This window comes from Lytechinus variegatus, chromosome 2, assembly GCF_018143015.1.
Source record: "Lytechinus variegatus isolate NC3 chromosome 2, Lvar_3.0, whole genome shotgun sequence".
Classification (NCBI taxonomy): domain Eukaryota; kingdom Metazoa; phylum Echinodermata; class Echinoidea; order Temnopleuroida; family Toxopneustidae; genus Lytechinus; species Lytechinus variegatus.
In genome coordinates, this window is record NC_054741.1 from 62,836,947 (window position 1) to 62,908,493 (window position 71,547).

A 71,547-nucleotide genomic window follows, 5' to 3' on the forward strand; every position below is an offset into this window, starting at 1 on the left:
GCCTCTCTTATATTTCATCTAAACGGTGATTGCTCCCTTCATATCAATTATCATCTAACTTTAGGGAAATTGATGTAATTATATTTTTTAGTAATTATCATGTTGCCATTAGTGATGACATTTGTTATTGATTTGAAGGGCTTCAGACCTTTTTTAAGCATAGCATGGATACCCACCTCAGATTACCATTATTTGCACTTCTTTCTATAAGCCAGTTCACAGTTAGCTCATGATCAACTTTTCTCAAATGACCTTTGCATGAATTAGGAGTCTTGGGGAGTAGGGGTCAGGAGATAACACAAACTGTGCATGGGCTGCCATCCATGACATATATTTCACTGAAAACAGCTGCACCCCGTCAATTTTGCACCCAAATTCACTCCTATTCTTCAAGTTTTGTCCCCCAAACCCCTTAATTGAGGAGGGGGGGGGAAGAAATGGATCTCGGTGACTGTTCAGGATATGGGATGGGAATCATTTGAGGTGTTGGAATCCCCCCCCTCAGGATACTATACCATTTATTTTTCTATGCTATTTATTATTCTTTGGGGGCCTTGTCCTTAGATATACAGTATTATCATCTATATAAAGCGTTTAAGCCATGCATTAAAAATGCGTATTTTGGTCTGCATCTGTTGCCTGTACAGTATCATAGCGTATCCCTAAAATGACCGAAATCTGCCAAATATCCAAAAGGCTCCTGTAAAAAGTTTGCCCTTGAATATGAGACCGTATTCAATTGTCTAGTGCGCAAGTGCGAATGCATGAAATATACAACGTGTACAACATGAAAGCAAGGCGATGCGCAGCATAGATCACAATTGCGCTCAATGACGTCATAATGAATTGCATGTAAGTCGCATGCCATTGACCATAATTGATCCTAAAGTGATGATGCCATAATGTGATAAGTGATATGACTTTTTTAATTAAATTCCTCCCTCTTTTTTTTGGGGGGGGGGTGTATAGATGATAAGAATTAATACATTGGATGGCTTTATTTCATGAAATACTAGAAATATACCACTCATTAGGGCCAATATTCCACTCATCTGTGATTTTTGGAATATTTTCCCAAACTCTTGGAATATTTCTGGTATTCCATTATGAGCCATCCAATATAATATGATGATTGCTTGATTTTTAATCTCATTTTTTGGTACCTTTTTGTTTCTTCCACTCCTGCTGCCTGTTTGCAACTGTTTTTTTCTCTATTTCTACTGCCTCTTTCATTTCTTCTCTCCCTCTGACTGCCTATCCCCTCTTTCTACCATCTTATTCTCTTCTCTGTTTCACTCTCTTTCATCCGATTTTCAAACATTGAAACCCATTCCAGTCATGTTTTAAATGTACCTCATTTTTTGGGTCCTGTGGATTGCACTCAGATTTGTACATAGTCTACAACACTGAGCAAACACTTTGACAGGGTATTCAAATATTATCTTCAACTAAACAGAAGTAATTGCACCTTGCTCATATATCAGCATAGATTTTATATGTTTTCTGTTACTTTGTATGATTTCTAATCTTATATTCTCCATGTCCTCTTTTTCATTTGGTTCTCAAGTGTGAAGTTCCTAATTATGGCTTTTCGTCATGTTTTTTTTTTACTTGGTGTTCCATTTTCTGGTATATTTAATTAAATTAAAGAAACTTTGTAGAGTTTAAGATAATGTGAAGTGTAAAACATGGTAATATTATAAATTGATGAAAATATACATGTACATGTACATACAGTGTGGCAATAGTTGATATTCAGTATATGATGTGTATATAAATACTTGCATTGAACATTTCAATCACTCTCACTCTGTGACAGGAATTGAAGTACTTGATTATCTTGTAAATATGTGTTAAAAAGAAAGTTGGTTCACGAATGTAGCCTCTCAGATGGGCTTAAAAGAGTCAGGTGTATGCTCTTTATTATTGTGCTAACATGCACAAGAATGCAAACAGTGTGCCGCAAGAAAACATGAAATTGCATATGGCCATTTCTGGAGCATACAAAACAATTGTACAATGATTCATGCTTTGTTAATTACGTCAATGCTATATGAAGCATAGGCTCATTCTTGTGCACATACATGTATGAGGTTGGCAATAGTATTTGTAGTAATGATGTCATAAAGGAAACTGTTGCCTAGCGTTTTTTTTTAAATCAATCTGCTTTGCATTCAATTATTCTGCCATATGTTCATGGTAACCCATTTTATAAAACAAATAATGCACAGATTTGGGTCTGTAATATTAGTTGTGATGGAGGAATTTCAGGTATTTACAAACATTGAAAATAACTTGAGTTCACTGCATCTCAACTCTATACACACTATTCATTTGTGCATTATTTGTATCATATTTGCGAGCAAGATATATATTGTGTGTGATATATTCTAGTACTAAATGAATTTTGATGAATATTTCTCTGTCACATCGATTTGTTTATTCCATAATTTTGCAAATAATCAATATTTTTATGAGGCTGATCTATATTGGCAACATTGTGATTTCACTTATTAAGTGTTAAATGATTGCAAGAAAGTACTGCAAGTAGTGACACGCAGTTAATACATAGATAAAGGATATTGATAGTTGTTATGATGAAATGACAGAATTGGTATAACAGTGCTTGGAAAGGTCCCTATGTCAACAATTTTTGCTCATTAAAATAATTATGACATTGGAAAGAAGAAAAGGTCACATATTTTGATAAGATCCTTCTCTTTATGATTATGATAAATATTTATATCTGATATTAATTCATCTTTATTTCTGGATATTGAATAAAACTTAATGAAACTGCAAAAGATATGAACATGTTTTCTTATTCGGTCTATGCCTGCATACACATGTACATGTACATGTATAATCTGTTTAGTTATATGCTCTTCCTGTACTTAGTTTGAATAACATGGTAATTGGTTTTATATGAGAATAATTGAAATTTACAATGTAAACTGGTCTCTTATATTAATTCTATATTTTCTTAAGTATTTACAGTGATATTTCATACTTGGAAGATGAAAAAAAAATTGTTCGTATTGGGTCTATGCCTGCATACACATGTATAATCTAGTAGTATGTTAGAATAAGAAATTGCATGGCATAAGGAATTGCTAAACAGTCAGGCCAACATTTATTGGTCATTCTATTTAAGATGTAACAAAATAACACTATGAACAATGTAATGGTCTTGGCCTCCACACATCCATGGCATTCCATCAATTTCAACCATAAAAACATTTTTTCAAATAATGCTTCTTTCAAGTTACAGAATTAATTTCAATCCCATTGCTTTTTTTAAAGCAAGATGACAACTTTCCCTGACGTTTCTCCGGGCCGATCGTGCGGCAGAGCGAAATAAAGAAGAAAGTCCCGGTAGCCCAGCTACAGACCATGATAATTTGAAGAGCAAGACCAAGTTGGTTAAAGATGATAACATCAGCGGGTAACATGAGTGATCCTGCAATGAAACTTGATAGTGCTGCCATAGAGTTTGCCCGAGAGAATGTGGTGATGGAGTAGTGACTTCGAGATTTGCGATCATCTTTGGGACAATGAAGGTACGCTACACCGTAATGCAAAGTAAAGTCTACCGTCAGGCCGACGATCAGTGCCATCATCGATGATTCAAAGACATTGAGTTCCCAACCGGCAAAGACGAGTGCAGCAATTGCGGTGATCACTGCACCTCCAATGGACATCATGATGAACAGGACAAGAATGATGTTTCGACTGGTTAGGAGGACCACTCCTGCAGCGATTGAGACGGACAAGGCCAGAGAGGTACGGGCTCCTCTAGCAAAGCTCAGAGTATTGTCCAGGAAGTAAGGCTGCGTATCACTAATGGTCACAAACCAACCGTTACGGAGTCCCTCAGGAGCTGATGCTAGCTGGTCTCTCATCCAGGACGTGGCATTGTTCCAGAACTCATTTGTCTCTTGAAACTCAAACCTTTCAAGAACGGAGCTTTCAAACCGCATGTAAAGAGCACTGATTGAGTTGTTCCGTCCAAAGCGTAGACCTGGAATAGGCATATGGCAGGGATTTCTCTTGCAATGATCTGCAATAAAATTTGGAAGGCACTCATCAAAGAGGTCCGATAGGAAGGGAAAGTGTGTCTGGTCACAGCACCGATGTCTTTGATCATCTGTACCTGTAGCATCACATGGTTGTTCCATAAATCTCTTGAAGGCTTCAATAAAACAGTCCTCTTTGACCATTGAAGGTCTTTGATAAAAGGTCTGTAGACGCACCTCCTTACAAAAGTTTGAAAGCCACTGTTGACTGTCCTCCTGTGAAAGGGTCAGTGGTTCATCTAACAGAACATGCCCCCTGTCATCGGGATTCCATGGATCACCATTATCTAGTGGAATAATTCCCCAAACAAAGATGATTGGAAGTGTGTTAACACTGGCACTTTCAAAGTCAAATTTCAATTTGAGAACTTGATCATATCTTTCAATAGGATGCGTTGGTTTGTAAATTTGTATACCCCCACTGGATGGAAGAGATAATCCTGGCATGAAGAAAACTACAACTAATGACCCACCAAAGAGGACGGGAAAAACAATTAGCCACACAAAACGAAATCTAAGCACAAACTTTGGCAGATGAACCTTAAAGATAGAATCAATGATATTACCTAGTATTCTTTTTGTCTTAGCATATACTACTTTATGTCTTGCAGAAGCCGTTCTTGTTCCATATTTTCTTTTATGGATGTACTTCTCAGACACCATGATTGCAGGCGGGAGCCAGATGACTGTAAGAACAAAGTTTGTTAAGATCACCATTCCAGAGTAGATTGAGAAGAGGCGTACAGTTGTAACAGCGCTAACAGCTGTCACAAAGAGAGCAGCAGCATTGGTAAAGCTTGTGACGAACATGGTGAATGTCGCTTCCTTGAGGGATATCTTCAAGACCTTCACACAGGATTCATCAGGTGACTCCTGCAGGTTCTTCCTCCAGATGTCCATGAAGATGAAGGCATCATCCGCACCTACTGCCATCACAAGGATCACCGCCAAGAGTGACATGAACGGGAAGAATGTGAAGCGAAAAACAACAAAGTGGAAGAAATATCCAAGCAAAAGCGACAGCGCCATCTGCAAGAGGACCAGGATGGATGTAATCAGTGACTCCATATAGATCCAGATGATTGCTACGATGAGTGTGCATCCTATACCAACATAGATGAAATCTCCACGCAGTGCATTGGAGTAGGTGCTCAATTTAACCTTCCTGGTGTCCACGCCAATCCCTGTTACCATGGTAATTCCATCATCCAGGTCCTGGTTGAAGATGTTCTCCAGATAGATTGACTTGACTTCATCTGCATCAGCGCTCAACGGATACAGGTGAAGCACCAGGTTTAAATCAGCATTGTCGGTGTTCAGAGATGATGGGAACATACCAGGAGTGAGAACATAGAAGATGAAATATACTGCATCATCATATCCAAGACATTCAGCAGGCACTCGAGATGAGCAATTCTTATCTTTACTGCAACCGGGTTGAAGATCGCCAGAATTGTAGAAAGGAGCGCATCGTTGAAGAAGAGCTTTCGTGCGACTGACATCATCATCTGTTACATCAAGGCAAGAACCCCTGTTGTTCATGTTGGCGACATAGTTGGCAAGAGACCATGTTGCACAGCAGACTCCTAGTGTGTCTCTCTTACAAGATTCTTGAAAGTGAGATGAGTTCCGAACAATGACGTCATCTTGACGGCACATGGATATGAGAGGGTCCCGTGAGAGGAGGTTGTGGTGGTTCGGTGATGAAGACTTGAAAACCATCCGGAATCCTTTTATATCTAGATGCATTAGAAAAAGGGGGAATATTTTGATGAGAAACAGGTGAACTGAGCAGCAAAAGAAAGAAAATATATGATAATTTACTGGGGCTGTTTTAACAGGTTTAGATGGGTAGCGATTGAGATATATTAATCTATTACTGATCGTCCCTATCACAAATACAAAATACATTGCCCAAAATCATAAATTGATAATGTTTGTCATGTCTATAAAACTCATTGAAAAAAAACAGCCGACAAGTAATTGGTATGTGTCCTAACTTCTCAGCTATGTAACCAAATATTTTACATCATGATTCATTTGCAATTTGGCCCTAAATTGAAAGCTTTGACCTAAAACAACATTACATTAACTTTTTGTTTATACATACTTCCAGGAAGAGATTGAAGGTTATGTCATCTATTAAAGTTACCGTCCATTTTCCCCTTTTTCTCCTACTTGTAGCAAAAACAATTTTCAATGTGAAATTATTTTCTTTATGAATACCTGGAGTGCCACAGAAATTAATGGTGCCTTCTTTCCTTGTTGTTTCTTTAACGGGTGGTAATGACTGAAGGTTTGATTCATCCATTGTAATGATGTCTACTCCATTTGGGATTACAGAAAACACTTCTCTCTCTTTTAAAAGATTTTCAAAGGCGATGAGACGATCGTGGATGAAGGTTCCTCTGGCTTCAACGCCCTTAAAACAGAAATCAAAATAATGTGCGTTTATTAGGAAAGCTAACGAGATTCCTGCAAATAAAGCAGACCTTAAGGAGTGAACCGTATAAGTCTTCTAAAAGATGTACTTTCAAGTGGTGATATTTTGTTGTCACTGATTTTGTATTATTCTCATGAACGATGTGAAAAGTGGGTTTCTTTTTCTATACAATTAACGTATATAGCGAAAATTATGTGTAACTACCGTTCATGATAGAAAAGAGTAGGTTATGAATATGTGATTTATCGAAATCGCGCTTAATTTCATTCCCGTCTTTGAAAGCTGTGAAAGTAGAGTAAATATTCAAGTATGACGAAAGGTAAAATCGAGAGGCAATGCACTCTTCTTTCGCGCATACTCAAAATAATTGAAAATGCATAACTCTTGGGCTAAAGTTATAAGCGGATTACAAATGTGATCAACGAGGGTGATGATTTACGGGGAAATACAACCATGTGATTAACTTTTGCTCAATCCAAAGCAAAATTCTTAGTATTTGGAATATGAAAATAAGATACCTTTGATGCGTCATCAAATGTAGGCAAACCATGTAGAGAGATGACCGTAGCTCCCATCAATATAAAGATTATCAACTCAATGACACAGACAACAACGGGAAAGCCCCAGTAACACTTGGCTAATCTGAAATGAAACCAACAGAATAAGATGAAAAGATGATTAACAATAAACAAAGAATTAGAGTGTACTATATTTTGAAAACATATTGTAATTTGTATTTACTTGAAAGTGAGAGGGTGATCAGTGCGAGACATGACCTTTATGATTTAAGCCCCTTTTTTCGTTTTTGATCTTTAGCTTATTCTTTATTTTCCCTTTTGATAATATTATAGTTGGAAAAATTCTTGCCTCAAATTATCTATTCATATAGCAAACTTCTTTATGTCCCCAACTTAAACATGTTTGTAATAATTATCTTTGTTCAGTAGGCCTATACAAATTGAAGAAAGATGCACACCTATACTACAGAGATCAAGGCGAACCCCCTACCCCACTAGCTCTCCGGTGCGTGATATTTCGGTTTTAGTTTGTTTGTTAGTTTTTTTATTTTTCAGTCTGGATACCCCTTTCAACCAGATTAGAGGATACTTCTCTAGCGTTCTCATCACCATCTCCTTAATTTGTTGCTGGTCCATTCCAGTACAGTGTCTTGTTAAATAATTCATCGCAAAAAAAATCGAGGGGGGCAATATCCGGTATAATATGGTTAAGAGATCTCATTTTGAGATTAATTTGACTATATTTCGACTCTTAATAAGACAAGACCCAGATAATCTAGAAACCACTGCATATTCTTTCAGCGTCCATGGTTATGTCAAAAGAGTTCTACCCATTTGTAAGTGTCCCTTATATTCTCACTTACATTCCGAAGAAGGAGATGTCTTTTTGCGGGAGCCCATTTACCTGCTCATCACCGGCCAATAAGTTATCCAACCACCTGGAGAGAACGGAGGGAGGAGGAGGTGGAGGGATGGAAGTCACCACCACCGATGAAACCTGATTAGGCATGCTGATGCTGAACTCTCATCTCAAACTATTTTAGAGATATCTCCTTGGTTCTCACTAAGTCCCCAGAATCCGTGACGACGCAAGCCTTGCAGGTATTGATGATCATCGAATAGAAGATGCATTTTTGTGTCCCATTTGGCTATCCCATTCGTTCTCTCAAACACTTCCACCGCGATATGTAAGCATTAGGAGTTCAACAGGTCTTCAGATCTTCTACAAGAACCCGGTTGTAAGATGTACCCCGGGGGCACTAATGATAAAGTACATGAAGGAATTGCACACATTTATATTTAGATTTTATCCATTTCATAACCACGACGGTTCAATTTTTCAAAATGGTAAGTGGCCGCTCTTTTTCCCTCTCTTCACAATGAAGTGTCCATTGTTACCCTGTTTGCTTTCACTTTCTATCAAATATAATCCCCTCGAAATTGATGTTGATTGCCATCATTAAGCAAACATTATTATATTTGTGAAGTATGATGTATGCACAAATGATTAATGATTTTTATCAGATATAAGGACTCTTTTCTTGAAAGTTGGACTTTGTTCGAGAATACTGTTTAATTTGAATTATTGAGTAAATATCAAAAAATACACTTTTGAAAGAGGTTCCCAGTTGCGATAATAAGAAAAGGCATGCCTTTGTGAAATAAATTGCGGAGGAAAGATTGACTTGAACTTTGCTTCTACATATCGAACCCTGTTTGAGTCTTTTTTTTTAAATCAAATTCCAGGGTCCAAGTCTTATGATTATCTTTTTAACCCTGTTTCTTTTTTTTTTCATGCTTTCTTTCCGTCCCCTTCTAATTCTCCACCTCTCCCTTTCTTCATTTCTCTCACCCCTTTTTCAGTCAATCAATCTGCATCTCTCTCACCCTCTGTCTTTGTTTTCTTTTCCTCCCCTTCCGTATCTCTCCTCCACATTCTCTCTCCTCTTTACAGTCAATCAATCTACCGCCTTTGTCACCCTCTTCCTCTCTCTGCTTTCTTTCTCTCCCCTTCCATATCTCTTTCATCTTCTCTAACACTTTCCTCTTTACATTCAATCAATCTGCATCTCTCTCACCCTGATGGTGTTTCTCTCTCTTGGTTTGGTTTTATTTACCGTATAAAAATCACAAGACATATTGTACAAAATATTAAAATTAAATATTTAAACAGATAAAAGGATAAGGATGGACCACTCTATTCGGAGCCATTGATATAATGGCTCTGTTCTTCCTTGAGGTCCAATTCTTCCACTCTTTCCCCATCCCTCTTCTCTCACCTCTCCCCGCCCTCCTCCCCCCCCCCCCCCCCTCTCTCTCTCTCTCATTCACTTCTATTCTCTTTAAGTCCACCAATGTGAATCTCTTTGAATCTGCAGATGCCTTTCAGCATGTTTTCCCTCTTCTCTTCTCTCACATTTCCGTTCAAGTCAATGGCTATATTTCTCTCATGATGACCAACTACAATTCTTGAACAAAATGACGAAACATCAATAATCCTTTTGTTGAGGTTATTATACAAGTATAATTTTTTTTAAAGGTGTGCATGTTTTAACATAAATATATATCTCTTTGTCTTTACATTGAATAACATAGTCATTCCTTACTCCATAGTCATCTTCATGCAGAATATTTAAACCTTCAATCAATGCAAAGCTTTGGTAACTTAAGATAAGGTTTATGTCCTTTATTATATCTATCCCAAACAAGGATCCTTAAAGACTTCTCACTGGATACATTGAACAAGTGGAACGAATGCCTCTGGCTGTCTCGCCTGCATTACACGATTCAATATAGCAGCAGTACTGACTTTGAAAACAGCTTTTGAATAATTATTTACAAAAGAAAACACTCATATGATAATAAAATACTATGTCCACTGACCCAACATGACCTTTGACTATGATCATGTGACCTATAAAGAACAGTGCAAAACAATAATTCACACTTGATTACCCTTTATCTCGATGTTTTATGCACTACATTTTCTGATGCCAATTCTATGTTTTATGAACTACAAGTTCTGATGCCAATTCAACATGGCCAGATTTCATTGAGCTTAAATGACCTTTGATCTTGGTCATGTGACCTGAAACACGCAAAGGAAATTCAGGGATACAAGGTAACTCTTAGTTATGTCCAAGTTTCATGAACTACATGTAGATCTCAGTATAAAACTTTTAAAGTTATGATGACAATTCCACAAATACCCCCAACATGGTCAAAGTTCGTTGACCCCAAGTGACCTTTGACCTTCATAACGTGACCTAAAACTCAAGCAGGATCTTCAGTGATACACTTTCACTCTCATGTCCAAGTTTCATGAATTAAGTCTTAAATACTTTCTAAGTTATGACAACATTTCTAAAATTTAACCTTGGTCAAGATTTCAATATTGATTCCGTCAACATGGTCTAAGTTCATAGACCCTTAATGACCTTTGACCTTGGTCATGTGACCTAAACATCAGGCAGGATGTTCAGTGATGATTGATTACTCTTATTTCCGAGTTTCATGAACTAAGTCCATATACTTTTTAAGTTATGAAGACATTTATAAAACTTAACCTTGACTAAGATTTCAATGTTGACGCCGCCATCTCCGCCGTCGGAAAAGTGGCGCCTATTGTCTCACTCTGCTATGTAGGCGAGAGAAATATCACTTGTGAAAACAAGCTTGCCTTATAAACTGGGTTCCACAAGATATGATCAAACTTTACAAGGGTGCTGCATGAATTTCACTCAGTCAAAACGAATAATAATTTTACACAGGCTAGCTTCAATAATTTTCATCAAGCACGTGTCAATAATTAAGAGATTGGTTCAATCACAGATAGGCTATAGCCCCTCCCATCAATTGGCTTCTGAATCCAAAGTCACAATATGACAAAAGAGAGACCAATGCAGATGAGATGGGATTAAAAAAACTTCCCAGTTTATAACGCATTCCTTGATGTGAGAGGGCTATAGACTGTCCGGCCCGTACTCTGAGGTCGGGTTTAACTTAAACTCAGCTTCAAAGTTGTGGTTTAAGTATGGATAGCTAATTGTTACATAAATCACTAACAGTAGAGATATCATATTTCAGCTCATTTGGCTCTCAAATCATTCATAATTGTCTAGGAAGTATAAATAGATGATTGTCTTCACCATCAATGAATCAGGAAAGAGCAAAGTACACATAAGAAATATACAACTTAATAAAAAAAAATTGACACTTTTGGCTTCCCATAATTTTAGCACAGAGTTAGATCATAGTCTAAGTTAAATCCGACTTCAGAATACGGGCCTCTGTGATTGAACCAATCTCTTAATTATTGATCAGATCATATTCCATCAGTATGTGCACTTAAAAACGAGAAGAAAGTGTTTTACAAGGGCTCAAATATACTTTCTTTTTACTACAGGCCACCAATCTTCAAAATAATCTGCCACTCAAGCACCAATGACCCACAAGAAAACGTTGACTTGATGCTCTACATTGGTAAAGGAATTACGTGGGCACTGAAGTAAGACAAATGAGAAATGAGTTGCAGCTCCACATCAATATCTTTGGCTTATAGCTCTCAAACAATCGTATGCAACATTCAAATCTGATCATAACACAAAATATACACAAAACATGCAATCAAATTGAAAAAAATGTGTAACAATGGCACCTAAACTTAAAAAGAAAATTTAAGAACATCGGGTGCTTTTCATATATTTGACCCGAGAAGAAGTTTAATTGGCACAATTATTCCTTGCTTTATGTCCACAATGAGCTTCAACATTATAAATGGTAAACTTATATTGCAGCACTTTTGAAAATGACAAATAGAGGGATTTATCGTTAAACTAAAAAAAAAAACAGAGGTGGGAACAAAATATTGGCACCAAGCTGATTGCAAAGGATTATCAGATGCAATTAAATTTGGCAACTTTGGTTGAAGTCATAGATATTTATTATAAACACGCAGAAATTTCCCAATAATGCAACAATGTTGCTAATGATAAAAAGTAATAAAAAAAGTAGAATGATACAAAGTTGCTCCACTTAAACACCAAACAAAGAAAGAGAGGGGAAAAAACCAGAGTACAAACAAATCCATCATCCCAAAATGAACTCAGAAAATATGGTAATGGCAAATGATGCAATGTAAAATAATTCAGAGCTGCAATGATTATGTGGCAAACTTAAATTTGGTACGCGTATTGGCCAAAAATGTAAAACTACAATATTTTAACATTTATATTAAAACAAAGGGCAAGATTTCTGGCTGGAAGCAATTTTCAAACACAATGATAATAGTTGGCTTTTATATAGTGCTTTATCGATCTACGACTGCTCAAAGTGCTTCATAATCACTATTGCCCGGTCACTGGATTCATAGCATTTCAAGCAGCCTGTTAGGCGCACTCTCGCTAAACTAACAACAATGACGGTTTTATGATTTGCATAAGAACCTCCATGACAAATTGCATACATGTGATTTATTTGTACATGGATTACAAGGATATTAAGATAATTCTTCATTAGTTCCAATTGTTCATTACAATAATTGGTTCACCATTATAGTGAATAGTTTCTTAGTGACATGTATATTTCTTTTTCCATTCTATCATGTCTGTGGCTCTGTGCCATGCATTGGCATACATACATTAACAAGTATAATTGGGCTTCTAAAACAAAAAACTTGTTTTGGAGAAATAATACCAACAGAAATATTATTTTACTTGGTCATGTTTACTCTGCCCTGGGCAACAATATAAACGGCAATAATCATATCTACAGCATCATATACATAAAAATATGCTCTTCAAGCAGCATGTGAGTTCAAATGATTTAATATGACTTTTATGTGAAACAAATTAATGCATAAAATTGTACCATGTCTTTGATAAACTACGAAATATAATACATCAAATTTAAAGCTTTTGTACCTTGTTGATAACAAAATTATCCCATGGCATCAATGATGGGACAAACAGAACTCATAGTTCATCTATTTAAACTATACCTATAGTTGAAAGATAATCTAATAATCGAAGAGTGTCTATGAATGGTAGCATTCACTTCAAATCAGGGTATGAATGTTTTTATAGTGGTCTGAAAATAAAGATATTAACTCATTCATTCAGAGTACAAATTCAAAGTTGGATGCAGAATGACTAAATAAGTTACTTAAACTCATTCAAACATACAGGAAGACAGACAAAATAAAATAGCAAGAGATGGACATGGGGAGGGAGAGGGGTGAATGAGCTGTAAAGTGAACAGCAACTACATGTATATAATCTTGATGGGGAAAATTATAAAAATAACAATGTAATGATAATAATGATAATATACCTATTTATCAAGGGTGACCACTCACATATGAAACACTGTATGTTGTTTTTACCCTTCTCCGGTTTAATTCAGCAAGCACCTGACAAGAAGGCGGAAGGCCTGTATTGACTTGGCCATACTATATGTACCTACAAGAGGCATTCTAGCTGCTAAACACAAAGCTGTATTCTGGACACCACCATATATCTCAATTAGGAGTGGGGAAACAATTGCCATATTGTCCTTTTCCACATTGACAACTGTACAAAATCAGGGCAAAATTTACACAAATTTGCATTTTATGTGTTTGTGTGAAACAGACATACACTTGGCAAGATACAGTTGCTTTGTCAGAATGAAATATGTGCCTGTACAACCCTCAAACTAAAGGCGTTAAATTGTAATTTGCTGCAATATAGGGTTTAGTTGCAATTAAAAGCTACTCCAAACGGTAAATACAACTAGAATTTCAGCCATTCAAAAGCATATACTTGAAGCTTGCATCTGAATTCTAGATTAAACTCAAATCTTTCAAGTTCATATGGGTCTATAAACTTTGTCCAAATGGTTATGTACTGTTAGTCAGTGGTGTATTCATTGAATAATGAAAACACTAATACTTTGTTCTTTTTCATTGCCAAACAAATAATTAGACATCCTGTTTGATAAGTAACAGAGTCTGAAAGATCTGTAACGAAGGGAAAGGCTTAGGGAAGATTTCATAAATATGTGCTATGAATCGTAAGTCAATTTTAGGTCCCAGATCAATGTCTTGCAATTTTACTGTGCACTGCTGGTCTGCTCTTGGAACAAAATGTATATATTGATTCAATATAGTAAAATCTCATATGTTGATATAAAGTTGGTGATTGTAATCAACTAAAGAAAAGTAGTTTCTTTTATTAACATTTCCTTAGCACCAGTAAATCTTGAATGAAAGTTTCATAAGACTGTATGCATGCCATCAAATTCTGTGAAGAGTAAATAGCAATCAACTATGGAGTGAATTCACTGACTAATTTGTTTGAGCCAATCAAATGGAAGGATTTCAGTAGCTTTTAACAGTCAGTTATCGAAAATTGCTGTTTGTTTCATGAAATGCTCCTCTGGTCAACATGGGAATGCTAAATTAAAAGATCAGCAATGGGTTTGATTTAGGCAGGAAATCCTAAATCAGCATGAGATTGCCAGGGGCATGTAACACAAAGCATTGTGATTGATTGTACAGATGATCTGGGGCCCGTTGCAGAAAGAGTTGCAATCAATCATTACTCTAAAAATCATGTGCAACTTGATTTTCAACCAATCAACAGCGCGCATTTGAGACTTTGATTTTTGACTTGCATTTAAATGCAAGTCTTGCTGCAACTGGCCCCTATACACCTTGATTGCACATAATGAATGATCAATGTACTTGAGCACAAAAAAGTCAACCCCCTCGATCAAGCGCTGACTGCTTTGTGTAACAGGCCCAGTGGGTGTTTCACAAAGATTTCAGTGTAACTCAAATATTAGTCGCAGGTAGCACATAAAGCATCTCTGCATTGGTCAAATCATGCGTACAGGACGTGCACTATCGCATATCCATCAATAAGATTGCGCGTTAAATAACATATGTGCATTGGCATGAAAATATGACGGTAAGTCACACTCAACTCCGTCTGTGAAAGAACTCAAAATGGGGTCTTGTTGCCACAAAGGTGCAAGAAAGAGATTTGGAAATGAGCAAGAACCTCAATGCATAAAATTTCATGCTCAAGACAGGCCTTGCACATTGTTCTATGGCATCGCAGAATACATTTCAAACATATCGTCCATATGTTTGCCTGTACTCAAGATATAGACATTTCAAAACAGAGAGGATCAAAATGACAGGTTCTCTGTATTCTCAAGCCAGAAATCAGTCAGCTTGCCATCCACATTGCGACTTATACTAATGACCTCTTTCATGATACTATCATACACCTTCTCATCGCCGCAAGCACTGCAGCGCCATCTCTTGGTCAGCGTATGGTTCATGGACCACAGAAACCCAACGTTATTGAACTGCCCATCCATGTGCTTCTCACGAACTTCCCTGATGCTTCCGCTCCGCATCTTCCTCCTCTCCTCCACAAAAGTCACGTCGGGTTCATCATCATCCAAGGTATCGACGATGTCGAAGCTGCTATCGCGCCCGACCATGATGGGGATACCGCCGCTAGACTTCCTCCGTCGAGGAGCCTTTACGACCTCGCAGGGAGAGCTTCGACCCTGGCCGGACGGGGTAATGCTTGGGACGATGGGAGTGTCGTCTGGAGAGTTGATGAGGGAAACGAAACACACCCCTGATTTGTGGATGTATTCCATCGGGCGACCACGCCTACTGGCATGAAAACCAAAGCCATCGAACGTATCCTGGTTCTTATCTCGGATTAAGATGAAACCAAACCTGCATGAAAAAAGACAAAACAGGATCACATTAATATTTACTAAAATGAAGTGCTGTAATATACTTTTATACACATATCATTTCCACTGGATTCTGTGGTAGATTTCTTTCTGTTTCTATACAAAACGGGTTTTTAGATGGACATAACCTACAGACATGCATGAATGTAGGTGCGATGATAAACTCTAATTTTCTGTTATTTGTCCTTTAACTCAGACCTTTAAGATCAACATTACACACATCAAATTAAGCAAATTAAGCAGATAATTATGAGACTAATTAGAGTGTTGACTAGAATCCTGGATGAATGTAGTTTTTCATGACTAAGAATTGTCTATTTTCTGTGCTATTAATGTTTGACAATGTGAGGATCACTTTACAGAAAGAAATCTCACAGGTAAGAAAATGTTTACCTAAAACTATCCAAGTGCAAAGTGATACATTAAAATATACATGCATGAATATATAATTTTTCCTCTGCACATGTCCAAGTAACTGTTTTCAGGCTTTAGAAAGAAAAATCAACAGGAATAGGGCAACTCCATAAAATATGTACAAATGACCCCTTATATGTGGCACAAGACTGAAGTTATTTGTCCGTTTTGTGGTTATGAAAATTTGTAACACTCTCAAATTGACTTGGACAGTACATAAAGTGAAGTATGAATGAAAAGTAAAAGCAATTAGAGTAAGACATAGAAAAGTGATTATTTGATGGAATTGCCCCAAGACCTCAGATACCACATCTCACTTGTTCATGATGAGCTCTTGGAAGAGATCAATAGCCTTGTTACCAGGCTCCAGACCAAGCATGCATCCACCGTCGGCAATCCCATCCGCCTCGAGGACCTCCTCCCCGCCCGCGTGCCTCCTGTGAACGTCCTCCTTCAAGGACTGGATGTCCAGGGGTATGAAGAGGGGGCATCGTAGGGGGTTGGCAAACTCAGGATGCTGGTGGAAGGGGTCAGTGGGGGCGGGGACCAGGTGGAACCCAAAGGTGTTGGCTTTTCTTGACCATCCTTGGAGCTGGAAGGCATAGATGTGTCAAATTAGTGATTATACAATATTGAGTGTTTCATTTTCAATAAGGATTTAATTTTTTATGTTTGGCTTAATCTTGATCAATATCATTATTTCTAATTGTTATTTGATTTTTCATTTGGCTATATGTATGCCAGTCCTCCATTGCATTGTTCGGTTGGGAGACCATAATAGTTACACTGGTGAACTGGTTATCAGTATTCATGTAATAAAGTAATGAACACAATTTGCTATCAAACCAGAAATGAACCTTTAGTCAGTTACTTCTTTTCGTCGAAATAGTATACACTCTTTATATACTAACCATTTCATTCAAGAGGCTGGGTGTACAGACTAGCCACTCGACCTGGAGGTCAAATGCCCTATCGACTGTGTATTGGCCATCGTACGTCACATGACACCACTCCACACGATCAGTCTTATTGCAGTCAATCTCCAGCATAACGTTCTTGATCTCTGGCGGCTTGAAAGCTGTGATGAAAAGAGAGTGGGATCATAAGTAACCCCTAGCCAATTTGCATGAAACTATGGTATCATTAGTAATAATGTTCAAAAGCACCAAATATCAAAGATTCAATGTATGAAGCCAGGGGTGGAGCGAGACTCGTAATTTCAAACAAGCCTGAAACCAGCCAGATTAAATACAATGGTTTTGAGGGGCCGACTATTGTGCAAAAACAATATGGCCCCTGATATAGTATTGTGCTCGAGCTGGCTAAATCCATCACATATTCCAAACTTGATATTTTTTCCTCTCTAACAAGCCAACCCCAGATCTTAATTTCAAAAAGAGACATAGTCTTGATACCCATACCTTCACATAGTGTAAATGAACTTATCAGCTTCAACAATAAACTTAACAACCACTCTATACTATCTTTATTTTAAAAAAGGACTTTGTTAGGGTACTGGAAGCCTTTTTTCTTTGGCATCAATGATGTGAAAAAAGGAGATAAAATACTTGTTATCGTTCCAGGAAGCATTTTTAATAAGACTACAGGATCAACATGATGCATTCTGCATCATAAAACAGGAAGTAAATTGAGTATTACAGGACTTTACTTGCTGCTATTCATATGACTGTGAATTTACACCATTATCTTCCCACAACCTGCATTTCATTTACATGTATAATGCATAGAAGGCATTTCATGTGTGAAGGGTTGTAACTGACCTCTGCTACTAGCAGGCATAGATCCAAAGCCAGGTGTACCTCCTGACATCTCACGCATGGCCCAAGGTGATACAGGGTGGAAGTCCTCGACAACACTGGAACTCGTTTCAGTAGATTTCTGTTTCCATGACAACTCTTCCATCACGGCAACCTAGAAGTCAGCATAATTAACAGAATTCAGGAAATATTGTTTCTGTCTTGGAAAGGTTACAGGCACACAGGCAATGCACATGCCAATTTTCATCATGATCATGCAGTCAACAGCAGTGGTCTTCAGACGGGCAGAATCATCCCCCCTTCCGATCTCTGAAGATATTAAGACCGAGGGGTGTTTCACAAAGATTTAAGTATGACTTAAGTGGCACTTAAATGCCGACGTTGTACATGATATGCAACGTGCGATCTTATTGATTGCTACACGGTAGTGCCTGTCCTCATGGCACTATCTGACCAATGCCGTCAAGCCTTATATACCACACGCAACTAGGCATTTCATTGCAACTCTATGTCATCCTTAAATCTTTTTGAAGCATCCCCCAGGCCAGACTTATGAGGGGTAAATCCTACATATGAGCATTTTTCCCCCTTTCTTATCATCCACCATAATCTATTACGCAACCGTTATTATCACGATACATACGAACATCCTTCATACCATTACTATACCTCAAACCAGTAACTAGGGAAGTCTGTTTTGAATGGAAGCTGAGGGATATAATCACACCATGAATGCCATTCATCATCATCATCATCATCACCATCATCGCAATCAATATCATCATCATCATCATCATCATCACCATCATCATTAACATTATCTTAATCATCATTGATTGACTGATTACTTTTATTTCTGCATTCATTGCATCAGATATAAGTTTACAAAGTAATATCTACAAATGTAGTATATAACAAAATAATAATGTTGAAATACTGTATAAGAATTGGATCAATAATGATTAAACAAATGTATTACTAAATAAACAGAAAGACAATTCAAAAGAATGCAGGAGACCACCATTATAAGCATCATCACCATCGACATCGTCGTCATCATCATCATGATCATCATCCTCATCACCATGATCATCATCATTGTCATCATCATCACCATCATCACTACCATCATCACTAATATCCTCACTAATATCCTTCTATTATTATCGTAACTACCCATCACAAAAATTACCATCACCACTATCACTGAAATGATCAGAAACATCATCATTGTCACCATCAATATCATCACCACCACCCTGCCTATCAGCATACTTACACCATAACTTTACCTCGAACCAGTGACTAGGGAAGTCTGTGTTGACTGGAAGCTGGGGGATGTAATCACACCATGAATGCGATTTGGTTGCATCAGTCATGGGAGGTACATTCTCCGGAAGCACCAAGCAGTAAACGTAGAAACCGTGGATGAAGGGAATGTGAGGGAAGCCTGACGCATGCTGGATCAACCGATTCTCTGACATATTCTGTTTCACGGTATTAAAAAAATAGCATTCCATGAATCAAGATAATATGGGGTCATATGGAAACATCTACAAATTGTTACATTCTATATTTGGAAGAGCATGATGAAAAAATATCATATTTCCTTCCATGATTGAAACCAAATGTATATCATAGCTTGTTTAATCAACATTGATCTAACATTGAGAAAATATAAACTTTTCAATAATAATTGAAATTCAAATTTACATACATTCAGATACTAATGAAAAGCACCTTTTTGTAAACTTCTAAATTAATGAGTTAGAACAGAGGGAATTTGATAAAAAAAGAATTATCATATCATTATCAACTGTGATTTAAGCATTTATACCAAGTCAAATCTGTATAAATACAATCTCTGAAAGTACAAACTAATCACTTTAGTGGGAATTCAAAAACATTTTGATTTTTTAGATTTACATAAAAATGGCATCCAATTATAAACGGGGGGGGGGGGGGGTAATTATGACTTATAATCTGACTTATAATCACACTTAAATGCCGACCTGTACACGATATGAAACGCGCAACCTTATTGATCAATCCAAAGTAGTGCGCATCCTCTTGGCATGATCTGACCGTTGCTGGCAAGATATTTATAACACACGCAACTAGACATTTAGGTGCGACTCTAAGTAATACTAAAATCTTTGTGAAACACCCCCCTGGACACAAAATTGATTCAGGAGGGAGTGTTTCATGAAGTATAAGTCATAGGTTTTTCACTGACTATTTTGCTTTGAGCCAATCATATACAATGAATGCAGTAGCTTACAGCAAATCGTTAAAATCCCTGACCGTTTGCTTCATGGCATACTCCCCTGTTCACTCACCATTAACAGCTCAAAGGCTTCAACATCCGTGACCTCACCATTCAACGACCTTTGAACCCAGGTCATAGCCTCGCCTGACATGAAGCAATTGGGGGGGAATCCCCTTCTGTCCAGGGGCGATGAACCTCAACCCTTTACTGGAAAGTGAAAAAAAAATAGCCTGGTGTTGTCAAAACAAACCATTTTTCAAATTATTTTCATGTTAAATATAAAAAATAACACACATTTTACCACAAAAAATGAAAGGATCATGAATACACAAATTCAATATTAAAGGAGCAACAATATAGAAAGAAAGTTACTTGTTCCAGTCAAATGTCAGAATTTAAAACCATTTTAATTTGTACATACAAAAAAGTAATTAATAGAGCAATAGTACCTATTCCAATGCACTTCTGTCATTACAGTATAATATTAAGCCAGTGTAGGAATCAGAGCGAAAATACTATAGAAAGTTTGGTGATATGTGGCACAAAGGCAAAATAAATGGGAATAATTACAAGAGTATTGGCTGGAGAAGAAGATCTAACCTATCTGGGAATGGTACTTTCCAAGAAATAATTGAACTCTACAATTTAGAATCATGGTGTTAAAATATGTGTACATGTATTACCTTTGATCAGCCATAGCTTTAGCAATGACTTGCAATGGTGTGCAGAGTGAAAGTGGTTCATCAGTTATAGTAGTAGCAGCAGGTGTATTAGGAGGATGGGGAGCAGGACTACCGGTCCCACTGGTGTGCCTCTGTCTATCCGGTCCAGGAGAGGATCTACTCCCAGGGTGTATCAGGTCACCTGAGATGGGAGTCTGCCGTCCAGATGATGCCTGTTGGGGAAGGGAAGGATACCATTAGGGATGTATTAGGAGAATGAGGTACAGGACTACCAGTCCCACTGGTGTGTCTACAGACAGAACTGTCTGTCAGGTCTAGGAATGGATCTACTACCAGGGTGTGTCAGGTCACCCGAGATGGGGGTCTGGCATCCAGATGATGCCTGTTGGGGAAGGGAAGGATGCTATAAGGGGTGTAAGAGGAGGATGGGGTGCAGGACTACCGGTCCCACTGGTGTGCTTATATATGTCAGGTCCAGACGAAGCCTGTTGGGGAAGGGAAGGATGCTATTAAATGTGTAATAGGAGGATGGGGTGCAGGACTATCTGTCCCACTGGTGTGTCTCTGTCTGTCAGTTCCAGGAGAGGATATACTACCAGGGTGTGTCAGGTCACCTGAGATGGGGGTCTGGTGTCCAGATGATGCCTGTTGGGGAAGGGAAGGATGCTATTAGGGGTGTATTAGGATAGGTGTGTCTCTGCCTAGCAAGTCTCTGGCCACTAAAGGAAAAAGCAATACAATTACATCAAGGCTGTTGGATGAGCACAGTCTGAATATTCCATTTGATAAATTGACAATCAAACAGTCTGATCTTCATCCCTTTGGCGCAAGAGGATTCAAAGACCATCTATCAAATTGATGGCAATTGATTGTCTTGATGTTTTCATTTGAAAATAGTTGTTTATAATTGTGGTTATTCACGTCCAATCAATCAATGAACCACTATGTAACTTGTACAGTACAATAAAAACTGTCATGATCATGATCGGCGATGAGGATGACATCTTACATACCTTTGGACCTCTGGACGTACTTGTCTGTCTGCGGATCCCATTCAAGATCTCTACAAATCTCAAGAACGCATCGGTCTGGTATTGCCTGAAGGCATGGTCCTTCTCGCACGATGCTGCCTCAGTTGCGCTGATCCCGTGCTCATCTGCAAATCGCTTCACCAGCACAGGAGTGTTGGGGATCAGCAAAAACCGGCTTCTCCAGAATTTCAGTGACTGAGGAAAGGAGGGAAGATATTTGAAGGGGGTTTCAAACCAAGAATAGCTTTACCTAGTGACATCAAAAGTTTCATAACAGCACATCAGGGTTCCCAGCTATTCAAGAAAACAAAATTCACTGATAATTATTTAAACCCATTTCCTGTTTTGCATGTTTTATAAGTTGTTGCAGTGAATTACATGTACATGTATTTCCATTATAAAAACAATATGTAAAACTGATTAGTACCACCATAACCAGTCATTCAATGGATGTTGTTTTGATATGCAACAAAATATAAAAGAGTCTGACTACCATGCTTTTGACTTTTGGGCCGGTCAATATTACCTGATTTTCCCTCATTTGAGGTAGTTTTTAATCAAATTCCCTGATTTTTCACTGACTGGAAAAAAGTAAAATGATTTCCCCTGATTTCTCTAATGGGCTGAGAACCCTGTATATTGACAAAAAGAACAAATGAGGGGGGGAGGTGAAAATAGGGAACACAATGCAGTGAACAAGATTTTCTGCTACAAATAGCAGAACAGTATCTTTATTGCAAGACTGATGATTTGTGGTTCCGAAAGTGGCTAAAACGTAATGTCATGTTTCCTGAATCTCCCAAATGAGTGTTTAACTGGAAAAATATATATGATATACTCGCTGAAATTTCGAGTTGGGCGGCCCTTTTCAGGACCAAACACATGCCAACAAGAGAATACAAAGTGTGAAGCCTGTATATTAAGGTAATACTCACATCTACCAATGAGAATTCACTATCATGTGATGAGATGTAGTTATCAAGATAGTTCCAGTTGTATCTCTCAATCTCTTCATGTCTGAAAGTGGTTTGAATCGGCGAATAACCTTCGTTCTGTACAGACCATAGCTGATAGGTATACTGGATGGGTTCACACAGTGATGGATGCCTATGTAAGACATGAGTTTATTTCATAATAAGTTAATGTGAACAGACCATAACTGGTAGGTATAGTGGACAGGTTCACACAAATATTTTATAATATTATGGATCCATTCATATCACAACCAATGTCTGCATACATGTACAGTACATGTATGTAAAAAGGTTACGACAAATTCCTTCAATGTGAACAGACCATATTACTGGATATGTTCACATAGAAAGGATTATCATTATCATAATTCAATGTGGATGAATACCTGAACAGGTCACAAGGTTATGATGTAATGAGAACAGAGCATAGCAGGTAGGTATACTAAATGGGTTCACACAATGAAGATGATCATCATTTACTTTTTGATGTGAACAGGGCATAGTTGGTATCAGGCCTTACATTTCAATACTTTTTAGGGCCAGTCCTCTTTCCAAAGGGCATATTTCTATATTACAGCACAAATGGTCCAAATTTGAAGGGCAAATAAAACATTCTAGGTGTAATGAGGTCAACCAATAGGCCCTGTGGTATGAATATATAACTGTATAGCTCAATGGATTACTAGGTGCAGTTCACCTACCTTGGTTTATAGATGGTGACTGATATTGTCTTCCTTTCAGAATGAAGGCATAGCTTGTGGAAGATACGACCAATACTCAAAACATACTCCTTCTGCAAAGGATAAAAAAGACAAAGGCACAGCCAGAGTTGAAACTCAAACTAAAAGAAAAGAGGCTAATACTGAGAAAGATTTGAAGTCCAAATCTGATTTTGGTAGGACTTCAAAGATGATGGAGCAATGTGTAGCATGTGAATAGAAAGAAAGTGCAAAATTCAAATACTAAGAATTCCATTTCCCATCAAGATGGTCAATAACAAATGAGAGCAACATAGGCTGAACTATCATTAGTTGAGGGTAATGCAGTCTTACCTTGATGTTTTGGCCAGTGTATAGTGACATAAGTATGGTAAGTCATGTTTTAATTAAATTCTTTTTTTTTTGTGATATCAATTAACCCTATCTAGGCCGGGGTATTTTTGGAGTTTATATGGCCGGGGGGGGGCCTCCCAGGCCCCCCCTAAGATCTCGGCCGTCGACCGCGCGATTGCGCCGAAAATTGGCACGCGGGTTGCCTGGGACATAATCTACAAGATTGTATAGTAATTTATTTCATGCGAATTGCTATTAAGTGATTATGCTAATTTATGCGTAATTAGTATGCGAAATCATACTTTTTCCTCCAACTCCCTAAATAAAGCTCCAAATGTACTAATTTTTGGTATAGAAACTCTTTGTGGTGTTCTTAGCAAGTGTAAATGAAAAAAATGCGATATCAAATAATTTTCTTATGTATTTTATTGTTTTTTGTAATTTCTTATGTATTTCTTTGTTTTTTGACCTTTTGTTTTTCATTGTTTTTTTCAATGAAATTTGTTGGTGACTCTTCTGTGATCATAAAAAGCATAAAATAAATACATTTAGACCAGCAAAACTAAAAATAATCATACATTTATGAATTTTGGTTGAAAACACAATTTGCATTGACTTTGTACACGAAATCACGTTTTTGAGCAATTTTTGGTCTGACATGCACTTACATAATGTTGCGTAATTTCGGAACCACGTACCCGGGTGACGCAAAGTTGGTCTCAAAAGTTGCGCAAGACTTGAAAGTAAAAAGTCAGCGAGCGGCGCGGTAAAAAAATTTCGCGCGGCGAAAATATTGCACGATTCGTTGAGGGGGGGCCTCCGAGGCCCCCCCCGGCCTAGATAGGGTTAAACATCTTTTATCAAGAAATAAAATTCTTGAGACCACAAATTAATTTCTTCACATCAAGAAACGATTTTGTATATTTAACAAATGATGATTCGTGATATCAACATCAAGGATTAAATATATGCATGTCAGCATAATTATGTTGGCTAGAACTTCCTATCAAAATAATATCCTGCCAAAGAAATCTTAATAAAATTTCTCTTCAATCTACAAACCTTATCTGGGTTAGTGATCAATGGAGGATGACGTTGACTCCGGATAACAGATGACAAATCTAGGCTTGGAAGTACAACCAACTGAAAACCCTATTAAATAAAAAGATTAAAAAAAGATATTTACAATATTGGTAGAGTGAGCCACGACTACTAAATATACATCACACATTAACCTGCTAACAGTTAGAGAACTAAAGATAATGATCATGGATAGAACATCTGAACCCCACATGTGGAGCCGTCCAGAAATGACTTTCTCCATTTTCAGTTAAAATTGAAAAGTTGTAATACTTTCAGAATTTGCTGAAGTGGTTTACGGTACACCATGTGGAGTGTTATAGAAACAGTGAATAGAAGAGAAGTGGATAGGTGAGAAAGTGGAGATTTGAGAGTAGAGTATTCTTTCTTGAAAATAGTCCTGAAAAGGACTGTAAACTAGGAGGAATGTTGAGTGAGAACAGCTTGAGTAGTAGAGCTGATGAGGAGATGAGGAGATGCTGGCTTGAGTCGGCGAGTAGAGATGATGAGTAGTAGAGACTCGACGTTTCGGACAGGTTGACTGTCCGTCTTCTTGTATCCACTGTTTCTATAACACTCCACATGGTGTACCGTAAACCACTTCAGCAATTGTACATGCCACCATGCAAACCTTCAAACAACATCTGACTTTCAGAATTGTCATAGCTCGGGATACTTTGTAAAGTAAAATGGAGTAAAACAGGGGTCAGACACATAAAATGATTGATCATTTTATGATAATAGTAAATACAACATTTCTGTGGAGATCAAAATAAATGATTGTAAGCACTGGCAATACAATATGACTTTAGTCTTGTTACCAAGGTAAGGTCCACAAGTATTCCAAAACCTGAGCTGCAATTATGATAATTGATATTTTTCATTTCCTACTCCCCTCTCTGCGAATTGCAGTGGCCATAAAATGGTAAAGTCACCATAGCTGTAATGCACTATAAAAGAAACTGGTCCCTGGATATCAGGTATTCCTACAAAGGGTCCAAGAATTGCCAAAAAAGATTGCGCCTCTTACTTGCAGAAGCCTTTGCGATATGAGCTCCTGGAAGATGGCTTCCACTGTCATAAAAGGACCAATGATGTCCTCCTCCGCTAAGAGTTCATAGTTGAACTCCAGGAAGTCCTTTTCCAATGACAACCTGTCAGGATAGAAATCAGTTGATATGGGCAGACAGGCTGTGGCAGTCAAGGACTTCCAGTCAACACCTGTGGATAGTAAATGGTTATCACAAGATTTATAGTAACTTTGTCTACGTGTAGTTAGTCTTTTTCTAGGATCTAGTCTTATATCAAATGGGCTAAACTCACTTTGTTTGCAATAAAATCAGTCTAATTAACTATGTGAATTAAATTAACCAATCAATGGAACATCATTATTTGGTAACCTAAGGCACCTTTAAGTAAAAGCCTCTGCTTCGTTCTTGAAGAGGAATTTCCTCAGGATCATTCATGGTGGCTTCCCACATACCCTGTTATTTTGCCATTGCTCAAAGCAAAGTTGTGGCACAGTTAAGGGTGCCCAAGCCAATATGCCAGTGAATCTAGTCAGAAATATATCAATTGGCCCGCCAGCAATACATGTTTCTACAGATATATCATGTCTCTATGCCAAGTATATGTTTTTCTTCCTAGCCAGACTCTACATGTTCCTTCTATAGAAAATATGAACATATCAGAATCATACTGTATTCAATGCAATGTGTTGATGTAACAGATAGACTGTATAATCACATTTCATAGCAATCTGCTTAGTATCAGAAAGACATTTCTTTTTACAAATGCTTTTATTAAGCCTGAAAACTTGGTGATCATATGTATATTTTCTTTTTGATAGAAATACTTGTTGCTAACTATATGATTAGATGATATCCATGTGTAATTAGATAAATGATTATGTATTATTTTACAGTACGGGTATTTGCCAATAGTATAAATACATGCAATGGCACAAAAGTACATAGAACACATTTAAAAAACATTTTTCAATGGAATACTTCTAACAAGACAGTTTTAATGAATTTATATATTTAAAAAGTGCATTGAAAGTATAAGTATAAGAAATCGCATTACATATTATCTGAATATAAATATACCATTCATGGATTGCAAAATGTAGCATGAGCATATACTATAACAAAAGATACAATGGTTATATTTTTTCAAAAGAAAAGGAAACATTTACATAAAAAGAGAAGCGCAGTACAGAGAAAAAAACAAATGTGAAGTTATGGTGAATTGCTGATAAGAATATATATATGAATTTATGGTGTTATAATTATGCATGATATTTTTTTTGCAATGGATATATGCTTGTGAGATTGCATGAAAGAAAGAGAAGAGGAAAAAAAAAAGACTTGAAGACACACATCACACACTTTGTTAATATACATCACTGCATTAAAAGAAAATAATAAATAAACAGCTAGTACAGAGAAAGACAAAGGAAATAGTAAACAGGTACACATAAACAAATATCAGGAACATTAAAGGCTAAAAAAATAAACATTTAGGATGACAAATATCCTGAAAGGCATTTGAAAATAACAGAAGAGATCTAGAAACTACACAATAAAGACAGTTCAACTGAATGATAAAAGTTGAAAGCAATTTTGGGATCCCAAGTTTCCATAAGTAAGATTGATCCACTATTTTATATCATCAATCAGCATAGCTAAACACAGATATAGTCATATCACTGTCATAATTGTTCTCTATAAGTATCTATGTACTTGTCAGTTGTGTTTGGTCTGAGAGTTTGTTAAAGTGCAGGGGTGGTATTCTGAGAACCATCAACATCAGCGTTTAGCTTTCTATTAATTTTTATTATAAGTCACGAGTTGTAATGAGATATAACAGTTCTATAAAACACACAGTTTGGTATTTAACATTCTTAGAAGTCGTTTGCATGTTGCTACACATATCACAAATCTAATATCAAATTTTCAAAAAATTGTTTTAGGGAATAAACATATCAATCTATTAGAAAGCAAATGTTCACAAAATATTTCAGCTTTTTTATGCATTTTATTTGTGCAAAATATGCTCATAAATGCAACATAGCAGCTGAGGGGTGAGGTTGTTATCTTATTTTGTTGCACAGAAATAAATCATCGCTTTTAATGCCAAGACAGAGTGACAGTGAGAGGTGGAACAATTGACAAACACATTAGAAATTAAATGGCACTCAAAATGAAAATTGGGTAATGAACATAAACAGATTATAAAAAACATTGTTTCAAGTATAAATGCTTTTCAGTTTTAGTTATTATGTTGTAAATGAAATAGGAGCAAGAAGGGAAGGGGAATGGGGGGAAGGGTGGAAGATAATTCGTGTTGGATCACTCTTTAAAAATTCAAAGGCAATAACAAATGAATAATAATAGGAGGACAAACATAAAAGGGGATAGAAAAAAATGTGATACCACACACCGGACAAAGATAGCAGAGAGAACAAATGCAGCTGATAAACAGTAGAGGAAAACAGACACAAACAAACAGTGACACTTATAAAAAACAAATAAATCAATCAATTTTAAAGTAGAAAAAGAGAAAGGGGGTGGGGGTGAAGCAATCCACCTGTTTGGTATTAGGAGTCCATTCTTCATACGGTTGATTATCTTTATTTCTAAGCTTAATATAACTGAGTCACATATCCAATCTGGATTTATTAATTCATTCATTTCTATAAGAATTTTTTTATAATATAATGGAGGAGGATCAAGAAGTAGGGAGAGGGTGGAGAAGGGGTAAGACAGAAAGTGAGGGAGGGGTTGAGGAGAGGTAAAGAAGGTTGAAAGGTTATTGCACCAATATCATGTTCAATGACAGAGGGCATTAAAATCATAGGTACATAATGACAACTAGACACACAAAACAGATTTAGAAGAGAGCCACTGCACAAAACAAAACAAGAAGACACAAACAGGCTGAGAAAAAAATATAAACCCAAGTTACCAATGTGATCATAAGAGAAAGGGTGGAGTAGGAGGGTGGGCGCAGATAGGAGGGGAATGGGGGGTAAAGCAATGCACCTGTCAGGGTGTAAGGGGTCCATTCTTGATCCCCTGTATAACTCCATAGTAAGTTGAGTCTTCTTAGGGAAGGATGATGCTGCATGGCGTGATCCAAGGAGCTCGGTCCATCAAACAGACCTCGGGTGCCTGCCATGGAAATGGGTGGATATGAGATAGCAGAGACATACAAAACCTGGTGGCTGTTATCACAAAGTCGTTCGTAAGTTATACACGAGTAAGTGCCAGACTGGTGATCAGAGGCCTGTTTCAGAAAACTTGTTGTAGATAAAAAAAAAAAAAACAGTTTAAAGCTACCAAAATCATTCAATTTGATTGGCTGATGATAAACTTGTAATAGATTTTGTACCTTAGTCATCATAACAAGTTTTTATGAAATGAGACACTATTATTTTTTATAGATGAGATTCCCAAAATTTTCCCTCTTTCAAACAAAAACTAAAGTTTCTTTACTACAGCCCTAATCAAATTTTGGCAAATGACAAACTTGGCATTAGGCTGTGTGTTAACCCTAAAAGGACCTCGGGCGCGGAATCGCCCCCCTCGACATTTTTCGCAATTAATCCGCCGCGCAAAATTTTTTGACTGCGTTGCTCGCTGACTTTTTACTTTCAAGTCTCGCGCAACTTTTGAGACCAAATTTGCAAAGCCCAGGTACGCGGTTATGAAATTACACAACATTATGCAAGTGCACGTCAGACCTAAAATTGCTCTAAAAATGTGTATTCATGTACAAATCCAATGCAAAATGTGTATTTAGCCAAAATTCATTAAATGTATCGTTATTTCTACTTTTACAGATTAGAATTAATTAATTCTGTCTTGTTTATGATCAGAATTAAGTCTGCAACAATTTCCTTCAAAATAACAATCAAAAACAAAAAGTAAAAAACAAGGAAATACATAAGAAATTGAAAAAACAATGAAATACATAAGAACAAATTTGCAATACCAACTTTTTTTTAAGTACATTTGATCAGAATCCTACAAAGAATCTGTGAATAAAAAATTAGCAATTTTGGGGCCATAATAAATTAATTAGAGCAAATGTTTAATTTCATGCATACATGTAAGTTAGCATAATTAATTCATTAAAAAAATCTGATTTTTCAGAAAAATTAATCATACAGCCTTGTAGATTTTGTCGCACACTACCACTGTGCAAATTTTCGCAGCGCTCCTGCGATCGATGGCCAAAATCTCAGGGGGGGTAGTGGATTCAGGACCCCCCCCCCCCCCCCGGCTGTGAGATAGGTCCAAATAAACCCAGCACTTTTATGGTTAATCTGCTAACAAGAATGATTTTAATCAACAAAATCTAATCTCAATTGAGCTGATAGGAAACTGAATGATTGAGAATCTTAATTTGGCACTTAAGAACTGATCACCAGTTGTTGGTTAAGTTGTACACAACTTATGAACAACTTTGTGAAACACCATCTTGCTTCATTATACTCTGGCAAGATTCAAGCGACTTTTAAAACCTACCATAAGAGTCTACCTTTTGAATGTTCAAGGGTCGCTTTGTGATAGAGGTATTTGTTACTGCCACAGGCTTGTGGGCCTCTGGGTCCTGCATCGGAACATCTTACAAGCAATGACACTAACATGTTCACCATCCTCATACTTCAATCTAAGATCCTGTTCTTAGTATACTTTCTTAACTGGTTTCCCCTAAATTAGTTTAGATGACCAATTCGCTAGCATCCTCATCATCATCATCACCACGCAATGAGTTTCAAGATTTCTATACCGCTTGCTTCCAAGCCTGTTCCCAACTTGAGAATAATCTCTTTTATTTTGCAAGAATGTTTGCAAAGATGATGTAATAGCAAAGCAGACATGCATATTTTAACAACTACATGTATGAATAAAGCTTTGCGAAGGTAGTGATAAGGCATAGCTTCTCTTCATGTATACATGTATTTAAAAGGCCATTATTTATTATTCATTGTATATAACAAACACAATTAGTGTTTTAAGTGAGACAAAAAGAAACAGCACATGAAAATCTATTTGCATTCCACTATTTCTTTCTGAAACATGTTTAAAGTCAATTCTGTTAGCTTCTAAGAATGCTAGCCGCTTTATCTCTATAGATTAAGAGAAATGAATAAAAATGAAATTGTAAAATAAAAACAGAATAACACCTACCCTGTTTCTGATCTTAATTGTTACATTCAAATAAACAAAGAAAAGAATAAAAGAAATTAAAAATAAACACAAGTGGAATGCCTCTGGCCGTCTCACCTGCATCACGCGGTTCAATATAGCAGCAGTGCTGACTTTGAATACTACTCTAACTCGCACAAGATGTTCAGTGATACATGGTTACTCTTATGTCCACTTTTTATGAACTAGACCAATAAACTTACAGAGATATGATGGTTATTCAACAAAAAAACCCAACATGGCCAAAGTTCACTGACCTTACATGACCTTTGACCTTGATCATGTGACCTGAAACTCACACAGGATGTTCAGTGATACTTGATTAATCTTATGTACAAGTTTCATGACTCAGATCCATAAACTTTCAAAGTTATGATGGTAATTCAACAGATACATCCAATTCAGCCAAAGTTCATTGACCTTTGACCTTGGTCATGTGACCTGAAACGCGCACAGGATGTTCAGTGATACTTGATTACTCTAATGTCCAAGTTTAATGAACTAGACCAATAAACTTTCAAAGTTATGATGGTAATTCAACAGACACCCCCGATTTGGCCAAAGTTCATTGACCCTAAATGACCTTTGACCTTAATCATTAGACCTGAAACTTGCACAAAATGTTCAGTGATGCTTGATTACTATTATGTCCAAGTTTCATGAATCAGATCCATAAACTTTCAAAGTTATGATGGGAATTCAACAGATATCCCCAATTCGGCCAAAGTTCATTGACCCTAAATGACCTTTGACCTTGGTCATGTGACGTGAAACTCATGCAGGATGTTCAGTGATACTTGATTAACCTTATGTCCAAGTTTCATGAACTAGGTCCATATATTTTCTAAGTTATGATGACATTTCAAAAACTTAACCTCAGGTTAAGATTTCGATGTTGATTCCTCCAACATGGTCTAAGTTCATTGACCCTAAATGACCTTTGACCTTGGTCATGTGACATGAAACTCTAATAGGATGTTCAGTAATACTTGATTAACCTTATGGCCAAGTTTTATTAACTAGGTCCATATACTTTCTAAGTTATGACGTCATTTCAAAAACTTAACCTCAGGTTAAGATTTGATGTTGACGCCGACGCCGCCGCCGTCGCCGTCGGAAAAGCGGCGCCTATAATCTCACTCTGCTTCGCAGGTGAGACAAAAATCATATCAATCTATTATATAACAAAGCCTCCCACACTCTCTGAGGAATAACACACTTGCAAAATGTATCCTTGCCCAACAACATTCTTTTTTCTTCCCTAAGTAAATAGCAACATAATCAAAATCAAATTTGGACCTTTATTTAGTGATTAAAACTCTGATTGTATACATTATAGATGGTCATCATTATCGTACATAACCTTAAAAACATGTGTTTGCAATATGTAGATCATTCCACATGGCACATGCATGACAATTTTAGAAAATTGGTGGCCAAGAATAGCTTGGCATATTTAGGATTAACCGTTTGAACCCTGAATTATTTGGGATGGTCATGACCCTCACCCTGAAGCTCATCGGCAAAACGGAAACATGACAATTGAAATGATTGAACTCCTTTTCTCATGATTTGAGGCCCGCCCATAGCTTACACATCGTCCATATACAACTCACTGTGTATTACCACACACGCTTCCCTGGAATGGTAGTATATTTTGCAATTTTTTATGCTATAACCTTACAAATGAAAGCCATTTATTGACAATATTACAAACTGAAGTTATCGACTGAATATCACCAAGGTAACGTCATTTTCTAAAAGGTCCCCTAATATATAAAACTTGCTTTTCCAATAACATGTCTTCAAGCCGGTATTCCAGGTTTTAGGGTGCATGCACGTTCATGGTGAAACCAGTTTCCAGCGTTTCGGGTTCAAAGGGTTAAATCATTATATAACAAATTCTTATAACTAAATGGTCCAAATTTTGTGTGACCTTGGTCTTCTTATGTGAACAGTCTCCCGTCTATAAAAAAAATACATTTCAAAGCGCATATGAATACAATGCTGAAGTATTGATGTCATAACCTTCTGTTACAGTTGCCATGGAAATGAATAACTGTGACATCAGAACTTATATACTCAATAAAAATAATAATGAAACACTACAGCTAAAAAGTGAAAAGCAAAAGCTGATAATGCTAAACCACTGCCGATTGGAATCAAGTAATTCCTGCAAAAAGCATGAGGAAATTACAATATTCAGTAGTGAATGGGTGAAGGAATTCCTGAAAGTCATACCTGCACTACCTGGCCTCTGCAACACGGTATCCGTACTCGGAGATGAACCAGCGCTGAAGAGGCTGCTCCCACTGGCTGATGGGCGCAGTCGATTCTCACTGGAACTATGGGGTAACAACGGTCTCTCGTTACCATCGGTAGGGGTACGTGACCCACCGCCATTGATGACAGGACCAGCCCAGGGGTAATGGGGGCTGGAAGGGGAGGAGCCAAGGGTGCTGGAGTTTCGGTGGCGGGTGTATGAGTTGGATGGATAGTAATGGGAGAAGTAGTAGGACGGGTTGATCTGGTTACGATGGTGGGTTTGTATGGCGCCCCCACTTGGGCCTGGATGATTGATTGGATGGAAAAAGGAATAGTGAACGGTTTAATGTGTTAACAATAAAGTTTGATGCAACTGTGCTAAGGTTCTGATACAAGTGAATTTACATGTACCTTGTACGTGTAAAACATGTATGTACATTACATCTCAGATCACTTTACCAATTAAATTGTTATATTCATACATTGTCAGTAGATGAAATGGGAACATAGGAGGATATAAGAATTGACAAATGTGTTGGTTAGACATGATGTGCTAGTGATTATATATATGTACATATACATTGAATAGTAATGTAAATGTTAGAAAAATAATTTTTTCTTATCTGAAAGGACAAGCTTACCCTGCAGTGAGTAATGATTATTCTCTTCGACAATAAACTCTATATATGTATATACACACACAACAAAAAATGTCATGATCATTTGAAATACAGACTCTGTTCAAGGGTATTTGTAACCCTAATAATCATTCCAGGAAAAGTAATAAAAACATGCAAAAAATCTGGAGAATATTACAAGATAGATACACTTAATATCCAGAATTATCAAGGAAGTCTACATGCAAATGTAGTGAACTTCTAAAAAAGTCAAACTATAGTTTTTGTTGGGTTATTTTAATTCATTTTTTACAAACAAGTACACTTCATGTCAGACTGATTTATGCAAGACAATAATGTATATATGTGGATATGAATATATCAAAGGTCAAACCTTATTTACTTCAATCCCAGACAGAAAAAAAGGAAAAAATGTAAAACAACATTGATACAGAATAATAGAAGTTCTAAATATCCAATCATATACTGCTTACATCTACATGTAATTCTTCTCAAGATATACATGATTAATTCTTTTTTTTTAATACGCAAAACCAAGTATTACACATCACTCACCCTGAGGGAAGGTGTGTGTCCATCTTCGTCTATTAGAGGTCAATTTGACCACTAAACTTGATGTCCCGAATGGATTGACCAATGCCTTTGGCTGAGCCTGACCGGTGTGGTTGATATGGGTGGTGGTAGTAGCCCCAGCACTGCCCACGACAACACCTTTAGGAGAGATGGAAGCCGCATGGCTCTCTGAAGACTCTCTACGTCTTCCTTCAAAACTATGGCTAACAACTTTGGCTGGATATAAAGAGATAGAAATGAATATCATAATCAGTACATTTTGAAGAAAGAACATTTCATACTTGATGAATAGTAAGGCTGTTTTAAAAGTCAGTAATACAATTGAAACTGACTCCACATAGAAAGATATCTCAAAGAACATTCTGCAATTTGGAGACGCTTAATCAACATGTTTGTCCAAGTTTTCCAGTATGACAACTTTTAAATACTATTGATTGGCTGAGAAGCAACAGTTACTATGGTAAAGATTGCATAGAACGGGTCTTGTTGGATAAAACATCTGAAAAGTACTTTTATAAAATCTCCCCTGATTGCCTATCAACTGGTGAAAAGGGTCTTTCAAGAATTGTAAAGATTTCCATAGCATCAGTGAAAGATCCAGACAAGACAGATACAATACCATTACACCTGGCGTAATGTTTGTACACAATAATGGACTGTCTAAAGAGTTAGTTTGACTGCATTTGCCCCTACAAAGTATCCAAAACATTTCAGAGAACTTGTTCTACAAGAAAATGACTACATGTAAAAAAGACTTACCGGTATATCAATATTATTTGCCACTGTTTCTGAAATAAGAATGGACTAGGAGCAAAGAGAAATGCAAAGTACAAGAAGCATGAAAATGATTAATTTGTTCTTTGTAAAAAGAAAATTATATAATAAATGATCAAAGATTTTCACAATATGGAGAGATTTTCAACCTTACCTTCTCTTTGTATTCTGGCAAGAGGATTGGCTTTATTGCCCCTCCCTGGAATGGCTATTGCAACATCCCCATCATCTGAATGGTAGCTTCCATGCCTGGTTCCTGGAGAGCTACCCCTCCTACTTGGATCTTTGAAGTCTGCCTTGGTCCATTTGTTCTTTGAATGGAATAGTTGGGGATGGAGAATAGGAATAAGTTGATATTTTATAACTTCATTTTAATTACGACATTGTCATGTTTACTGCAGACCACCACATATGTTTACAACTATGCCCCTTGCCTTGAGATGCTGCTAAGCTATAGCCACATCAAGTCAAAGGGTAAACCCATTGCCTTCTAGAACTTGGTGATCCATGTACAAAGTCATGGGAACTACACAATGCAGTAGTCAGGGGTTACCATCTTAAACTGAGCCATCCCTGTTCCCTGCTTCAAGTGGGGCTCCTGGCAAAACATTGCTATGTATGACATTGCTCTGGAGAATTAATCCAGAAAAAATTGACGCATCACCTACTACAACTACATGGCCATAGTACGAAGTCTAGTAGAATAACAAAATTCGGAAATCGGAAGTAAAGAGGGTTATTTCTAACCTGGGGTGATCCTTCTTTGTCTAGAATTAACTGACCAATTGATGGAGTTTGCCGTTGACGATTCTGACCTCCTGATGATGGACGCATTGTTGCAGGTGTCCTGAGAAACAAGAGAATATAATGTGCACCCAGGAAATCAATGAGGCACTTTATCCACTCTGTGTTAAGCCGGGCTCACACTGTGCGATTGGATGTGACACGATTTTTCAAGAAATTTTGCATCAAATATAAAATTTCCAAGTAGTAAAATTATTTATATAAAGTTTGGCATGATATTAGGAATACTGAAATCATATTTTTACTTTGAGGCAAGTCCTGTGGTCAGAGTAAAGTCCAATTGGCTTCAAATTGCAGCCGATGAAGATGTCATTATGATTTGGAATTTAATTTGTTTTTATTCATTTGGGGAGGCTCGAACTGGACCGAATTTTGATTTCAGTAGTCCTACCACTATTCTTAACTCTGATCCAAAAGATTTTACTAGTGGGAATGATCATATCAAATGTTATCACAATTTATTTGAAATTCGGATCGCACCGTATAGCATAGTGTCAGCCAGGCTTTAGTTCCTACTATTACCATAAAGGCTATAGCTTGAGAGCTATTCCTCCACACAAAGCAATCCGAATCCCATTTATCAGAGACACTGCTAAGCTTGATATTCACAATTGTAACTTTTTTACGCATGGTTTTCCATATACTTAATACAGTTGCACTTATTTGTAAAATTGTTCATATCTTTTATGTTACATCCCCTGGAAGATGTAACATAAAAATTAGCAATTGATATATCTAACCAATTATAATTATTTGTACAAGGTTTGCCATAGACTTTACAGGTACTTTTAATTGTCAATTTCTTGTATCTTTATCATTATTATTTATTCAGCAAATAATATACAAAAAAAAATTCAGTGTAAACAATACAAGATAAGAAATATCAACCGTTGAAATGCCAGGGATAGAAAAAGTTAACTGAATTACTGTGGCATGAAGCCTCCTGCCCTAATTACAATGGTTATGTTACACCCCCTGGAAGACGTAACACAAAAATAAGAAATTGATATTTACAACCAATTGTAATTTTCTTGTACATGCTAGACTCACAGTTAAGGTCAATTGTACAACCGATTGCATATCAGTTGTAAAACCACTATGCAAACCTTAAAAAAAATCATACCCAGGTAATATCCATGTGCCAGTTGCAAGAGAGGGTCTTTGCAAGAACCATCTCTTGTGTTGCTAAGTTAATATGAAGTAGCATATACGGTGCCTCTTGATAAATTGTTCATATTTCATTGCTTAGCTCGCTTATAATCCATAATAGAAACTATTATTCATAAACAACCGTTTTCGTTCACATTCATATACATGTATGAATAAATGAGGCAAACAAATAATTTCTTTTAAGCCCTGTCACACAGCACATTAATAAATCAGCTAAATGGAAGACAGCGCTTGCAAAGATCCTTTCATCAACTGGAATAAGATGCATCAATTACCTTGGTTTGGGCGACTTGCCGCTGAGGAAACCAAAGACTGCATCATCATACTCCTCGCACTGGTAATCAATATCGTCCTGCTTGGAAAGGGAGTGGTCCGACGAGATGTGACGTAACAGGGCATGTCTGCTCATGGTCTGCGGACATTCCTTGACCAGTGTAGGAAGGGGGTTTCCAGCTTGAGACGTGTAAACCTGTAATAACATTAATGTGGGTACTGTATCATTGAGCCCAAAGAGGAATTGAATCAAATCACAAACGCACATTTATTTACCAGGAAGGAAAAAAAAATAACCTAATTTCTTTACTAGCAAACTGAGTTAAGGAAGATCCTTGCCTGACTTTGTAAGAACTAGAAGAAGTCTGGTTTTCTGAAATGCACTGACTCCCTTTTTTTTAACTCTCTAAGGGGTGATGGTAAATCACACTATTCCGAAGCCAAAAAAAGTTTCAGTGTTACAATGTTGTTTTTTTCAATATCAGTATACAATGTAGCCATATTCCAAATCCAAAGTTCAAAACACAAGGCATGTATGACGGCATTCAGTCTTTCATTCAAACCTTCCACGCAGAACAGGATACCAAAGTTTATCAGCTAATATGTGTACTGTAAATTTGTCTCATTTAGGATCTGCCAAAGAGGCACCACAGTATCTTTCAAAAACTCTAAATAGGATACTTATTGTATGTTCTTTACAAGAAAAATCAGTACCAGTACACCTTCATAAGATAACAAGAAGACCCAGGATACATCGATTCAGTAACCCCATCTCAAAGACATACAACAATATATAAAGGAATTTACCCTCTCTGCTAGCTTGATCCTTGGTTTAAATTTCTCACTATTTCCATGTGCATCTTCTTTGGTGTAGAAGCTGTAGTTGAGCCAATGAGGGATGTTATAATCACCTCCATGGATACCCACATCCATGGTTTTATTATGGAACTGTTTATACGAAATAGAGAATGAAAACTTGTTCGAACCTGCACGTAATGATACACGTACCTAAGAAAGTCATCGACACAGTCATGTACATAATATAGACATGCATATAAAATGTTAGCTACTTGTTTGTAAAACTTCATGTACACAAATTGTGTTTTCTGTATACTGTACCTAGGTTTACTTGTGTGTTCTGAACTTTCTCTATTAAACTAAGGGATCTCAGCCTATTTGTATGTCCAATCCCAATTTACTCCATTCTTACTTCACTTCATAAGCTGCCTATTAGTCATGATCATTGAGAGTATTACAGATTACCACATTAACAAAAAATGATCTACAATTTCTTGAAAATCCCACACAGTGTTGGAACAAACATATTTCATAGAATTTGCCAAAGGTGACTGGAAGATACAAACTTCTAATATCTTTAAGAAAACCCAGCTAAAGCCAGGGTAATTATAATAGCACGGCCCGCTGGGAGAACAGTTTTCAGAACTGAAGTGGCTTCCCTGGGTAAATATACCTATATTATTATTATTAAAGAAGTCTGATGCAAAATTTGAGACAACATGTTCATGGACTTCAATTTTGTAGAATAGACCTCTAATTTACAATAATGCAGTTTCAGCCATCTCTGTCAAATCTGTTCCCAGATCATAACAATCATATTGAAGACAGAATGTATTTAAATATAATAATTATATTATTCAAAGGTTACAAAAACCATCAAAACATAATTTACATAAAAATAAAAAAATTAGTTTTATTTAATACATTCTGCTTGAGACCTTTTTTATTAGATTATTTACCCTAAACAGAGGCACTGCATGGAGAGGCTGCTCAGCGAGACATACCAGATCACTGCCAATACCTGATAAAATTTTCATGAGAAAGAAAATATCATAAAACAAATAGTAGAAAGTTTCACGAGAGAGGCTATCACATATCATAGTTTAGAAAGAGGTACTCTCATTAGTAGCATCTTTTAACACACGAAAAATCAATTAGCATTCAAAATACAGACCAAAATGAACATGAGGGCAAGACAGTTATTGGCCCAACATTTGCTCCTACAACAATTGCTCCGGGAACTATTTCGTCTAAGATGAAGGGTTAAGGTTAGAGTTACGATAGGGTTTTATGTTAGGTTTGGGGTATAGTGTTTAATCCAGGGTTGAAGTTAGTCATCGACTTGTGTGTAGAATAGCAGAGCAATCGTTGCCGGATCGAATGTGATAGAGCTAGACAGTCTCCTTTAAATCTGATGATAATCCTGACAGCGCTGGAAGAAACTTCTTACCGTTATCGATCATTCTCTGTCTGGTGATCTTGCACATTTCCCTGTCGACATCAAACACTCCAGCTCCCGGTGTTAATAACACCACAAGCTGTCCCGTCCGCTCAAAGTTACGGTCAACGTAGTGCTTGTCAAACACTAGAAAGGACAGAAAACAACATCTATATTAATATGTTGTCTACAGGCACCAAGTGTCCAATGTACAAAAAGTCTCATTACCTGTGATGTCTTATTGGTCGATATCCATGTAAAAGACTAGGAACCTCAGGAAATCAAACAATATGGCACAGAGAGGGGCGGTGATAAAACAGAGCAATAGACAGTGAAAGAGTTGATTTATCCTCATCTGGGTTTTTTTTATAACTCTTATCTGCCAAAGACATGAAATTGCTGCTTTTACTGCAGTTTATCTTATAAAGCATGAAACAAGATTTTTAAATTTTCTTGTTGTTGCTATTTCAAATGCATAGAGTACTTCAGTAATTTACTTCATTCTACCATCCAATGACTTTTTAACTTATATCCTGTCAATAATCAACTGAATCTCAAACATTGATGCTTACCATTGAGAGTCATGTTTAGAGTTTCCAAGAAGTTCCCCTCAGCAGCTGATGAATTATACCCCAAAGGTATTGATCCACCTAAAAAGAAAAAGATGACACATGTACAATAACTTAATAAGATGAAGAAACATTGGGTCTAAAAAAATCATGGAAGAGGCTTATGAACACCATGTGGTAAGTTCGTATAAGGACTAAGAAACTTAATTGGATATTGTTAGAGGTGACCTGAGAGGAGAGAAAGTGGAGGGTAAAGAAGTAGAGTATTTTTTTCTTAGATTGGGTTTAGTTTTTAAAAGGACTGTAAACCAAAACAGGTGAGAGGCTTGAGTTGTGGAGGGATGAGAGAAAGCTAGCTTGAGTCAGCAAGTAGAGTTGTGAAGTACGAGAAAAGACTAAAAAAAATCTAGGCAACTTGACTGATTTTCTTCCGAAGACTCAACCCTCTCAGCTCTTCTGGTTTACAGTCCTTTCAAGGAGTAAACCCAATCTTAGAAAAGAATACTCTACCTTCTATCAACCTTATACTTTCTTGCCTCTCCATTTCACCCCTACCTCAATCTTGATTTCTTAGGTCCTTCCAGGACTCACCATATAGTGTATCGTAACCTCTTGAAAGTTGTCTGTAAAGACCACTGCAGAGGGACAATTCTTTTCAGGCAGATGGTCTTTATAGATGATCCAATTTTCCAATAGATGCACTGAATTAAGTATAATCAATGCAAAAAATAATCTGTATAAAGCATGAATTGAAACCAAATATTCAAAACTAGCTTTGGAAATTTGGGGCCTGTGCATTCTTACCTTCTTGGGTTTCACATAAGACTTCTTTCAGGTAGAGGATAAAGTGAGCCTTGAGGGTCTGGAGTAGACCATGCCATTCATCTCGTCTCTCATGATGGACAACGGCACGGTAGAAATCCTGGTAGAACCGGCCAACGTAGTCCACTTTAACATTGTCTCTCATCCACTTGGGAAACTGGGCTGTCAACAGAAACGAGGACTACCGGTGTTAATCAGATGCAGGGTTTTCAGTAGCCTATAGCTACTATCAGTAAAAACACTAGTTTTCATGAAATATCCCAAGAATAGGAATGATACAAAAGTAAAACAAGTGGAATGCCTCTGGCGGTCTCACCTGCATCACGCGGTTCAATATAGCAGCAGTGCTGACTTTGAATACTACTCTAACTCGCACAAGATGTTCAGTTATACATGGTTACTCTTATGTCCACTTTTTATGAACTAGACCAATATACTTACAGAGATACGATGGCAATTCAACGAATACCCCCCCCAACATAGCCAAAGTTCATTGACCTAACATGACCTTTGGCCTTGATCATGTGACCTGAAACTTGCACAGGATGTTTAGTGATACTTGATTACTCCATAAATCCATAAACTTTCAAAGTTATGATGGTAATTCGACAGATACCCCCATTATGGCCAAAGTTCATTGACCTTGGTCATGTTACCTGAAATGCGCACAGGATGTTCAGTGATACTTGATTACTCTTATGTCCAAGTTTCATGAATCAGATCCATAAACTTTCAAAGTTATGATGGTAATTCAACAGATACCCCCATTCAGCCAAAGTTCATTGACCCTAAATGACCTTTGACCTTGGTCATGTGACATGAAACTCATGCAGGATGTTCAGTGATACTTCATTAACCTTATGTCCAAGTTTCATGAACTAGGTCCATATATTTCCTAAGTTATGATAACATTTCAAAAACTTAACCTTTGGTTAAGATTTGGTGTTGACGCCGCTGCCGTCGCCGACAAAAAAGCAGCGCCTATAGTCTCACTCTGCTATGCAGGCGAGACAAAAATGGCGCAGAATATCAGAAAAGCAATCATACAATTCATGACAATTACCAGTATAAAAATGATGACAAATAAAAATTGCTTTTACCAAGTGATTTTGCTTTGAAGAATGTACGAGAGAAGAGAACCACAGTAACCTCATTGTTGACTCCTTTATCCTTCCATTTGTTGAAGAGGTCAGTCAGGAATCCACCTACAGCCTTTTCCCAATACAGATCTCCTGCAGACAAAAATAAAAAAAAACATTGGCCCAAATTCACAAAGGTGGTTTTGAAAACCCACGGTTGAGTCCATGATTTATGCAGATTTTCTGTATAAATTACGCTTATTTACCGCGTATATTAAAAGAAAATGTCCAATGCTGATGCACGCTTTTGTCACAGTGCGCCAAATTGACGGCTGATGCCGTGGTTATCCACGCTATTTTCTTCATTAGTTCACTGTTTGAAGAGTGGACTCATTAATTAAAAACAGTGGACCCATGATCAAAATAGCATACTTAACCATGGCAACAGGCGTCAATTTGGCGCACTGTGACAAAAGCGTTCATCCGTATTGGACATTTTTTAATATACGTGCCCGATATGCGGTAAATTAAGCGTAATTTGTACAGGAAATCTGCATAAATCATAGACTCAACCATAGGTTTTCAAAACCACCTTTGTGAATTCGGGCCATTTGAGTTTTTGAACGCAGATAAAAAATAGCATGAATCAGAATCTTGGTATAAAAAGGACAAAAAAAAAATGTTTGGATAGAACAGGGAATGCTGCTTGAAACGCAGAGACCATTTTTCCTTTTAAAATGGCACTCATTAGTAATTTCAACAAAATTATAATCAGCAGTTCATTTCAGGCTGCTTCCATGAGTTTATCCAACCTGATCCTAAACTAATCTAACAGGACACTGACAAAAGATTATCCTAAATGAATCCTTACCACATGTATCAAAGTCCCACATCTCTGAACTCATCTGAATGAAGAGATACACCATGGCTGTAGCTGATCTAAAGGCAACTCTTGTATCATTGGTGATGGCTCCACATGACACCCTCTCCCAACGTGACCAAAGTTCCTGGACCTGAGCACGTATTCCACTCAGCTCCAACTTTTGTTGCATGTGAATACAGCTGTCCACCTGAAATGGCAGAATAATCACATGTGGAGACCTAATCTACAGAAGATTACTTGAGATCCAACAGTGCATAAATAGTGACCTATTGCTTATCAACATTGGCCATCAATCAATTTTCAAAAAATGTATCAGTAGCTGGCATCCACCCTGTGATAACCTTTCATCAACATTTTTAAATTTCTTAGCAGGGAAAGCTAATGTAAGTCAGTAACTCCCACTACTGTACTGGTCCTGATGACTATCTCCACAAGGTCTAAGGCCATGCTTTTAATTAACTCCACGTGGACCAGGAGCCACATTTGAAGGCAAGTGGCTCCTGATCCCCTCCAGGTCTAGGGCTTCTAGGGCTACATCTCAGAATGGACCTTGTAATGGGGACATTCTATTCAACATCCTATCTGAGGAACAGTATACTTACCAGACTGTTCTTGAGTCTCCACATGTCACTCCTGCTGATGTACTGGTCCTTGAAGACCAATTCCACCAGGTCTAGCGCTACATCTCCTGACTGGACCTTGGTGACCTTCACATTCTTGTAAGCCCTCAGCTGAAACAGCGATGCCACTCCTTGTTCCACACTTATTATTTCTAGGGAAGAAGAGTTTTGATTTTGGGTTGTTATTGTAAAAGTAGTGCTAGTGACACTGATTTACTCTTTTTTTTAAATACTTCACTCCGTTAAAATGTTAATACACCATATATACAAGTGTCAAGATTGTGAGTTGGAAATATCCACACAGAGATCACCATAATTTCAAATGAACAGCATAGATTTATCTTTCAAGGCAAACACGTTCTTTGACATAACTCACGTAGTGACTTTGAAGATGTCCCACTGTCTTGTGGTATCAATCCGTACAGATACATGTATCTGAAGACAGACTGCTATACTTACCTTTACTGTTCGGTTGAAGCTCATCTTTGAAGGATTTGACTTGTAAAAGCAGATGACTGGAGGATACAAAAGAAAGGGATGAAAAATTATTGAGATGGAAAAGGTTCAGGAACTGGTTTCACTCGAGCTTGTGATGAATGGTAATTTGAGATATTTTGTAAATAATCATGTTACTGCAATCCTGATGAGCTTATATTCATAAAGCAGTGCTCACACACAATAGTATATAAGATGCAGAATAAAAAACACATATATGATTCAAAAAGTGTATTCTTTGTCTATTTTCAAGAAATTATAAATTCTATAATTATTTTTTACTTCATCAGGATAATCTAGATTGGCTGAAAGCAATTTCGTTAACAACTTTACAGCTTTTGTGACCAGCCAGCTCGAAACCTACAAAGAATTTGCTTTTTTTTTGGTATTTTCCTCTTGTTTAAAGAGAGTTTACAGATCTAAAGATTTTTGCAACTGGCTGGAATAATTTCAACCCCAAAATACTATGAGATTCAGTCACAACGAATTTCAGAAAGAGTTTCACAGAATAAAAAATTGGGGTTGAGTTTAAAGACGGAGGCATGCTCTGAAAGTATGACTATATAACAGTTAAAAGAAATGCACAACAAAAATTCTGGTAACTCGTCTGTGGCTGAACTTTATAGTTCTCTATTTTAAAAATAGGAAGAGTTAATCTTTCAGATAAAACTGTAACTGTGTTTTTGTTTAGCCCAGACATCTAGTTTGATTCATTAGAAAGGACCTTCCCTTATAAATTAATGCCAGTTTTGAGTCAGTGGTTGTATAAGTTATTGAAAAATAATTATAATCTTATGAGACCCCCAAAAAAGTGATATCTCACCTATTCTCTTCGTCTGGATGATATATTTCCAAGATGTCACCTATCTTTACATCAGGGAACTCTTTGGGGTTGATCAGTAATTCATTCTCTGCAAGACATTGAAATGATAAATACCTTTAGTCTGCATGAATCTTGCACATTTCACTACAAATTTGAATGGACGAGTTGAATCAGCTTTCCAATTGTTTTTTATTATAAAGTGAACAAATTGGTCTCCCAAACTGGATAGAAACCATCATTCATAGTTGCAAATCTTCCATGAACTGCTAGAGTATTTATACCTTACCAGAAAAAAAATAATTTCAAAATAGTATAGTGAGTGATTGCATCTTCGACTAGCCAGGGCTACACACTAACCCATTTTTTCTACTGGTCCAACCTATTCATGTCGGACCAGTAGATACCCAGTTTTTCAAATTTTTACTGGTCCGAACCTAAAATCTACTGGTCCCCCTAAAATAAAGAAAACATTTAAAAAAGGCGCAAGTTTAATTTTCTAGCCTTTCGTTAGCGTTGGCGAAGAACAATAGGAAACAAAATGGCGGCGTAAACATCGGGCAAGTCTCTTCCGTCTTGGTCATGATATTTTTCTCATTTTTTGATGAATTCTTGTTTTAAAATAAAATCGATGGCGCAGAAATGTCAGAAATGAAGTTGCATCCCAAGTACATGATTTAGGACTAGATCATTTAGAAATAGAAGGAAAGTGGAAGTCTCAGGGGCGAAAGTTTCAGATTTTGGCGGCCTACACGCACGTGAATGGATAAGGATACCTGGCTTCATTGAGAGTAAGCCTAGCCAGGAGGCTTCTAGAGAGTAAAAATCATTTACTAATGTAACTTACTCTCATACGAAGCCAGATCTTCTTTCTCATTGACCCACACGACGGAAGCCAAAACCTGAAACTTTCACCCCCGAGATTTCTACTTTCCTTCTAGAAGATCTAGCCCTAAATCATGTACATAAGATAAAATTTCATTTCCGACATTTCTACGCTTTCGATATTTTTTGAACAAGAATTCATAGACGCGTGCATTGGCGAAGAACAATAAGAAACAAGATGGCGGCGTAAACATCGGGCAAGTCTCTTCCGTCTTATCACAATATTTTTCTCATTTTTTTAATGAATTCTTGTTCAAAAAATAACGAGAGCATAGAAATGTCGGAAATTAAGTTTTATCTCATGTACATGATTTAGGGCTAGATCTTTTAGAAGGAAAGTAGAAATCTCGGGGGTGAAGAAAGTTTCAGGTTTTGGCTTCCGTCGTGTGGGTCAATGAGAAAGACCTGGCTTCGTATGATCATGATGATGAGTAAGTTACGTTAGTAAATGATTTTTACTCTCTAGAAGCCTCCTGGCTAAGTAAGCCTACGTCAGTAAATGATTTTTACTCTCAAGAAGCCGCCTGGCTAAGTAGCACTAGCAGTCCAGATGATGATAATGATGACGAGGCCGGGGGTTCCTCCGTCCTTGCGCCCGGGCTCGGCCGGGTGCGATACGGCACTTTGTCTGGAGTTGAATGGGGCAGGACTATTTTTATTTTTGAGCTCTTCGAGTCTTACCACTAAATGCCTTTTGATGGACCCAAAGCTTGAAATTCTTCATCTTCAAAGGGTACTTCCTACTTCACCTGAAATTATAATGTTCTTTTTGTATCACATTGCAGAAAAGGTCGAATCCAATACTAGAAACGTGAAATTTGTGTCAATATCCTCTGCGAATAGCTGAACTAACTGCGCTGGTTGTATATGGAACGCCAAAAGGAACCAAACAAGTAGGAATTTACGAAGATAACCAATATACCTAAAGAAAAAAAAAGTAAATTAGTATACAAGAGAATTGTTGGGAATAATTTATGACACAAAGCTGTTTTCGAAATTAGGCGATTCTAATACAAGGCAGCAAAACAAACAACAATCTATAAAAAAAAACGAGCTCTGAATATTTACGCGACTCTCTAAGCGCTTGGGGAAAAATAGAAAGAGAGAAGTAATTTAAGCTCCCCTCCCCCACCAAAAAAAAAGTAATTGTATAGTTCAAAGTAGACTGTAGACAGTTGAGGGGCTTCAAATGCGAAGAAAAAGGCTATTTAACGAAAAGAAGGTTTTTAACATGGATTTTAATTTCTCAGTTGAATCAGCTTATGGTAGATTGTTCCTTTCAGAGTTGAGGGAATAAAAGGAATAAAAAAATTGTGAACCATGTGTGCAGGAACAATTAGGAGTGATTTGTTTATTGAGCGCAAGTTGCGAGAGGGTGAATGTTCTGATATTAACACTTAAAAGTAGACTGGAGCTGATTTCTTCAAACAGCAAGGTCAGCAAGAGGATCAATAAAAATCTCTTCGTTCCCGGACCATTATAGCATTAATCTTGTCAAACTCCCTCAGCCATAGTATGGGCAGATCCAGGATTTCCCAATTAGGGGGCCGGGCACATTTTCTCGAGGAAAATTTTGACAAGCACGTAGGTCTTCACTTTCAAAGGGGAGGATCGAGGGAACACTTCTGTTTTAATGGCATTTTTACATTCAAAATTTTAAGTGCCTCCAAGGGTGGGGGGGGGGGGGCACGGCCGGCTTTGCCCCCCCCCCATCCCCCAGTGCACTCAGCAGGGAAGTAACAGACAAGCGTGAACGACGATTCGCAATAGGTCTAGCGGCTGAATTTTGTACTCTGCACTCTGGGTCCCGCTTTTGGACCACCAATTAACCTTTAAATAGGATAGAAGGGATGGGCGCAAAATCCTCTAAATAATTCATTTTATTAATTTTCCTTCCCCCACCCCTCTCTCTCTAGCTCTATTTTAATGCCTGCAGTCTGTGGCACTTGTACGTTACCTAGAGACCAAAGATGCCGTTGAATTATTTATTTTCGATTATAAAATGGTCTGCCTGCATGAGCATTGCATCTATGTGACTTTTGATTCTTATTATAATATTCCTTGTCATTTTTTTGTCAAATTAGTAGTTGAATACACATGAAATTCTTAAGAACTTTTTCCCAAGCTGACATCTCATCATGCATAAAGGGGGGGGGGGGGTGGGAAAGACAACCTAATCTTCTTATTCAATGTACTGACACGACCTAAATGAAAACCAAGGACCCAGAAACAGTTTTTTAAAAGAGGGGGCGCTGCTTTGGCGAAAAAATGACAAGTAAAAGCAAGTGAAAACTATAAATAAATAAATAAATATATATAATAAATAAATATATACAATGAATAAATATATATATATATATATATATATATATACATACATACATATATATATATATATATATGTGTGTATGTATGTATTAAAACGAACATTGACAAGCTAAATAAAGAAGTTTTGCTCCAAAATAAAGGTGATTTTGGTTTTCTACTTTTTAGCGTACCAACCTGAGTGATCTTTCTCACATGCTCTTCTTATCTTCCTTCAGTTTTACCTTTCTTCTCCTTTGTTCTTTCTTTCCCTTACAGTTTCTTTCCCCTTTTTTTTTCTTCTCTTCTTTTTTTTCCCGTTTTCCCCCTTTCTTTCTCCATTTTATTTTTGTCCCGTTTTTTTTTAAATTCCCGGTGAGCTCCCCCTTGAGGAGCTAGGGGGAAAACAGCCCTTGCCTGTTACTCCACTGATTCCGATTATTTTCCCTTTAATATTGGAGAAAGAATAAAGGTGTGTTTTTTTTTGGGGGGGCGGTCGCTTGGCCCCTTGGTTCCTAAAAAAATCATTATGATACATTTATCAACATAGTACATTTTGAAATATGGGAGACCTTCATCATAAGCCAGAGCTTGAAATTGATGAAGGCCTCAAAAGGAAAGGGGAAGGAAAATCAGACAAACAGTGCAATAAAAGAGACTTATCCTTTACTGCACAAAATAATAGGAATATTACCAAAAAAGTAGAAAGGGAAAGAAAACTTAAAATGAGGAAGTTATAATCATGTTGATAAAAGAGAAAGTGCAAGTGCAAGTGTGCGAGAGTGCAAGTGCGGGAGGGGGGAGGTTGTAATATCGGTTGGTACGTAACACACAGAGATTTTAGGTATCATGTTTTAACAGTGTATTTCTCTTCAAAACAGCCTTAAATGAATAAAGTGTAGAAGCATAACTTAGTGTCAGGTGATAAATTATTCCATAAATCTGCACCGTAACGTTTGACAAGGCAAACAACATGACCACTGATCTTTTCCATTCATGCAAGCAGGGGCGGATCCAGGATTTTCCAAAGGGGGGGGGGCAAATTTTTCAAAGGAAAATTTTGACAAGCCCCCCCCCAGGTATTCAACCACAAATTAAGGATATCGTTCGTACCCAACAAAAACAGAATAAAATAAAAAAGGTTTTCAACTACAAATAAAAGATATTTCGTACCCGAAAAAAATGACAAGTAAAAAAAAATAAAAAGAAATAATGACATTTTTACATTACAAATTTTTATTTTGCGTCTGAAAGGGGGGGGGGGGCACGTGCTCCCTGGATCCACGCCTGCATGCAAGCAACTCCCCCCCTAAAAAAAATCCTTTTTGGATTTCGAAGTGGCGCCACTTTTTGCAGCTATATTGGAGGACCTAAAATTAATATGGGCTATATACTCCGGGACATCAATTCCAACATCACTCGTACTCCTGACTCCTGCAGCACCTAAGTAAAAACCTTCACCTGTATACCACGTTCGCGTACGCGCGCCGTGTCTGGAGCTAGCTAGCTGGAGAAGACATCGATGTAGGAAATGAACCCATGGATGCGATAATTGATTGCATATGCGGCGCGGTTCGAGCTTTGAATTGGGAGAGGATTATGGGGATGAAATTTACATGTACATCGTACGGGGATGATGGAGTAGTGTGTTTTGCGTAGAAAAAAAAGCAGAAGTGAGAGATAATCACCGCCACAGGTAAGACGAGATGGTTTAAGCTGTATGAGATTCTTAGTTTTTGTAACAGCTGGTTGGATGGTGCATGGTCGCCGGACCGGCCGGCCCTAGCCCTGGGCATGTACCGGTACTGTTTTTGCTTTCGTTGCGGCTAGCGGATCCGGAGCGAGCTGTGCCTTTATATTTGAGGTAGCGTACTATACTGACCATTACGTTGCGACCTGTGCATGCCAGCGCCACCGAGCGAGTCTGCCAACTTGCATTCGAAGCAGCGTGTGTCATTTGTGCTGCACGGTTCACCTGCTGAAAGGAGATAGCGGGAGCGAGCATCGCACCAACTTGGCATCTTCGGGAGATAGCATCTTAATCATGATATGGCAACTAGTAAACTGTGATCAACCTATCAAATTATGTAATAGAAACAATATTTGGTTTCCATTTATTTTTATTTTGATTGTTGATGCTGATGGTGATATTTTGATGTTGATGGTGTTGCATTAATATGTGCAGATTGTTAAATATGGGTATACCGGTAATAAATGTTTAAAATAGTATAGGCTTTATTTCTGGAATCATGTTGGTAAAGAAGCTAATAGACTTTTTCAAATGGCTATGTCATGATTTCATGTATGAAAGGGAAATGAAAAAAAAAATACCTCAGGAAATAAGTCTACAGTAGTACAGAGCTTATTTTGGTAGTTGAATATATAGTTAATGTATTTTTTTTCACAAAAAAGTAACAAATGAAAATAATTATTGCAAAATATTTCTTAAAAAGTATTAGGTCCTATCTGTGAAAAATGAAGATATCAATGAAGATTATACTTCTAATAGGCCCTATGATTGAGGAGATATAGTAGTGACTTGGTATGCCTAAATAGGGTTGCTTTGCTTTGATTTGTAGCAATAAAAATAAATTGAAAGAACTTGATTTCAAATCAAAACAGATCAAAATCATTAAAATTCTATTCTAGGATGTAGGCTACTTGTTCTGTCCATACATATACTCAGGTTGTTAAAATGTAACATTTAGTTATACTTTTGGTTTGTGGTATGTGAATTCTTGTCTGTAATGTACATGTATTTCTACAGTAGTTGCAATAATTCCATCAGTTGTGATTGTTTTATTTCTAGTTGCAATAATTCCATCAGTTGTGATTGGGTACTGCCTAATACAGAGCTGCCAAGTAGTACTGATTTTCAGTATTTAGTTCTGAAAAGTGAGAAGAATACTGTTAGTTTCTTGTAAAATACTGATTTCTAAAGTTTCAGCTGTATGTTTGGTCCTATGGTATTTTTGGAAAATACTGATTTCTTCACTGAAATACTCATTTTCAGCTTTGAAAATACTAAAATGTTCTTTTTCTGGTTGGCAGCTCTGCTAATATTGCGCACATGATGCTTATGAGGTTCCAGGGTCTTAATGTTGGTGAGGGCTCATAGAAAAAAGAAAGATTGTCACTCAAACAGCAGTCACCTTTTATCTTCAAATATATAAAAAATATAAGGTAAGAAAAAAAAACCTATTTAAATTATAAATTACAGGAAAGGGGCACACGAGAAAGGCACTGTTTTGGCAAAAATATTGTTCAAAGGGGAGATCGAGGGGGATAGGCAAGTGACAATTAATTGTGCCCCCTGGATCTGTTCCTGTATTGGCAAATAAATAGGATTCATGTAATCCTATACTAACTGTTTAGATATGCAGAGGAAGAAACCAAACTGGTCAAGAGCTAAGGTCAAGTATGAAACCTGATAGGTCCGATAAACAACCAGCAGCTTTGTATATCCTGTCTCACCTCACCACTTTGCATTTTTGCATGTACTGAGGCATGTGAGAATGTTTGTGTTGTGAACAAATTTAAGATTGAAATTTGTTTTATATTGTCAGAACTCAGAAATAAGAAATATAAGTTCTCTGAACAAGTTTAAGATTAAATTTGTTTAAAAATTGTCAGAAAATTCAGATTTTTAATTTTTTTTTTATTTCCATTGCAAAAATGATTATTGTCAAAATTTTGTTTCTGATGACCAGAAGAGACAAATGAAATCACATTATTTTGTTTTGTGCTTGCATGTTCAATTGGAAATTCAGGAAAACATGAATGGATACCTGATGCCCTATTCTAATTAAATACCTGTTTCAGGGAAGAAGCGTGGTCTGCAATATAAATGAAGCTGCGTTCCGGTTTGGCTCGGGTTGATACATGTATATTCATGTTAATATAGTGAATGCCTACCATAACAATATACAGGCCAAGTCCATTCTAACAAGTTGATTTGAACAAGATTTGAAAAATCAAGTAAGTGTAACACTGAACATTTCATTGAAATGGAATGTAAAATAATTGGTTATATTTTTTAGTTTAAATGATTGTCACATAATAGCTTTTTATTGATCCTGGTTAGTATACAAAAAGAGCAGATGATGGAACACACTACTTGTAGTTTCTTTTTTTTATAGACGTCAATTTTGGCAGCTTTAATGATAAAGCCGGTCTCCACCATATCATAATAAAACATTTAGCATTATGATCTTAAATTTTCCATTAGGATAAAACCAACTTTTACATCATAGAAGACAGAATTTAGATTTTCAAATGGTATGATACAGTACAAAAGATATTATGAGTGTGTGATTGACTGTGGCATCACTGGAGGCCTGGAGTCCTCATTTATGATGAATGATATTCATATCCCTTTTAGTGAAATATTCAAGCTGTCATATAACTTTCAAATTCAAATTTGAAGTCGTAAAGTTCTTACTCTTCATCTGATATCAATGAAACTTTTAGTCTTAATTGTTTTTATGTGTCTATTTCTTTAACTTTTTTCTTGGGGTGGACTTGACCTTAAAATTTGTGATATTTTATTTTCTCATCAGTAGAATTAGATTCATTATCAAATAATATTGGGGATGGGGGTGGCAACATTTCAAGGCATAAATGATAACACAGATTAAAGAGAAATGCCAGTAGTTGCAGGAAACACTGATTTCATGAGAAAGTCTGTAAAACCAGGCTTAATTGTCAGAATATCATCGAGGATCTAGATCTGGTACAGTTACATAAACTGAACTTTGTGAAATCTTGAAATCTACGCTGAAAAACGTTCACACTGAAGATCCCCAACAGAGATAGGGCATAGGCACACATGGGACAGTGTATTATTATTGCTGGAATAAAGACCCGACGGAAGTGACCGAATCCGCGCTTATTTGGCTTATTTCTCAGCAATTACACAATTTCTCGCAGAATCCTTTGGCACATATTTTTTATTCATACAAACAGACACTTGGGTGGTCATTATATTAAATTCTGTAAAAAGTCATTTTGAGATCGTTACCAAAACTGGAATTTATCTTTAAGCCTTTTTTATATTTTTTTCTCAAAAATCTACAAGATTCTATAAAATCTCAAAGCGGAACGTGAAAAAAAGTATATGTAGAATGCATTTTCCAACAACGACTTGATGCATTATGCACGGTCGACTTCTCATCTCTCTATCCCCCACTGATGATAGGTGGCATTTTACCCTCTGGGCAATAGCCCTTTGGGATCTCCATCATATCCACTTTATAAATTATTGCTGTACTGTCCTTTACATGTACATGGTCATATATATTACAGGTGATCAATCTAAAGCCCGGCTCACACCTTTGCGTTTTTAGCTGCGTATTGCTGCGATAGCCGAACGCAGCCTAAACGCAGCCTTAAGCAGCACGACGCAGCAAAACATTCGGCAGCCCTCACACTGTTGCGTATGGAGCTCGTTATAGCTCGTACATTTTTTCGAAAAATGACCGCTTACGGTCGCTTTAGGTTGCGTTTTACCTCGCTCTAGCTCGCTTTTGCTCGTAGCAGTACGATGCAATACGAAGTTTGCTCGCCACGTTGCGTGTTTATCTCGTTAGCCACTCGTTTGTTGCTCGCTAACCGCTCGCCCTACCTCGTCTCGCCTCGACTCACTGCTCATTCACTCGCTTTATCTCGACTGCTGCTCGTTCCGCGGCGTAACAGTTCGCTCTGCTGCGTACACGTGTGGTCGTATATTGCAGCGGTGATGATCATTTTGTGGTACTAGTCATAATCTTTGACGAATCTACAGGCAAACATCGCTTTGTGAACTATGACTTCTCTGCAAAGCTCTTCTATACAAAAAATTAAGCTTTTGCTTCAGCTGGAAGAGGAAGAGGCCACTGACGATTATGCGCAAGGGGAATTGCTGCTTGAGTTGCATCGACAAAGTCGTATCCGGCCTCGAAGTTGTTGGATTCGGTCTTGGATCTGCAGGAGGAATGAGCAGGGCCATTTCAACCAGCTGATGAGGGAACTAGAAGCTGAAGACCAAGAAGCATTCGCAAACTATTTGAGAATAAGTCCTGCAATGTTCAGTGAGTTAGAACAAAGACTCCATGGGAGACTGGAGAAGCAGGACACCTTCTTCAGGGAAGCTCTTTCACCTGCACTAAAGCTAGCCGTCACCCGTAGACACTTGGCCACTGGGGACAGTTACAAAACGCTCATGTATAGTTTCAGGGTTGCCGATAACACAATTTCACTCATAGTCCGTGAAGTGTGCTCTGCCATCATCGAGGAGTTCTCAGACGAGCTTGTTAGGTGCCCCACCAGTCCTCAAGAATGGAAAACGGTTGCACAGGGCTTCGAAGATCGGTGGAACGCTCCTCACACCATTGGAGCCTTGGACGGCAAACATATTGCCATCCGATGTCCCGCTGATAGTGGCTCCATCTTTTACAACTACAAGGGCTTTTATTCGCTAGTTATGATGGCCTTAGTTGATGCCCAGTACAGGTTCCTGTGGATCGATGTGGGAGCTGAGGGATCTACGTCAGATGCGCAGCTTTTTAATTCTTGCGAACTAAGGCAACGCCTAGAATCGGACACCCTTGGAGTACCCCCTCCAGAGCCCCTGCCAAATGACGACGAGAACACCCCTTACTACATCGTGGCAGACGAGGCATTCCCGTTGAGAACATGGCTGATGAAGCCATATGCTAGAACAGCTATGGCTAGAGAAGAGAGAGTTTTTAACTACAGGCTCTCTCGGGCTAGGAGAGTGGTCGAGAACGCTTTCGGAATTCTCGCCAATCGATTCCAGTGCCTGCTTTCCACTCTCCGCCAAACCCCTGCGACTGTCAGATTAATCGTTCAAGCATGTGTATGCCTCCACAACCTGATGAGATCTCGATACCCATCCATTCAAAATCCAGCCCTTGACATGGAGGATGCCGAGCACAACCTAGTGCCCGGTTCATGGAGAGGAGAGCAAACACTGGCTGACATAAGACAACCAACTAGAGGTCGCCCGATCACCCAGGCAGCTCAGGCCCAAAGGAATTACATCAAGGCCTACTACAACAGCCCTGCTGGTTCTGTTCCCTGGCAGGAGTCAAAGATTTGAATGAGTCATGCAGATATATGCTCAGGATTTTACCAATGCAATACCTAAAGACGTGTTTAGCTAGCTTGAAGACCCAAACATTACCTTGTTAGTTCTCTCGGTGTTGCATATTTAAGAAAAACAGAGAGATAACAATGGAATAACTTTTTACTCCTGGACAGTGATGCAGCAGTGCAGTATCACGAAATCTGTTCTATTGCTACCGACATCTGGACCAACATATGGAAATTTTGGAAATCTCTAGGACTTGTATTCCACAGAAAAGATAAATTCCCTACCGATGTAATATTTTTTTCAATGCTATGTTAGATATTACGATGGTTTATTTTTTTAAGATTTAGATTAAAGCCAGAGTATAGTCTTGGTAAACCGTGAAAAAATCATACATTTTATAATTGGGCAATTCAATCGGGCTTGACGATCTCTAACAGATCTCTAAAATGTTTTCTTCAAACCCATCAATTTTGGTAATATTAGCCAAAATTATAAAAACTCGGGATGTCCCTGAGATTTTCAGCATAGCGTTATGTACAGAGCTCCCTCTAGCGGCCATTTTGCTGATAATTTGTCATTTACAGCAATCATTTTATCTGTATTAAATTTTGATCTTATTTCCCGGTGTCCGGAGAGAGAATGCTGCATTTTTTCAAAAGATTGATGAGAACATCTTCAATCATACCGAAACTATACTGGGGCTTTAATTAATTTATTCCATTTCTTTTTCAATTTAAAACATACTCAGTATAATAATAATAACAACAACAACAACAACAATAATGATAATAACAATAATAATATAATAATAATTATTATTATTATATTAATAATAATAAGAAGAAGAAGACAGAAGAAGTAGTAGTAGTAGAGGAAGAAGAAGAAGAAGTAGTAGTAGTAGTAGTAGTAGTAGTAGTAGTAGTAGTAGTAGAAGAAAAAGAAGAAGAAATGCAAATAAATAGGATGTCATATACAAACAGTCTGGACTGAGCTGTAAAGAATATCTGTCAACGATCTCACAAATAGTTTCTTAAGTATTTATAGCATGGTTGGAGAGGCAGCTCAAATTGCGTGATTTATATGTTTATACGAGATCGAATATACATGTTCTGTTATCATATTCCTCCTATTGCTTTTTGTGTAACAAGTTTGTTCTTTTGGAAACATAACTGATTGCCGGTTGCACAGTTGGATACGATCATTAGCCTATAATTGAGTTTGATGATAAAAATAAAATTGACATTCCTAAACGGCTATATTTTTATTCAAGAGTCATGCTGTCGTGCCGTTGAAGTGCATTTCATATATTATGCAATAAAGAATGAATGAGAGTATGATGAAGATGAATACGAATAATGTTATGATGATGATGATGATGATGAGCACAGATGTACTCCGCAAAAGGGGGGGGGCAAGCTCTTTCCGAACAACAATACTTCCCCCATCTTTTGCCTCCACGGAGAGAATCGACGCCAATGTGATAATGATGATGATGAAGGTGGTGGTGGTAGTGATGATAATGATGATGATTATGATACTCATGATTATGTTGAATGGAATTATCACTGGATGAAAGGATGTGAATTATTTTATTTCCCCTTTTCGACCTTTGCTAATGACTTTTTGCTCTTAAATGCTAGCAAACTTTTGCTTGTAGGAATTTGTTTTATTTTTTTTATACGGCCTTTTCTTAAAGTTGGGTCATGACGTTAATATCAAACTTTGTCCAGAACAGAAATTGTGATTAATTTGTTTTGAGCCATGGTCTGTGATATTATTCTATATTTAATATTCATTGATTAAGTTTAGAGGGTCCAAACAAACAAACATTCTATCAACAATAAGCCACACACACACCATCATGATAACATAGGTAAACACTCTATAAAATAAAAGCAAGCAGAAAACACTATAAAATGAATTATTGTTCATCTGAACACGTTTTATTCAGAGCAAGTTTGCTTAAAGAAAACTCTTTTGACATCAAATGTGCATGGTCAACATGCTCAACAGTTAAAAACTACAAGGAAAAAAAAACAAACACCAACATTAAAACAACCATTTACCTCGAAATGTGGATCAACTTGATATTCTATATAAGTTGTGCCTAGACCACACAGACGTTGATATGTGTAACTTTTGTAATCAAACTCTTCAAATATAATTATTTATCTGAACACACTTATTCAGAGCAAGTCTGATTTAAGAAAACCCATTTGAGATCATACATGCATAGTCAACATGGTCAACACGCAAGCTTATCATGATAATGACTAAAGTGCAAGAAATTCGACCTTCAAATTGGATCAACATGATATTTTGTATGAGCTTTGTCATAACCAGGGAGATGTAGAAATATGTAATAACATGTGGAATTAAACTCTTCAAACATCATTCATAATATATCCGAAAAACACCCTTTCAGATTTTGTTAAAAAAACCCAGATCTTCCATCATATACATGCGTTGTCAACATGCTTTCTGTCATATATTTCACGTATATAAATATATATATATATGACACAAAACTACAGCGCAGGTATCCGAGTACCAATTCATAGAATCAATCATTGACCTTCCAATTCGAATCAATATAATTGTTGTATGGATTGTGCCAAGACAACAGAGATGTAGAAATATAACAAAATATCAATTATCATCTATGCTCATCTTCCCAAGTGTCACTTCTTATGAACAAATGCAAAATGATTTATATTTTGGTTTTTCAATTCTTTATTTTCAAACAAGTTGTACAAGAAGTAAAACGAAACATATCATTATTCTGAACATCAACTAAATCACGTTGTTATACAACGTGAGAGAAGCATTGAAAGTCTAAAACTGTGACAAAGGAGTGCAACAAAATGAATGGGAAATCTGTGAAGGACATATTCGTGATCTACCACTAAGAAGTAATAGGTGTCAAAGGATCTTGCATAGGGGTGCTTGCCAGGTGACGGAGCAACGATGATTCGTTGCCCAATACAGGAACGTCCGAAAGACGATCCCAGGAAGCTCCTCCGCTGTTAGAAGGACCACTCGCGGAACGACCCACTTCAGCAGAAGATACTACAACTGGTTGGAGGTTTGCGTAGCTCCGCCCCCTGTCATGCTGAATGAGTGGAGGTTGCATGGAACTGGCTACAACTTGTTGGGATGGTAGTGGTTGAGAAGCTCTTACGACCTTGGATGTTGCGACGTAGTACATTAGGGTGTCGAATTGCCTGCGCACATATTCTTCCCAGAAGTCCGGGTGAATGAAAGGATGCATACTTCCAAGAAAGTTTGCGAAAGCTGTATGGTGGTTCTCAGCGGCCTTGATCAAATCTTCGACCTGTTTGCGGAGCCCTGCTTCCCTCTCTGCTCTTTGAGCCAACCTTTCTACTAGGTGTTCAATATCTGTAGTTGTCGCTTTTCTCTTCCGTTTACTTTTAATTACAAAAGGTGTGCTTGTTGCAGCTGGCTGTTGCCCCTCTCCTTCATGCTCTTCTAGGTCCATGAATTCCTCAGGCATCTCTTCATCCGAATCTTCTGAGACCTGGTCAGTGTTACTTGATTTCTTCTGTTGGTCGGCATCCGTTTGAGATTTTGGCTTCAGCTGAAAATGTAATAAAATAGATGTTAAAGTTAATGTAAGCGTTAAATAGTATAGGCCTGAAGCTCCGTTTACCAGTCAGTTTTAAAACATAAAGTATGAAGGCAGTTGAGATTAGTTACTTTCCTCAAATAACAGAATTCTGGGTATCAAAATTTGATTATAAGAAATACGAGAATACTCACGCCAAGTTGACGGGATTCATGCCGAACGATGTGTGCCTTGAAGAAGGAGAACGTGCTGATGATCCACTTTTCACGAGTCGTCAACTCTTTTGCTCCTGACCCGGATGCCTTCCTCGTGAGTTTCCCGTAGGCACTCCTCATGGAGTGATACCATGTCTTGTAGTCATTCGGGTCTATGCCCATCTCTAGACATTTGTCATGGATCGCCGCTTGTTTCTTTCTGGTGTCTTTGTACAATTTGCACCCTTTATCATAAAACATGGGATTTGCACAGAGCCATTCCCCGAGTTCTTGTTCTTGCTCGTCAGTAAAGTTTACTGCAGCTTTCTTTGACTTCTTCTTGATTTCTTGCTGAACTTCCACGAGTTCGTCATCCCCGGCATCTTCAGCTATTGCCACTCCTGGTGACTCCGGAGCAGGAATGGGGGACAGGCCTCGGGTTGCTGAAGCCTTTGTCATGGATTTTCTAATTTTCGGCATCTTTCTCTCCCGGCCTACGAACTAACTGAATAATAATTCATGAGTGAGGGTTCTCTGTCAAAGGCAGATATCCGCAGTACTGGTTAGCCAAAGCGAGCAGGAACGAGCTAAAATGAGCAGGAACGAGGTAAAACGAGCGAAAGACGAGCTAGACTCGCAGTTAAGATCCAAGACGAACGCAGTGCACCGAGCTACATCCGTAACGGTCCTTGTTGTTGCGAACAGCGTGCGAGGTATAGCGCAACGAGATACGCGTTTATGCGAGCTAAAGCGAGGTAAGTCGAGGTAAATCGAGCCGGTAACGCAGCTTTAGGCAGTGAAACGCAGCTCAAAGTAGCGCTGCGTTGGCCTGCGTTAAGCTGCTCGCTGTTGCTCGTCCTTGCTCGCATCAGCTGGTTGCCACTCGTCTTTGCTCGTATGGATTTTTCTCTTGCGTTCAGTTGCGGAAGTTTGAAAAAAATTCAAACTAGCGAGCTAGAACGCAATGCCTCTACGTTGGTCTGCGTATTGACCTCGTATTAGCTCGTTTAATCGCGTTGTGTTGCGTTTATCTGCGTTCGGGCAATACGCAGCTGAACACAAGCTAAAAACGCAAAGGTGTGAGCCGGGCTTAAATGCTTGATATCATTGGTAGTAATAAGATTTGCTTGAAAGGTTTCCTAGTTCATTGCTTAGTCAGATCTCGATTACTATTGATGTAGATACACGTAAGCATTAAAATGATGCAGGTTTCATTTTGTTTCATTATTCTAACATCTATTTTCAACAAAGACCATATGTTTTGTTTTGTGTTGTACATACGGTAGCCTACTTGTAAGTTAACACTGTATTTGTAAAAGTCATGGACAAAATATTCTGAATTTCTAAAAAGTCAACTTTGATAGGCCATTGTGATTTAATTCTGCTAAAATCATGTGAAGATAAAAATTATTTATAGTGTTTTTCTTATGTTTGCTTTGCTCATGTAAAAAGGTACTTTAATTGTAATACTCAGAGACAATGAGCAATTGTCCACTCAGAGGTGAAGCGTTGTGGCCCAGTGGATTAGTCTTCGGACTTTGAGACAGAAGGTCTTGGTTTCGAATCCCAGCCATGGCGTAATTTCTTTCGGCAAGAATTTGTCCCCATTGTGCTGCACTCGACCCAGGTGAGGTAAATGGGTACCTGGCAGGAATTTATTCCTTGAAATGCTACTGCGCTGTAAAATGTTGCGGGGCTAAAGCGAGGGTAATAATATCCAATGAAGCGCATAGGGATGCATTTGGCAGTGATATACGCCTTCCATGTTGGTATTATTATTATTAATGAGCACCAAATGACCTGATAATTTGAACCTCCTTTTGACAATTTTAGAGCATAACCCAAGTGAAGAATATTGGCAGATGTGTTTCAATGCAATGTTCATTTGATCAAAATATGTCTTGCTTTGTAGGAAAAAAAAAAAAATTCGATCTCCCTTTTATTTCGAGCCAAGCCACTTGACCCAGGAACATTCCCTCTCACTCAACTTGAAATTTATGCAATGCATGCATCCCAAACCAGTGTAAGGTCTGTCACAGAATCATAATTGAGATCTTATTGCAGTTTTATTCCAGAATTATTTATAAAAAATCACTGTTTTCAGCATTTCATGCTTGCATTTGGAAGATGTCTATTTTCATGATGGCCAGAAATCGCTTTAATGCAACCATACATTATGTACATGTAAGACTTGAACCTTTGTATCATGCAGAGTTAAAAGGTGTAGACTGAATGCAGCCTTTAACAATGATGATGAGTGATGATAATTGTAATGATGAAAATGATGATGATAATGATGACATGATGACATATGATGGTGACTGGTGATTATGATAAAGAAAAAACAGATTTGTAAAATTGATGATGCTCGATCCATTTAAAAAAATCTAAAGAGCTTGCATGCATGCTCCACTTTGTGTGGTAAAGTAGCCATGAGAGAGTAAAGGCTTGGTCAAATTGAAGGTTACACATCTCATGCTCAGCTGTGTAGCTACCTGATCACAGATGATAATCAATGCTTGTATCTTAACCTGCACTGCGCCCGCACAGTGTCCATGCCCCTCCAGACGTTGCCAATTAATGCCTGCTCGCATAAATTACCCCTCTCCCCGCTGCCAGCTCTGACGGCTCGAAGCTTCCACTCTCATCATCCATGGGTATATTATCACAGTCACCGCTATCAGCAGAGTGTGTATGGATGCATGCATATCATGCTCCCGTGCCGTTTATGAATATACGCCCGACTATCGAGAAGCATGCATTTGGTCGTGGCATCTTCTTAACGAGCTCATATAGGCCCTGATCTCGGACAGGAGGATTATTAGATACCGTGTTATTGGTGTATTAGTACAGATTGATGTGTGCAGGTGTATTTGAAGGGCTTCGATCTCCTTGTTTTGAAATATCAGTGTTTTGGTAAAGTGTGATATTACAAGGGTGATAATTGGTGAGTAGACTGTTTATTTTTTTCCTCAGGGTTGGGGTTTCTGTGTCATCCTGAATGATTATCATTATATATTTAAACTCAAAGAGAATAAGTTTCTTACATGTTATGTAGTTATGTATATTCATACTTGCTGTATAGTAGCACCATACCAGTTGTGGTTTTTCTGTATGTTTTGATGTAGGATAGCTGATAGATAACAACCACTCGCCTTTTCAGACATCAGTGATTATTTAATAATCATTAATGTTTACTTCTTCTGGAGTGACATTATATTTTTGGAGTGAATATTTTCTTGTTCTCCATCTTGTATATTTCTTTCTCTGAAGTACATGTATGTACCAGGGATCATTTATTTCAGAATGTTGATTTATGAATACAATTTCTGGAAAATTAAATTACATGTAGTTTTTAATTTGCTTACAAATTAAGGAGTGAGGTCAGGGGTGATTTTTTTTCTTTTTGTCTATGGATTTAATTTATTTGAATGGTATTTAAATGAATTTGATTTCATGTTTGATTTTCATTCTTTATTTATCATGTTTATTATAGTTCTTCATGAATGAAATATAAACATTAACAATCTTTGTCTTCATAACGATTGATCATTCTCCTCTCACATTACCATAAAAAATCCAATCATCACACACTTCACTTCTCACTAGCAAGCCAAGGCTACCAAAATTTCCCCTGAAAATACAGAATTTCTTTGAGGCATATCAATTTACAGCATATATGCAGTCTACTTGTTCTTGTCAATATTCTTTTTCTTTGTGTTCTTTTTGTTGTTTGTTCCAGTGCTTATTAGTTTTATTGTTATTGTTGTTTGGCACTTATTGTAGTTGTCTTTTAATTTTCTATCATTCCATTTTTATTTCACTATCACCTTCATTGTCTCTTTTAGTTATGCAGAAAATGCTCAAAGGAAGAAAGAATGTAAATACAGGGTTATTAGAGAAATAAGATTAAAATTAAAAACACAACCTATTTAAATGAAAAATCAGACTAAAAAGTATTTGATGAAAATAGAGCAGTTGATTTCCAGTTTTCTTTACATGTAGGCGATAGTTACATACACAGGGAAAAAGTTCATTACATGTGTATATACATAAATGCACCCGATGGATGCAAGTTATTGGTTTCATTAACGAACCTTGAAGCTCGTTTGGATGTTAATTGGTATTTATTGATTGTGCAGTTTTCAAGTCATTACACGGCTTGACTGAGGTCGCCTGAGGATTTACTAGTGATTAGCATTTAAAATATGCATGTGTCAAGAAGGGGGGGGGGGTGCGGTCACCCTTTAAAAAATCTGACTAAAGGAAGAAAAAATATGCCAAAACTTTTTCGTTGTTGTAATATCCTGGCAAAATGGCAACGGTTTTCATTTTCTACCTTTTTCAATATGAGCGTATTATGTTGGATTCAAGTGTATACATGTACATTATATACTGTATTAGCAGGATGTTCAGGTTTGGACATTTGTGTAATATGCTTCTTGCTTGCATACATTATTTTTTAAAATTCGATCCCGCATATTCATAGTTATGGTCCCTGGAGGTTAATGATTTAGATTGAATTGTGTCAGTGTAACTATGAAATACAACTGTGTGTGCATCTGGGTTAATAATTTGTAGTTGGATGGTCTGTGATACCGTTAGTAGTGACGGATGGCATTGATCATCAGAGCATGTCATGCTACTCGTTTGAATGATATTGATTTTACTAATGAGGCAATGGGTTAATTATCTTCATTGTTCTTCAATCCGTGTTGGCCAGTGAACCCATGAATGAATTCATGTTTATTACCCTACATATGTAAATCACTATTAGGTAGAATCTGGAGGGGATATTCCATTCACAGGCTTTATCTCAATGGAACTTTTACAACCTGCTAAAAGAAGGTAATTTGTACTTAAATAAGAGAGCTTTCAGCAAATTCAGGAGAATTCTTCAAAATTTGATTTGTGGGGGGGGGGAAGCACAGATCTGTCCCTTATTCCCCCTGCATTACCTAGGTTTGTGTTTGTACAGCCATAGCCAATGCTTGAGCAAGTTGACAATTAGTACACTTTGTTGATTTTTCAGTTCCCCTTGGTAAATTTCACCTCTAATGTGTATTTTTTTGGAGAGGGGTGGGGGGAGGGGCAAAATTATGAGTCCTCATCCTGCCACATAGCATGTGTATCGTGGGTGTAAAAAGTATTCCCCTAATTTATTTACTTATAATTGCAATCTAACATTCAAAAGATGTTTGAAATTGCTAGATACATTTTATTTGAGACAGATATGCTAATAATTAAACCCAGGTGAATAAGTTTCAGAAAAGCTAAACCAGACTTCGCAGAACTGTAGAATGTTTTCTTTTATCCTTCTCACTCGACATTCATGAAAACGACAACAAAATACTAATATTTGATAGAAAATCATTAAATATTCATCATTGTGTATAATATATGCCTCTTCATATTTCATAACAATACGTTTAAGACAACTTTTTCCAGCAAAATTAAAATAAAATTGTGATTGCAAGTTGAAGGAGTTGATTATTGGTACTTTATATCCATAAAAATAAGTCTGGAGAATGATGTACCATCCCTATATGATCCAGTTATCAACTGAACCAGAACAAAGGGCTGTATACACACACAATCAAGCTATTAGTTGGCTTCTTGTTGACTTAGTGTCAGAGCAAATATTGACAGCTGGAAATGGAAGACTATCATGCCTGCAAACATGTGTATTTAAATGTTATACACACAACAAGGACAAACTATTCTAAATTAGTTCATATTAACGGCAATAAATTCTCCATTACATATGTGTGACGATCACATTTTTGTCCTTTTGACATTGAATATAAATGGAGATAGGGGTATAGTGATTTAGTTGAAATATTACTCATATTTTCACTCATGTTCATTTTCAAAAGATTACCTTGGTGTAGACAGGGAGAAAAGGAGACAGATTTTGCATGGTTGCTTATTTAGGGGATGGGGCTATTAGAAATAAGTTTGCAATCAGTAAATGAATATTCTAGTCAGTTGAAATCTAGATATGATTTTGTAATAATAAATCACTGAGAACTATCTGTTAATGTATTTTCAGCCTTTGTGTCAACTCTTTATTTAGTTACGGAATGAAAATGTATTCTCAAATAAACATGTATTCTTGAATTTGTTTGGAAATTGCCAATTGCTGTGAATAGAAAAACTCAACGTGTTATTCATAGACAAGACTGATTTAGATTTTCTCTTGTTTGCCTTTTTTTAACACCCCCAAGTTTTACACACATTCAGTTGTACATTTACGTTAAATGTCAATATAAAAATAAAAGTTGGTAACAGGTTGCTTTTTAAATGTCAAGTGAGGTAAACACTTCATCATCAGTATTATTTTTAGATAGAGTTGATATTTTGTTATTGGCACACCCTGCCATTACTTTCTTCCTTTAATAATTTTCTTGCTCTCTCTTTCTTTGTTTCTATCCTATATGTTTGTATATAATTCCTTCTTTCTCTCTCTTTTCTTTCTCCTACCTCTCTCTGTTACTCTTTCAATCGATTTCCCATCTCAGTTATTCATTGACCATTCCTTTAATTATTTTTGTCTCACCTGCATAGCAGATTGAGACTATAGGCTACGCTTTTCTGACGACAGCGACGGCGGCGTCAACACCAAATCTTAACCAAAGGTTTAATAAGTTTTTATGTAATAATTATAAGGACATTTCAAGATGCATCTCAGACTGTTACTTCAAATATTGAGGGGCCCCCACTTCTAACAGTATCCCATGGAAATACTTGAACTTTGTTTGCAAAAAGCCCAAATCCGGGGTTAGCAATAACCATTTGGCATGTGTGAAAAGGAAAAAAAATAGTACGGGGTTAAGGATAGTACGGGGTTAGCGATAGTCCGGGGCTAAGAAAATCCTGTGTAAAAAGGGTATATGACTGTTCAAAGCGCTTCACAATTATTATTACCCGGTCACTGGATTCATAGCATTTCAAGCAGCCTGTTTGGCGCACACTTGCTAAACCAAACGTTGTTTCCTACCGGTACCAAATTAGCACCTGGGTGAGAGTGGCAATGTGTGGATTGACGCCTTGCCAAAGGGTGCTAGGCCATGGTGGGATTCGAACACATGACCCTCTGATTACAAGGCAAGAGTCAGAACTGCTACACCATGGCGCTTCCACAAAGTCAAGTTTGTAGTGATATTATTTTTTCTCCCAATTATAATGATATTGTACATCAAGATTATTAGTGGTCATTGCTATGCAAAACACATACAACATTTGGGAAAAAAATTACAGGTGGGTTCAGGGCTATTTCGCCCCCCAAGTAATCAAAAGAGCAGAAAAAAATCCTCATTTATTGCAATGGTCCAATGTAGCTTATTTAGGTAAAAGGTTGCGAAAAGTAGCCCACAAAATAACAAAAGTGATTCTTTTGCCTGACAACTCTAAACATGGGTACCTGTGACTTTTCAGTCAGAGCCCTGATCCTTCATGCATATATTTATACCTCACTTAATGAGCCGTGTTGAAGAGTATGCTTCATGGCTTCAGAGTGGTGAATTACTCTTTTTGATGGGAGTTCTTCTTATTAGATAAGGTTCAAACAAATATTTCAGGTTGCTTGATTTTCTCCAATCTCAGAGTAACAGAAAACTCAAATACAATGTAACATTGTAATTCATAGTTATTTTCATGTATTTAGAAGATGATAGTAATACTGATTAACTTTGCTCTATACGACATAGGATTTTAATGGTTTGGACATTATTGTCAAGTAACATTTTGTATTTGATTTAATATTAAGTTGAATTTAATCATTCAACAGCTGTACATGTAGAACAAGTCTTATCATTCTAAGATACTTTGAATAGTTTCACCATGAAATTCATGTTTGTATTCACATCCAAAAGGAGATGTAAAAAAGCATTTTTCAATTGACATCTGCACGTTTATCTACACCACTTGAAGAATCCCACTTGAGACCATCAAACTTTTTTTCGGAAACTACTGTAGCCATTGCCCAATCTAGTCTTCAGGAGACCAGAAAAAGAGCAATCTTGTCAGTTTCCTTTTGAAATATGTGCCTTGTACAGTATGTTGGTAACCCTGTAGTTGCTATGAAACACCAGTATGGTTGTAATCGTTATTCAAACAAGACTATCAATGTTTTGGAGTGTCCCACAGAGCTATATGGCATTTGTTCCCAGGCCATATATTTATTTGTGAGTAAATTCTTTCATGTAAACCTCTTTGTAAAGTGTATGTTAATCACATATTTTGAGTACAATGGTAGATATATGTCCATGTAGGTATCAATACTTGAATTATTATTTCCACCCCATACTTGACAGGTGGGTTTGAACATCCCAAAATGGAAAACAAAATCTACATTTACAATAATTTTTAGGTGAGGTCGGCAACATACATATTTCAGAAATTTTAATTATAAATTCTACACTTGAATATCAGATTTTATATCACATCCTTTACAAAAATGTGTTTTCCGATAGACCCTTTCTTTTTTCTTGCAGTGAATTTGAATTGTGATAATGAATAATCTTTGTTTTAATACCAAACTGCAAATGATTAGTCATCCAAGACAGTTTCACTGACTTGCACACTGTCACTGTAATATCACCTTCAAAACTAAATATTCAAGAATATTCAGGAAGAGATGTGAAAGTGACAAATATTATGAGAATTTGTTACATTTTTCTCCAGCTCAGTGTCACATGACCAGCCACACCCTGTGCTGAGACGAACCAGTGGAGGGCATTGACTGCATCACCTTGAGAATCTGCCTTCTCTTGTCTGTTACCACGGCAACTGTTTCAAGGAGGGTAACTTATCGGAACAAGCTGCGGAAAATCAACTTGTGGCTAAATCTTTTACTGCAACTTGACTGTTGATGCTAAACCTTGAGTAGTGGTGTTTCAACTTCCTGTATTATCGTCACCATTGCTACAGTCACGGCCACAGTGAGGATGGGGGAGTTTGCAGGGGGTAATTCCGTGGATAGGTGGACCTGTCCTAATGATAGACAGCTGGCTCTCAGAGCAAAGTAAGTTGCAGAACAATTAATAAAAAAAACAATATTGAATTTTAAAATTCAGTGTAATTTATATATTTAAAACCTAATGATTTATTTTTTTAAATTGAAGATTTGAATGAATTAAAAGATATGAATTCAGATTTGCATGTAGTTGCAGAACACATTGTTAGATTTCAGATTATATATATATAATTCAGTCTGATTCTTATCTAGCTTTGATAAAAAAAATTAAGTTTAAACTCTTTGAGTGAATAATGATGACATTTTCTCTTTTTGATTCCTTCATAGACTTGGAACAGGCTGGTCCTTTCATACAAATTCTGCCAAAAAGTTTCAGAAGAACGAAGGATTGAATCGGGATGAACAAGATATCATACTGAAGGTGATAGAGAAAGCTGAGAAACTAGAGGTCTCAGAACAAGAAAGAATAGGGTAAGATAAACAATCGATTGATGAGTTGATTGATTGATTGATGAGTGAAAAATATTGGATGGGGTGAATAAGACACAATTATGAAAGGTGATAGAGAAAGCTGAGAAGCTATAGATTTTAGAAAAGAAGGGGATAGGGTAATGATGATGGATTGAGTGACTGTTTGTTGAGTAGTGGACATTGAAATGAGATAAAGAAGAATCCTTTTATGTTAAGAAAAATTGATTGACGGATTGGACTTTCTATTGAAAGGTATTGAAGGAAAGTGATTAAAGTTTAATGATAGTTTTACAGATGGAAATGCTACCATCAAACAATCTATAGATATTTTGAGAATGATGCAGTGATCATTTGAATAATTCAATGTATGATTGTATGAGAATATCAGTGAAGTGTGTGGCAACCATGTTGGATTGACTTGACATGTACCTGTACATTTAATGAAGGAGATAAACGATTGATAATGCGTAAGAAAGGGTTTCTTGCAAGAGTCGTCCATGTTTCCTTGTAAAGTTGAAGCTTGTTTTATTTAATTATAGTAAGAAAGGTAATATCTTCAGGCATCAGATAAGTACTTCAAAGATCATACCCTTCACTTCATCTAATTGTGAAGGCACAAATTTTTGGTAATTTGGGCTTACTGTACATGTGCCAGAGAATTATCTGATTTTGAGAAATAAAGAATCCTAATACATCCTAATACCCATCTATGTATGTGGGCCTTAATTCCCTACACGTTAGCAAGAAAAAAAAGCTCTTCCTAATATGACTTTTAAAAGTAGGCCTATTGCTAGTTGCTTCATGTTTTATTTTTCTCCATACTTGTCATGTCACTCACGTTATTACCAACTCTTCCATCTTGCTGGGGTGGAATACATATTTTTATGAAGATATAAAATCAAAGGGGACTTCTGCACATAAAATAAAATGTCATGTGATTTAAATAATCTTTCTAAATGTCACGTGATAACACTAGCAAGACAATATACATTGTAAATGTCAGCTCTAAAACAATTCCCATCATTTGAAATGGTTTTATATAAAATATGACATTTAGTAATGAAAGATGTTTTTCATTTTTTTTTTAAATGTCACAGTATTTAATAGTATTCAGAAGCTATTTTTGGTACCAGCAACTAAGGAAAAATAATATCTACTACATGAAACATATCCTTTTATACTTATTTCAGGTAACAAAGTAATTTCTTCTTAAGTTTAGCAATAAATTGTTAGTCTGGATATACTATTTAAGTTGTAAATTGAATCTAAATGTATCTTTTGATATGTTACCTTTGATCAGGATTAAGTTTGATTGGTAAATACTAGAGCTATGCAGTATAAGAATGATTTTTTTTTATCGATGGTCTTTTACAATGTTTTATTTCAATCTCTTTGTAGGGCCTTCATGCTATTTTAAGGGTTAATTCCTCTTTTTCATGAAAGAACAGATTTTGCAATATATGCAATACAAAAGACACAAACAACATTCCGAAAAGATCACAACTTGCAGGCCATGAGTGATTTTGTTTTTCCCCTTTTCCCCTTTGATTTCACTTTATACCAGAAAAACATGGCATATTCTTTTTACCCTAGAAAAGATGGAGCCTACACCCTTGATGATAAGATTCTAAAAATAGGTTGGTATAATGCCAAGGTACATGTAGACAATACATGTTGATATCGAATTTTATCACAGAAAATTCATTTTAATTTTTAAAGACATGCGATTTTGATATTTGAGCTTTTTAAAGCGAAAATTAGGAAAAAATTACAATGTATTAAATGGTGGCATTTCAAATAGAGAAGGAAGAAACAAGAACTGAAAATACTGAGCATGGTAACATTTATTATGTCTTGCATGTGTTCCTGAAAATAAAACTTTTTAACCATAACAGAAACCCTTCTGCCTTTTTGTTTTGCAGAGGTTTATGTGTAAAGTGTCCAGTTGGCATAAATATTGTTTGCCCGCATTTTTGTCTTTTTACCAGAGTTATTTTTTCATGGCAAAAGTTTTATGCATCAGGTCCCTTGGGAGTCTTTCATGAAGCAAACAGTGACTTTTATATGCTGAAATCCTTGCATAGATCTAGTTGGCTAAGTGGTCAGCTGACTCAGCTGACTCAGCTGTCAATGAACATCACTCTAACATGATGGTTCCAGAAAAAAATTCTTAATTGTGAAAAAACGTGAAACCAATTAAGATTCCAGATTTATGTGATCACAGCTTGTAACAGTGGAATTGACAAATATTTTACAAACCAGATTTAAAAAGCAATACACACTTAACAAATAAGCAATATTACATAAGAACTTAAAAAAATTCAACAATTACATATATTTTGATGTAATTAAGGTAATAGAGCCAAAGTGAAATAAACTATGGAAAGCTATGCATTTATTGTTATTTATTAGAAAGAATTTCAGGTCCACTGAAAAGAGTTGCACTCAGATACTGTTACATTCAAAATAATGTACGAATCTGCCAAAGTCTTTTCTCTTTAATTTTTCACTGTTCGTATGTGAAATGAATAAATCCGTTTGCTGGCCATGTGGGGGTTAGATATATTCATTTGAGGATGTGGTATGAAAGTCAAAACACATGCTCTTTTAGCTGAAATTTTAAGAGCATATCAACATCGACAGCAGCATTTCTTAAAGCTTTCTAAACTGTTGGAAATCAGGTTTTTACTATTGATTTCTACTAAAAATGCTCTTAGCTT

The 71,547-nt window shown here is 37.0% G+C and overlaps 2 protein-coding genes and 1 long non-coding RNA gene across 4 annotated transcripts; 1 reads left to right on the plus strand and 2 right to left on the minus strand.

The window, feature by feature from the left end:
- Positions 1 to 3,220: 3,220 nt before the first annotated feature.
- Positions 3,221 to 5,800, minus strand: LOC121409557 (protein dispatched homolog 1-like). The gene has a single exon (XM_041601469.1). The coding sequence runs from the start codon at positions 5,796 to 5,798 to the stop codon at positions 3,261 to 3,263; it is 2,538 nt and encodes an 845-aa protein (XP_041457403.1). The 5' UTR covers positions 5,799 to 5,800; the 3' UTR covers positions 3,221 to 3,260.
- Positions 5,801 to 14,641: 8,841 nt separating this feature from the next.
- LOC121406907 (GATOR complex protein DEPDC5-like) lies at positions 14,642 to 47,068 on the minus strand. Its single transcript, XM_041597780.1, has 30 exons — positions 46,884 to 47,068; positions 45,321 to 45,408; positions 44,462 to 44,517; positions 43,985 to 44,154; positions 43,371 to 43,569; positions 42,521 to 42,652; positions 41,403 to 41,582; positions 40,602 to 40,679; positions 40,042 to 40,176; positions 39,551 to 39,612; positions 38,601 to 38,741; positions 37,796 to 37,989; positions 36,294 to 36,393; positions 35,701 to 35,857; positions 34,755 to 34,988; positions 33,538 to 33,864; positions 29,125 to 29,253; positions 26,109 to 26,299; positions 25,061 to 25,150; positions 23,648 to 23,739; positions 22,908 to 23,079; positions 21,955 to 22,167; positions 20,942 to 21,153; positions 20,367 to 20,465; positions 20,052 to 20,079; positions 19,282 to 19,476; positions 17,993 to 18,143; positions 17,123 to 17,289; positions 16,529 to 16,803; positions 14,642 to 15,777 (listed from the first exon to the last, which is right to left on the minus strand). The coding sequence occupies exons 1-30, from the start codon at positions 46,924 to 46,926 to the stop codon at positions 15,210 to 15,212; spliced, it is 4,878 nt and encodes a 1,625-aa protein (XP_041453714.1). The 5' UTR covers positions 46,927 to 47,068; the 3' UTR covers positions 14,642 to 15,209.
- A 2,971-nt stretch (positions 47,069 to 50,039) lies between these two features.
- Positions 50,040 to 68,719, plus strand: LOC121408588. Of its 2 annotated transcripts, none has more exons than XR_005969059.1 (3): positions 50,040 to 50,202; positions 68,065 to 68,404; positions 68,684 to 68,719. It is a non-coding gene; the product is annotated as an uncharacterized LOC121408588 (long non-coding RNA). The 2 variants fall into 2 exon arrangements; XR_005969060.1 differs by lacking the exon at positions 50,040 to 50,202 and adding an exon at positions 62,028 to 62,326.
- The last annotated feature ends 2,828 nt before the right edge of the window (positions 68,720 to 71,547 follow it).

Coding starts and splice junctions, on each gene's coding strand:
- LOC121409557 (XM_041601469.1), bottom strand. CDS start 5,798: ATGGTTTTCAAGTCTTCATCACCGAACCACCACAACCTCCTCTCACGG.
- LOC121406907 (XM_041597780.1), bottom strand. CDS start 46,926: ATGAAGAATTTCAAGCTTTGGGTCCATCAAAAGGCATTTAGTG. Junction 29,254..33,537: donor GCAGAGGCCAGGTAGTGCAG/GTATGACTTTCA, acceptor TTTCCATGGCAG/GCACCCGAGGTCTGTTTGAT. Junction 22,168..22,907: donor GTGAATTCTCATTGGTAGAT/GTGAGTATTACC, acceptor TCCTTTCCTCAG/TCACTGAAATTCTGGAGAAG.